This window comes from Chionomys nivalis, chromosome 17, assembly GCF_950005125.1.
Source record: "Chionomys nivalis chromosome 17, mChiNiv1.1, whole genome shotgun sequence".
NCBI classification, from domain to species: Eukaryota; Metazoa; Chordata; class Mammalia; order Rodentia; family Cricetidae; genus Chionomys; species Chionomys nivalis.
In genome coordinates, this window is record NC_080102.1 from 32,763,851 (window position 1) to 32,827,991 (window position 64,141).

Below are 64,141 nucleotides of genomic sequence, written 5' to 3' on the forward strand. Positions count from 1 at the left end.
GGGATACTCCCAGAGCCTTTGAGTGAGTTCCTACCTCACCCACAAACCCCTCCTCTATGACTCAGTGTAGACTTACTCCCAGCGGAGTCCCACAAGGACCTTGGAAGTGAGATCTCCCCCTGTCCCAGGAAAGGGCTACTTGATCTGCAGCATCTGTGCCCTCCAGACCTTGTCCCTAGCCTGTGAGCTCCACTGATGTGTTCTGCTGTTGGGAAGCTCCCCTGAGAAGAGAAAGCTGAGATTGCCGAGGGTGGGAGTTTAAGTTGGCAAGGCTGAGGGTGGCAGCTCAGGGGCCTGTGACACACAGGTAACTTGGGGAATGGCAGAGGACTTGGGGAGAGAATCTCCAGTCCTCCCCTAGAGGGAAAGGGATACCTCACCACACTGCTGACCTATTGACCTGTCTGCCATCAGTGTTACCCTTGGAGCAGGTGGCTGTCCTCATGCGGCATGACTGGGGTAGAAGGCTAGCCTCCACTCCTTCATCCTCAGGTGGTGGAGGCTGGATCAGGAGGCTCAACCAGGTGCCCTTAAGGACTCCACTTCAGTGCCAGATCCAGGGCAAGGGATGTGCTGCGTGTGAGGAGTTTGTGTGGTGCTGTAGCCTTTCCTGGGTGTGGGGACAGCCCCTGGGCAGGGAGGGGAGTCCTAAGCTGCCCTGCCAGAGAGCCACACTATTACAATCCTAATTGCTTAAGAGATTAAGAGGCGTGTTGTCTGTACCCAGAGTTACCTAACAGCAAGGAAAGGCTAGGTCCTTGGGGTGCAGAGAGGCCAGTGCCCAGAGTGGAGGATGCATCACGCAAGGTCAGATGGCCAGCTAAACAGATGCAAAGGACACAGACAGCACTGCCTTCATTCCAGAACTGTCCATTAGATGTCACAATGGATTTAAGCTCAGAGCCGGCTTTCCATTTCTGGCTCTACTACGAGCCCTGGGGAGCTCTAACTGCTTCTTCCCCACCCCAGCCTCTGTTGCGCTGGAGAGCCAACGCTTCCACAGTGCCAACAGGGACACTCCCTGTGTGCGTCAATCCTCTATCTACTCCATCTCCAGACCCTGGAACCCCTACCTGACTGTCTCTACCTTCCCGCCAAGCCCATGTCTCCCAAGTTGGAGGACTGTGGCTACATCCTCAGCTCCACTATATTTCCCTCATTTCTTTCCTAGAGCCAAGGTCCTGGCCGTAGGCATTGCTGGGTGGAATCCCTCTCTTGCTGACCTCGTGCTCTTAGGGTCAAGCCCAGTCTCCCTTACCCTGCCCATGAATACCGCCTGGGCTGCTCACCCCACTTTCCACTGACCCTTTCCAAGGGCTCCACTTTCTCTGCTCCTGCAGGCCCCTCAAGCCTTTTCCGAGCCTTGCACATCACTGTGGACCAGAAACTCCCGTGCTTTCCCACAGCAGTCCGGATCACTCTGTCCCTGCAGGCCTGTTCCTCCCTCTGCTTTAGCAACCCCTGACATGGATTTGTAGTTTTGACAGCGGTCAGTTGCCATCTATTGCCACAGGGAAGGGATGAGTCTGCTGTCACTAAGGGATCCAAATGTAGCAGGGGGCCTGCTTTCACGAGGCTCCCCAGGTATGCTGGCTCCAGACCCATGGGCGCTCTAGGAGTGGAGAGAGCTCAGGTTGCCTACACCGTCTACCTCCTCGGGAGTCACAAAGGTTGGTTGGGGAACTCCAGAAAGTTCTATGCACAACCACTTCCTCCTCTGAGATCAAGAAGGGTTCTTAGCTGGTAACAACCTGTTCCCCTGCCCTGCCCAGCTTTGGAAAGCAGAACCCTGGGATGAGGCACTTACAGCCACACAGCGGGGACTGGCTGCCACGAAGGGTGAGGCCCATCTAGTTAGACTGTGGGAAAGCTTGTCAGACAGGAGAGAGCCCCAGGTTTCTCAACAGCTGCCTCTTATAACCCTAGACCTCCAGACTCCATAGAAGTGGGCTGGCCACGCAAGGAAGGCACACTGAGAGGTTTAGAGAACGAGGTGTGTTCAGGTTCCGGGGGGATCTTGCTCAGCATCCTCAGCTCACCCAGTGTGTCATCCTTCCCCACCTTTCCTGTATTCCAGGTGGGGGTCTCTCTCCACTGCTCTAGCTTGCTGCTCTTCACAACGCTGCCCAGCACACACTTCTGACGTGGCCAGTCTTGGAGGGCATGTGAAGCAGGGCACTTGAGTCTAGACACTAGGGGACTGTGACTCCATGAAGCTAGGAGGTGTCTTCTGGGATGTGTAAAGACACACAGGGAGGCAGAGAGGCTCTGGGGGTAAGCGGGAGGTAACAAGCAGGGAATGGGTAGATGTGTCCTGGCTGGTGGCCTAGGGATGCAGCAGGCGGGGAAAGGGAGGCTGAGCACTGTTTCTGAATTACGGATGCGGTGTGATCAGATGGGTCCTGGCCGTAGGCATTGCTGGGTGGAGTCCCTCTCTTGCTGACCTCGTGCTCTTAGGGTCAAGCCCAGTCCCCCTTACCCTGCCCATGAATACCGCCTGGGCTGCTCACCTCACTTTTCCACTTTCTAGGGGCTCCACTTTCTCTGCTCTGCAGGCCCCGCAAGCCTTTTCCGAGCCTTGAGTGTACTATGTCACTGTGGCTGCCCTGACCTCCTTACCATGATGAACTGGACCTTGAGCTGCGAACCAAATTAAAGTCTTTCTCTGGCTTCTCTTGTCAGGGCAGTTTATTGCAGTGATGGGAGAAAACCAGCAGGGGGCAGGGAACAAAACTCTCCTGAGATGAAGGGCTCTGGCTTCACCCTTCAAGAAGAGCCCCTGGGGAGATGTGATATTCGGTGGCCTCAGAGTTGTGATGATTGTCCATAGGATGAGGGTTTCCCGAGCTACCAACCAGGGGTATGGACTTGTGGGGTCCTGGGGTTACTGGAAAGGGTGTGAGCATCTTGCAACATCACAGCTCAGAAGGGCTCTCAGGGGACCCCTGTGAGTCTCCCCACTTGGGGTGTGGTAGAAGTCTGTTTCCTTGGTCTTGGCTGTTGAGACTCAGTATAGACACAAGAGGTAGAGTATAAAGCAGAGGCACCACTCCGGTATTCAGGCTTCTGCGATAAGAATTCCACCAAGTGCCTCTGACTGCCTCTAGGCTGAGGCTGACCAAGGACCAGGAATCCCCCAGACCCAACATCTTGGACCGAGTGACTTGCACATTTACTTTCCTCTTAGGACAGCCTCAGGGGAGGGGTGGCAAGACGGCACTTCCAGGGAGACGAAGTAATTTCCCCATGCTCACAGAGCATGGCCACCCGTTCTAATGCCGGACACTAAGCCAAAGGTGATCAGCCTCGCCTGCCCCCTCCACACACAGTGGGCAGTCAGGGACCTTTTAAAAGCTCGCGTTCAGCTGGACAGGAACTAGGTGGGTCCCTGCGCTGGAGAACTTGGCTAACCAATGGAAACCCCAGAAGGCAGACTTTGATGGATCTGTGCAACTAGATGCATGGGTGTTTGTGTGGATGGATGGATGGATGGATGGATGGATGGATGGATGGATGGATGGGCGAGTAAATGGGTGGGTGGACAGAGAGAATATTGGTGGCCATAGAGTACAAAGAGCTGGAAGGATCCAGTGCCCAAGCTTTTCAATCATGATACCATACCAGGGTCACTTCACACATAAAAGAGGCACAGGGGTTCAGATGGCCATGTCCAGGGTCCTGTCAGTCAAGGAGAGGGTAATACAAATGCCAAGCCTAATGTCTGTTGGATGCTTCTGAAATGAGGGTGGAGAGCATTTGGGGAGACCCACTGAGGATTGCTGGGTACTCTCATGACTCAGCTAAGGACTGAGGTCTCATAGAAGTGGAGCGGGGTGGTCTTGGGAAGGTGTGCCCTTGTTCCCTGTTGGAGGATTCCCTGAGTCAGGAGGAGACCTGGAACCTTTGGGGGCAGGTGTTGCTACTTCCTCTCTGTTCGAGAAGGGAAGACTGCGCGTGTCTTGGGGGAAATACGAAGAGAGATTTACAGCCTGGCTGGGTGGGCGTAGGACGCTGCTGAGGCTGCAAACAGGCCCCTGACGGTAGGGAAAGGCCAGCCAGGCCCTCACCAGGCAGCTCGAAGCAGCGCCCACAGTAGACTGGCAGAGGCACTGGCCCATAGGGCCCCAAGGCTGCTGGTCAGGCCTGAAGCAGCGCTACGGTTGCACTGGTTGCCCTCACAACAGAAGACAGACAAGGCACGGCCGTCGGAAGACACGGTGCTGTTGGGGCAGGTTGGTGCGCAGGACTTCATGACCAGGATGCCACCAGGGTTGGCTGTGGAAACAGGAGGAATGGTCATGGGTATTGTGGCCACAGACCCCCACAGCTGTCACTACCCAGTCAGTTCTCAGGGGACAGGCAGCCTGGGGCCACATGCTTTGAGGTAATTCCTGGGACTCTGAGTGTTTGAGGTGGTAGCTTGGGGGTGTCCCAGAGAATCTTGTGAATGGATGGCCTTCCTCAGTGACTGTGGGGAACCAGTCTTCTTTATGATGGACTGGATTTTGTGACATCTGAGGTCAGGGACTGATTTGAAGACTCCTCCCTCCCTCAGTCTCTGGGTCCCTCAGCTCCCTCTATTTTCCCTTTCCTGAGAGATGTCTGGTTTACAATCCTCTCCTCTCTTTTCCCCACCCCTTTCTTCTCATTTCCTTCAGGACTTCAGATACCAGAAGACAGCCTTGGGCCCCACTTATCTCTCACACCTCTTAGGACTGGGATAGACTAAACAAGGCTGAGTGACCACGGCTCCCCGGCCTGCACAGCATCCCCTAGGTGTCACAATCCTTGGGAGAATTAGAGGCAGGGCTTGCAATGGCCCCTGGGAGAGGAGAAGTTGACCTGAGTTGAGGGTGTCTCAGGAAGTACCACTGGGCAAGACTCGCTCTCTGTCTACATGCCCATAAGGGGGATGAGTTGCTTTGTGTTTACACACACATAATGGGGACTGCAGAACTCTTGAGAACCCAAGGCCCTACGAAAAGTAAGTAACTTCCCTTATTTGCACTGTTCAGAGGTTCTGTGGGCAGGGACCGCTAGCCTGCAGTTAGCTGCAGACACTGAGGTGGCATAACCATCTCAAGATGCTTGATTTTTTTTTCTATGCTTCAGTTTCCCCACGTAGACAACACAGACCAAAGGTGGGATTAGCCTTTGCCTCATCCCTTCTTTAGGATAATGGGGCATTCGTGGATCGTTTGAGAGCTGTGCTGGTGTGCAGAGAAGATGGGTACACATTAATCATTAAGTTGGCAGTAGTCGGTGGCCGAGCTGGGGCCACATCTGCCACATCTGAATAGTCTTTCCCTGGGAATGGAGGCTCAGAGTTGATTGCAGCTGCTCCTGGACAAAAGAGAAGCCCAGCCCCTGGCAGGTGCTGCTAGTGGCTGCTACTTGTCCAGCCCAGGAAGTGTTGTGCAGACACAGCCTCCTGCTGGGGTAAAAGGGACACTGGACTTCATCAGTTGTTGTCCCTGATGAAGCAGAGAGAAGCAGTCTCAGTGGCTGTGTGTGAACACTGTGTGGGAGATATGGACACGGTGTCACCCTTATCTGCCCAGTGTTTAGAGAAAGATGGTTCTGGCACTAGGAATCAGTCTGTTCTCTCTCCCCAGAAATGCAGCGGCTCGGAGAAGAGCCACAAGGGGCTGACGCACAGGGCCAGCAGCAGGCCGCTAATGTCATCGTACCCCTTTACCTCCTCATCTTGGGGCCGGGAAGGTCACTTCACTGGACAGGGGCAGGAACAGATGCCTCTTTACACTCACAGTGGACTCTCCTACCCAGAGCTCTTGTCCCCAACTCAAGTTGCTTCTTCAGGGAACTTCCTGCTGCCTTCTGAAGTCTACCTTTCAACTATGCTTGACTGTGACTTTTGAGGTCCTGGAATACAGGGATGGTTCCACATATCTCAGTGTCCCTATATTCGGCAGACACATGGGGAGATGGATGGACAGACGACAGGCCGGGTAGACACATGCTAATGCCAGCAAGGGCAAGGACAGGGCGGGATCCCAGGAGTGCCTGAGAGAAGCCCTTGTGCGGGGATGAGCTTTGGGGAGCTCCGATTCCTGGGTACCTCCAGACATTCACTGCTTTCCGTCTTTGCTTCAGCAGGGCCCCTCTGCTTAGGTATTTATTGGCTTTTGGTACTTGATGCATCACTCACCTGTTGCTGGGCAACGATCCCATCCTCACTGTTCTTTCTTGCCTTGTGCCCTGGGCAATGGCTGGGCCTGCATCCCACTAGCTGTTCGCCTCTTGCAGCACCACTGTGGTTTAACCAAGGGCAGCTGCCTCTGGACAGGATGCCCCTCTGCAGAGGAGGCAGTGGAGGAGTATACGTGTTTCCTCCTAGAGCCCCTGAGTCAGTCAACACAAGAACACAACTCACACAGGGTCTGTGCTGGGTGAGTGCATGACTCTACCAGACAGGACACTGCCTCTTCATCAAAATAGGGACAGCTCCAAGTATGTACTAGAAGTGCCTGTGTCACCTGGGATTAGTGGGTAACTGTGTTCTGATGAGCAGACCAGGGTCACTGTGAAGCCACCTGGTTTCCTTCCCCTCCTCCCAGCATAGGATCTTGAAAGAAGCTGCCTAGTGACCACAGCAACTTCCCTTCACCAGGGCCAGTGGCCTCATGACCCAATTCCAATGGCAGCAGCCAAGAGAGTACCCCCAAGCCCTTCTAGACCTAGAGGTGACACTGTCCACCCAGGCCCTCAGCGTCTGAAAGGTTTGTCAGCCTCTCTGATACGTCCATGCTTTCTTCTGGGACCACTTCAGATAAGTGATTCCATGTCCCCAGGTATGCCAGCACCAAGCCTGAACCCCATCACAGCCACCATCACAGCCCAATACACAAGCTCTAGGCCCAAGCTCAGCCACACTGCTCAGAGGAGAACCAGACAGATGTACAGTGGGGTGTACAAGAGAGGTCCTGGTCTGGGGAAGGAGAGTCAGCAGCAGGATAGAATTCTAGAGTCATGGCAGGGCACCCAGGGGCAGAGATTATAGCCAGCAGATTAGAGACAGGGATCTGGGTGAGTAGGAAAAGTCCAGAGGGCCTGGAATAGCAGGGTGTGATGTCAGTATCTTCAACACGTCAGCCTCTCTCCAACCCTCCTCTCACCTCATCTTTAGCCTAGTTTAAACTGTGAACTAGAGAATGATGGTGTCCCTAGGGTCTGGAGTGGGGGGATACCAAGGGTTCCTGATGTAGAGGACTGAAAGAGGTCAAAGGGGGCCAGAAAGTGCTTGTGCAGTGCTGGTGGGGCGGGATGGGGCCTGTGTGGCCCAGGGTACTCACTGGCCCGAGTGATCACACAGAACTTGTCCGTCAAGGCGCACTCCACGAGAGACTCGCAGTTCTCGTGCCCACAGCACACATGGCAGTGCAGGGCCCGGGCTGGGGGGAAGCACAGGCCATCAGTCTGGGCTGGGGCTAGGGCTATGTGCCCAGCTGCCTGCCTAGTGGCCCACACAAGGTCATCCTCTCAGATCCTTCCCTCCCTCCAGGAGTTCCCCCAGTACCCTCTCTGGGAGGGTCTGAGAAGCTAGGAACTTCATGGTAGTGATTCTGACACACTCCTCCCTCTGTCCCCTCTGTCCCTGTGTGACAGCCTGAGTGGCAGGCAGGTGTTGGGTGTGGTGGCATGCTACCCTCAGGCTACACTCGAAGGTCTTCTGCCTAAAGCTTCCCTGGCACTACTAACTCCCAAGTTATCTGCTTCTCTGCTCTGTATTTATCGCTCTGTTAAGGAGACAGGGGATATTAGTGAAGAGCCTTGGCAGCTAAACTGGAGAGAGATCAGATGGGGAGGTAGATGGGTGTATGCATGTATATAGAGATATATGAGGGGGTGGGTGGAGGGATGGATATATGGGAGGACGGATGGCTGTACCATTGGATGAGTAGGTGGATGGGTAGAAGGATGAGTGGGTTGAAGCATGGATGCTTAGATGGGCAAATGGATGGATGGAAGGGTTGTGGTTATATGGCTAGACGAAGAGATGAGTGAGTGGTTGCATGTGTGAGTGGATGAGCAGAGAAATGGATGGAGAGGTGGATGGGCAGATGGATGTGCAGTTGGTGGTGAAAGGGTGCATGGATGGATGGGTAGATGGGTTCATGGGAAGATGGATGTTTAGATTGATATGTAGGTGGATTGATGGGTAGGTGCATGAACGGAGGAGCAAAGATGGATGGCATAGGGGATGGAGCGGTAGGAAGCAATATAAAGAGGGCAAATTTAGAATTTCCAATTCTCACTATCCCTACTGTGATCCATGGTGTCCTCACCTATAACATGGGAATAATAGTGTCCTTAGCTTTCTCAGATGATAAAATGACAGAATTCATAATGCACATGGCCCCTAACCCTTCCTTCCCAGGAAATGACTAAAGGGAGCTTCAAGGGCTAATGTCAGCTGGCTTCCCCGCCAGGGCAGGCTGGCTCTAACGACATTGTGTCTCTAAGCATCAGTAGATACTTAGATGCTGTTCTTCTGGAGGGAAGGAATGTCCTGGTTCTGCCTCATTCTCCCTAAGGCCTGCTGGTAGCCCACACCTCCAGGAGGCTGAAGGCAGAGGCTTCAGGAAAAGACTGCCAGGCCTAGGGAGTGGGCAGGCTCCAGAGATAGGTGGTCCCAGATGCGGTGTCACTGGCCACAGCTTCCAAACACAAAAACTGGCAGACCCTTGAGAGAACACAGGCTACCTAGACATGACTGACTCAGTGAGTAGCAAGCCTCCTATAAGGGCAACTGGGACAGAAAGCACAGTGATTACTCCGTGGTCACTCCTGAGAGGCGCCATGGTTTGTAAGGTGGCAGGACAAAGCCCCACATCCGAGTCCACATAGGTGGATTTTTAGATGTGTTGGGAACAGTTGCTTTGGTCAAAGGTGTGACTGCAGAGACAAGGTCAGCTTGAAGGGTTGCAAGGACTTGTTAGCTGCAACAGACATGCTAGGGGTTCTGATGCAGAGGTGAGGCTACTGGAGATGTCTTTGTGGTCAGACCTTGGGAACAGGGTCCTGCAAGGAATGTCCTTTAGGAGTTTCACTTAAGAGTATGAAATAGCAGATGAGTTCGGTAGAAGTGTCTTACAGTGGAGTGGCCTGAGGGGGTTTCCCTGTAAGGGTGTCGAGCAACAGGTGTCCTTGGCAACGTACACCTGCTTAGAGGGAGTTAGATGATCACACCGCCCACATAAGAACCATCAGTGTTGAAGCTGTGGTGGCCCTGTGTTGAGGGTTGGGAGGTTTCTGTAACACTCCTTTCTAGGATAAGTTTCTCAGGTTAGGGACTCTGGAACCCTTGAGAAAAAAAAGGGCTTCCTCATTGGCAACGTCTCCTGGTTATCCTATCCCACCCCAGGCAGTACATCTGCATACTAGTCCCCAGTCCTGTTTGGCTGGGGACACTCTCCTAAGTTATTCTAGATAAGGACCTAATAGTACCTCCATTTCCTCATTGTGGACCCCAGAGACCCTCTGCTGAGGAGAGTTCCCGGGTTGTTCTCCTTAAGCCTTCAGAGCCCCAATAAATTTCCAGCAGGCAAGATCCTGCAAGAATTTGGACTAGACCATAGAAGAAGAAGAAGGAGAATAAGAAGGAGAAGGAGGAGGAAAAGATCCTGCAAGAATACTATAAGGTCAACCTCCCAGGAAAGCTGAGCCTTGAGGACAAAAGTGACCCAGCCAGTCAGAGTCCCCACCTTCTGACTCAGTCCTCCCACCCTCTTCCTGCCTCCAGGACTGTAGTTCCTGATTGGTGTCCCTGATCTTGGGTCTCTCTACATCTTTGTCTCCGTGCATTCTAAGTGATCCCCCCAACCTGACCCTGACCGCCTTCCTGTTCTCAGGCCATCCTCCAGCTCTTGCCCACTGCCCTCCACCTGCCTTCCCACCTCCCTATGTGGGCACCTGATGAAGGCTAGTCTGCTGTGCAAGGCCCTTTTCCTTTTCCCTCCACCCCCTCCCCACGCTCAGGGGAAGCTGATGGGGTTAATTATCCTGGAGATGATAATTATTCCACTGATAATCACAGGCTGAAGTACATTCCTCCCACCCCCGGCTTCATTTCTGTCCCTAAACCAGGTCATCAGGGTCAGGGCAGAGTGTGTTGGAGGGGTTGACCCATGCCATGCAATCTATCTTGCCCATGTCCTTCCTTCCTTTCTTAGCAGCAAGAATCCCGCATCCCCGAGCACCTCTTCTTGGAAAGAGGGAGGATAGTTGGCCATTCTCGCTAAATCCCAGGTTTCAGTACTCACAAGTGGGAACCAGGGTACCTCCCCTTCATGCATCTCTGGCTTCTCTCCATAATTTTTATACCGCTCCCCGCCACACACAAAAAGCCAGAAAGGTACCACATAATATCCAAAGGGAAGAGGTTTCTGAGTCTGACTGGGCAGGGAGCCACCATAGAAGCCTCTTCCACATTCCCTGCAGCCTCCTCACCAGTACAGTGCCCCAACTCAGAAGGCTCCCCCCGCCCCATGCTCCTGAATGCTTCCCGGAGGCTGCCTGTCTCCCTTCAAACTGGGTGCAGCCGGTGTCTTACCCAGAGAAGCACACACAACAGCCAGCAGCAGCAGCACCAGGAAGGTCCTCATCTTGGTCACCAGCAACTGGCAGTCACCAGGGAGAGGGTGCCTTTATAAGTCCGGTGGGTGTCTGGGGGAACCTGGTAATTTGGCTGGAGGATGAGCTTGGGGTGGCAGGACTGGCCTGACTCATGGCCCCCAGGCTCCAGCAACACCACCTCCAAGGTGCCCCTTGACCTGCCACTTTGGTCCTCTTCCGGCAATTACCAGGAGACCCCAGTCACACCAGGGAAAAGGGGGTCTGCAGTGGCAGCTGTGTCTTGTAGTCTGAGAAGAATGTGGTCTCTGAGTATCTTAGCCCCTCCCTTCTGCCTTCTCCCTCACACCAGGCAGTCAGAGAGACACCAAACCCAATGTAATGGAAGAAACTGGGGTATCCTGGGCTGAATCCGGCCCCTTCACAATCTCCATATGTGCACAGTTCCTGAGGACCAGCTCAAAAGGTTGATTCTAACTTGGAGGTCAGGGCTGAGGCTCTGCCACTTAGAGGCTGATCTAGGTCAGGGAACCCCATCAGCGCGAAGACTAGGTGTGCTGACAGCCTGGTGCAGATCCCATCCCTGAATCTGACTTCCACCTTGGGAGCTGTGCAATGCCCAGGTTCCCAGGAGAGACAGGAAATGACTTGTACTTATATTATGGGGTCCTGCTGGAGTCTGAGAGATGGGAGCCCACATTTCCTACTAGTTCCCCTGTCCCATCCTGTGGCTGCCCTGCCCAGGCCTCCCCTTGCCCAGATGTCTTGATGCCCCCTGACTTTATGTACCTATCCAAGTGGATTCTGACTCCCTTAGCCCGTAATATGGGCCATGCCTCTACCTCCAGACCCTCAACCAGGCCTAGCCTTGTGCCCAGAACATACAGCCCTTCAGGCAAATCACCTTTCAAAACATTCTTCTTAGCCCATCCCTGACCTGTGTCCAAGAGGTGCCCACATAGCCCCTGAACCCTTTCTAGAGGTCTAGAAGCCTAAGGGCCTCTTTTCTGTCTTCCTTGAGTCTGGATAAAGATCCTGGGGGCCTCACTGGACTGTGAGTGAGAAAGGGTGGTGGTCAAGCAGAGGGAGGAGGCGAGGCTGCATACCCAGGAAAGGGAGCCTGCTCCTGGGAGCAGGGGAGGAACTCTCTCCCCAGCACCAGGGTGGTAGAGTCAGAATCTGACCTTATACCGTGTACTATGGGCAGCTTTGCAGTCTTATCTGAATGGTTTCTCAGATTCTTTCAAACTTTCGTGGTTTAGGGCATGCTCATTTCCACTCTCCTCAGCCTCCAAATGGCAAAGAGGAACTGACCTCTGTCAGGAGCCTACAAAGTGCCCTGTGAGGGCTGTGGGGGGGGGGTCTCATCTCTGACCAGCTCACTGTCGCAAAGTCCTTGATGGGCCACACATCAAAGGTGGTGTTGTCTGTGACCCTGGTGTCCCCCAGCCACGGTTCTGCCTACCGACACCATCAACTCACTTAGCCTCTGAGCCTGGGACTTCCCAGGTATGGAAAGGACAGTGAGTGAACTTTCAGGGCCCAGTTGCACATAGCAGCCTCAGCCCTCTCTGATCCGGAGCTGGGATCCAACCTCCTGGGATGCTATCAAGCTATCCGCCAAGTCTGGGGGTCTCCTTGCTCTGCTAACCAGCAGGGCATGAACCCTAGTCCTTGCCCTAGAGAAAAAGAGGTAGGCCCAAGGCTCTACCCACAGGCTTAACAGTTCCTATGGGTGGACCCCAGATGGGCACCTCCGTGCAGGAGACAAATTACCTCCAGTAATGTGTAAGTTGCCATGGATACCTCAAGTGATTTGATAGGACAACCCTGTTCTCTCTCCTCCCAACCTGACAGACCTGCTTCTTAACCTCTCTCCATCCCTGTACCCATGAGGTTATGGGGCTCTGTGTGAAAGAGAGGGGGAAAAGGAGCTTGAGCAGCAGAGGCATCAGAAGTGGGCAAAACTGGCACCCTTGCTCTAGACAATGAGTCAGCTTCTCAGTAACAGGCTGGGAACCCTTAATGCAGAATACAGGCACAGGGGCTTGGGATGGTGTATGTGTGCACATCTGTGGCGGGGCCCACATTAACAGAAGTGATCATGGTCAGATGGCAGCTGAGCCAGACGTCAGTGGCCCTTTCGGGAGAAGCTGCAAGGCATATGCCCTCCAAAGTGTGCATGGCGTATGCCCTCCAGAGTGTGAATGGCATATGCCCTCCAAAGTGTGAATGGAATCTTGAAAGTAGAAAACTAGCCAGTGTGACCCAGAAAGCGGGCCAGGATTCCATGGCTTCCAAGAGCTCCATGCTGGCAATGTCAGCTGGATTGAATGGGCTGGCTCTTAAGTCAGTGTCGCCGATTTGGAGATCTGCGGGTACAGGGTGTCCGCTAAGAGGGGACTGATGAGTGCTGACCCCAACCATCCTCAAAGGGCTTTTAAAGGGCAAAGGTTCTGTAGCCTCCATGGGGTGAGGTGGGAAGAGGAGAGCCATAGGGTAGGAGCTGCTGGGGTTGAGCTAGAGTGTGCAGAGGCTGCTGCGATGGCCTCTTGTTAAGCTAATGAGCCTCCTGAATCCCACTCTCAAGCAGCTGGGTGGGTGCTAGTTATAGCCTAGGCTCTCCTAGCTGGGCCATAATTAGCACTTATCTTTCTAGCCTGGCATTAGCCTCCACTCCCAGATGCCAACAGGGGACAGGGCTTCCACTCCTGGGAAGTACAGGGCAGATGAAAGAACCTGGCATGGGCCAACCATCTCTGCCAGTCCCGAGGAGTTTAAGCCCCCTTCAGAAGAATTCTGGATCCCTGTCAAGAGCCCAAGACCCACCTCCCTGGGAATCAAGGACCTAGGTCTGTTTTTGCATCTTCTGGGGACCCTGGCTTCCTTCTACTCTTCCATGTTGCCTTTCCTACCCATGCTGAGGGCTTGGTAGAGTAGCCGGCTCACAGTGTCTGAACTCACTCTGTGAGAACCAGGCTGGAGACCCGGCACAGCCACACAGAGCTTCATTCCACATGCTAGCTTCAAAGGTTTAAAGCCCTTATGTAAGATAACATGGTGTTTGCGTATGGCCCGTGTCTGCCCACTGATTCACAATAAATCATCCCCCAGTTACTTAGAATGTCCCACCCAGTGTAAATGCTGTGAAAATTGTTTTACCTTGGTAAGGGAACAGCAACAAAGAAGGAGGTCTGGTTGTTCAAACAGATACCCCTCCCTCCGACACAATCCCCCACCCAAGAGTTTTGGTCCAGGTGAGTTGGATGCATGGGCACCGATAGTGAGGACCGCATGCACTTTATAAACCACAACGCAGGCTCTTGTGTGCCCACAGGTCTTCTGCCTGCCACCTTCTGAGCTCCAAACACACCCCCAGACCTCTCTGTACCCTTTAGACCTGCTGGGGCCCTTCTCAGGTGTAGTTGGCAGGAGAAAGTGGGCACCTGGGCAGAGGGACCTCGCCTAGCTAGTCAAAGACCTGGAAACCAGCCCAGCACAAAATTCCCACTCCTCCCTGAGGTATAAATTGAGCCTGGAGGAGTCGGGGCCTTAAGCTAGCAGGCAGGTCCAGGGATAGGAACTTGAGGAGGTGGGCTTAGTGGGGAGGTTCCTGTGTTAAGGTACACCACAGGGGAGCCTTGTTCTCAGGAAAGTAGAACAGCTTGGGAGGGCAGGGCCTATCCTGGGATCAGTCAGAGCGAGTTCAGGAGGCTTTTCCTCAGGGGAGAGACAGGGTCTCGGGAGATACCTACGGTCAGAGACCTGAGCTCATATGTACCCGCACTATGGGGTGTTAGGTCAGTCGCCAGTTTTCCCAAACCTTCTTTGTATCCTGAAAGATTAAGATCAATCATAATACTGATGGCAAACAGAGGGTGCACAGGCTTGACAGCGAGACTGACCCCTGGGCAAACGGGCAGCAGGTCCTCCCGGTGCTCTTGACTCCCAGTACTGCTCTGAGATGAGAGAAGTGAGATTTCTGGGAGGAATGGCTGATCTAGAGGTCAGACAGGGCAGACTGTGGTACGCACAAGGCACTTTGATTCAGACATCTGTTTTCAGATGTAATTCGCCTGCCCATGTTTTACCCCTTCAGTCTCTTAGGTAGCCACAGCTCTCTAACATCTGTGTCCGCTCTGGAAACACATCCTGTCCCATCAACAGCCCCCACCTCAGCCCTTGGAAGCAAACACATGGCCTTCTTTGCAGCCCTCAGAATGTGCCTCTTCTGGATGTTGGAACCATACAACACATGAGTCTTGGTTCAGCCATGTTGCAACATGTGTTAATACACCAGTCCTTTTTGTAACAGAGTGATCTTCCCTCGGTGGACTGGGCCACACTGTGTACACATGAGCCGGCTGGTGAACATAAAGTTATGAAGCACCATGAGGAGTGGGCAGTTAAGAAAATGGTTTTTAAAAAAAGCTTGGTGTGGTGGCCTCTTCGGATACTCTCAGCACTTGGGAGGTTCCTGTTTCTTTTTTTTTTTTTTTTACAGTCCAGGTCTTTTATTTCTTTTTGTACATCAGGCCATGAATTCGTAGGGAATAGGCTCCAGCAGCTCAGGCTCCTTCCCGTTAGTCCTCACAAAGTGTGCTTCTCTGGGTGGAGCAGGCTGGCGCTTCAGCTGAACCCAGGTGCCCTTCTCTTTGGCTTCCTTTTTCTTCTGGTCGTTCTCCTTCACCCGCTTCAGGAAGCTGTCTCTGCTCTTCGAGTGCTTGATGTGTTCAATCCGCACATTAATTCTCTTGGCAAGAATCTTGCCCTTAACTTGCTTGTTTACAATGATGCCCACAGCATGCTGGGTGACATTGTAGACTCTTCCGGTTTTGCCATGGTAACATTTATGGGGCATTCCTTTTTGAACCGTGCCCATTCCCTTGATGTCTACAATATCGCCCTTCTTGTAGATTCGCATGTACGTGGCCAAAGGAACAATTCCATGTTTCCTAAAGGGCCTAGAGAACATATAGCAAGTGCCCCTCCTCTTTCCCTTTGTGTTTGTCATTTTGGCGAGTTACTGAAAGATGGCTACCGCTGAGGTTCCTGTTTCTAATCCTAGGGTATAGCTCAGTGGCAGATCATTTGCCTAGCATGTACAAGGCCCAAGAGCCAGTTCCCCGTGCTGTACAAAATGACAAACAACAAGCACACAGAGGGGGAGATAGACATCTACACATGAGAATCCCACATGAGTTACCTGGTTTCGTGGCCCTGGAAAGAGCAGAGCTCATGTGGCATCTCAGTGGCGGCTGCATTGAGTGGCTGTGCTCTAAAGAAAGACAACACTGGGGGCTGCTGGTACCTGGGGACCTAGATCAACCCCACTGTGAAGGACAACACTGGGGGCTGCTGGTCTCTGGGACCTAGAACAACCTCACTGTGAAGGACAACACTGAGGGCTGCTGGTATCTGGGGACCTAGGTCAACCTCACTGTGAAGGACAGCGCCTGGGGGCTGCTGGTATCTGGGAACCTAGGTCAACCTCACTGTGAAAAGCCTTGCAAATAAGGAGCCATCAGAACAGGAACATTTCTTCTGCTCCTTCCTAGCTTCTCAGCCCAACCATCCCTCCACACTGAGGGACATTCCACTGTTTGTCAGTTCTGGCAGTGGACCAGATTCTAGGAAGCCAAGCAACATCTCCGGACAACTCTGTCCTGATGACTGTTAGGGGCCCTCAGTAGTATTCTGAAGCAGAAAAGGGACATTTAGCGAAAACCAAAGAAAACTGCATAAAAACACAGGCCAGCACTAATTTATTAACTTTAATGAAGACCACAGGAATCTAAGACATGGGGGAAGGGAAAGCTGAGGGGTGGGGAACATGGGAACCATGTAGTTACACTGTCTTTGGAATCGACAACCATTCCCAAAGGGAAAGTTGACATTAAAATATTGCAATGCATATGGAAGGCCAGGGACTCAAGGTGTGCTGTGTCCTCAAGTGAGCTATGGGGCAACCACCACCCTTCCCGTAGTCAAACAGGTCAGAGTGGGAGCAGCTGTGGCCCTGGTCGCCAGAAGACGCCTGGGGAGTGGTTTTGTTTTGCAGGCAGCGACAGGATCTCTCCAGCAAGCTGAAGAAGGCAAAGAAATTGTTTGTTTTAGCAGATAAGATGCAGAGATAATGAAGCAAAGGCCACAATTCAGGTCACCACTCATAAATCCATAATGAATATCCTGACTTCCAGGGATGCTTGAACCTGGGACTTGGGCGCACTGGCTCTGACCTTGGTCACACCCTAAACTGCTATCCTGGTCACAACTGAGCTCTGACCTTGGTCAGACGCTGAGTTCTTTTCCTGGTCACATACTGGCCCTGATCCTTGTCCCACAGAGTCCTGGCCTAGGTCACGGAGATTAAGAGATGCCATCTCAGATCTCAGAACAGAGCTCGGGAGAAACGAAAGTGTATAGAGTACCCCACAAAAGGCTAAAAAAGCAGCCTTGATTTAGATTCTGAGTTTGGTTGAAAGTTAGGCAGTCAAGGGTATCCTGGCCAACCTTGTTCCATCCCCTCCTCTCCTTCATCGTATCTTGGTTGCCTTCTGTCTTCCTGTAAGGGTGCACGCCAGGTTCCCCCAGCCCATCTTGGGGGATCCTGCCTTGGTTCCAGGTTTACTCGATGCTACAGTTGCTGCACTGGCTCCTGCCTGCACAGACATGTTTGTTTGTGCACAGACATGTTTGGCTGCCCACTCCCTCAGTATTACTGGCTCCTGGTGGGGAGACAGGGGCGGGGAGGCAAGAACACAGCTAATTCGTTTCGGGTGCCTGGGGTAACTGGCTGTACCAGTCTTGCTCCTGACTGGGAAGTAGCTGGTATTTTTTGCAGGAGACAGCTATGTAAACGAGGGCATTCTGCCTGCCCTCCCAGTTCCCAGAACTTTTGGGGGTGACCTGACAGTTGCCTGATACACAGGCTGTTCCTTCAGGGTAGAGAATTTGGTGAGTGAGGTTGTGTCTTAGGGGACATTTGCCTGAGTTCCTTTCTCAGGTCATGGTACCCATCATGGTTCTTTCCCCACTGCCAGATAAAAATGTTGGCACCTTCTGGGCAGGGCGCCAGGTTTTCCTGCTTAGGGCAGGACTGAGGGGCAGGTGGTGCCACCAGAGTAAGGCTCCCTCTAGCACCCCCTGCTGGCCGAGCAGAAGCATGGCTTGTAGAGATGTTGCCTGAAACAAGCCCAAAGGCTGGGTGAAGGGCTGAATCTAGAGCTTGGGCACCAGAACCCTAACTGGGCAACTACGACTCTTTCAAGCTTCTGGAGTAAAGTGGACAAACGTCCCAGTTACTGCCCCTTTGGTTCCCCCAAGGGCGGTGTTCACTGACTTTCCATCACTGTGGCAAAACCTCCAAAACGAACCACTCAAGAGAGCAAAGGGTTGTTTTGACTTACCATTTCAGTTATTGGTCACTTGACCAGACAACAGCACAGGGGTTAGGCCTGTGGCAAGATAAAATCATGGCAGAAAGGTATGGTGGATGAAGACCACCCACCTCTTGGAGACAAGGAAAATAGGGGGACATATGAGAAAAGGGTGTGGGGACCCCTCGAAAGCATACCCTCAGTGACCTCCTAACAGCTCATTCAACTGTGAACATATCAGCAGATCAATCAGTGATGAAGCTGACATCCTCATGATCCATTCCACCTACCACTAGCCGGGGACCAAGCCTTTAACACATGAGCCTTTGGGGAGTGCTTTGCATCCAGTCAATTTTAGTCCCAGGGGTAGATGGTCCTGCTCTCCAGAGACCTCTCTTTTGTATCCATCAGTCCTGCATCATGGACCCACAGACCTCACTCTCACCCCCCCCCCCCAATCTTTCAGAAGAATTTTCCCAAAATGCTCTTGCAGCTGAATGCTGGCACTCGGGTGTGAAGCAACATAAAGGGACATCCCATGTCCCTATGCAGGGAGAGGCCCACCTTGTCTTCTGCCACTCGGACGCTGCGCATGGGTGTAGAGGAAAGTTCTTGTCTCCATTTCAGACAATTACTCATTCACACGTGACCACACACTCAAACATGCAGACACATTCACCACACCACACACATGCACACGCGTGCATGCACATGCACGCACACACACATGCAATCTTACACATGAACAGGAGATATAGCTCAGTCTCAGTAGTTAAGAGCGCTGTCTGCTCTTCCAGAGGATCCAGGATTGGTCCCAGCACCCCCATGGCAGCTCACAGCTATCTGTTTCTTCAGTTTCAGGATATCAGATGTTTCTTTTGACCTTCATGGTAAGACAAACACGTGGTACATAGACATACACATAAAAACAAATAAATAAATATCTAAAACCTTCTACACTTGTAATACATTGACACACACATGCACATGTGCACAGTCATACATGCACACAAACTGGGATACTCCTATTTATATACATTTGACTGTTATCTTTGTGGTGGTTTACAAAAAAAAAAAAGGGAGAGGCACTATTGTGACTTTATTGGAATAGGTGTGGCCTTGTTGGAGGAAGTGTGTCAGTGTGGGAGTAGGCTTTAGGTCTCCTATGCTTAAGCTACACCCAGTGAGACAGCTCCCCTTATTGCTTTTTTTGGGATGTCTCCTCCTAAACTTTTCATTTATGATTTCATTTTAGTTTCCCGTCTTTCAGAGCAGTGCCACCGTCCTCCTCCAGGTGACACCACAGAGCCTGAGAAAGCAGACTCTCTGGAGGTGGCTGCCAGCTTCCTGAGGGAGGTGACCAGGGCCAGGCACCATAGTTCATATGTCATCATTTCTAGACTTACTGTTTTATTTTATGCTTCTGACATGCGCAGAACAGACTGGCATATAGTTGAAAAGCATTTTAAATGTTCTTCACTGGATGATTCTAGAGTTTACAACAGGGATTTTCTGAGCCATTGCTGCAGTTAGCATGTCTGGATCTCTGAAGAATTCAAGCAGAAGCCCAACGTCATGGTCAAGGAGCTAAACAGAGGAAGTCTGTGGTAGGTGGACAGGCCACACAGGCCATCTCTTGTGAATGAGAAGCCAATACAAACGGCATGAAGGGAGAGCCCGGGCCCATTGATCCCTCTACTATGTGTGGACGCAGAGAAGGTGACCGCCATGAAGGAGACCTCTCAATAAGGCATTACATCTTAGACTTTGCCCCCAGTCTTAGACTTCCCAGACCCATATTTGCAGGCATTAAATATATAATATTTATAAATTGTACACCCCAAGGAATATTGTTATAGTAACCCAAAGCGATTCAAGCAGCAATGTAGTGAGACATCTTGTTGGAAACAGGCAAACAACAACAACAACAACACCCCACTCTTCCTGTGGTTCTAATTCTATTTTCCTTATGGATTAAGTCCTTCATCTTAATGCTCTGTGCCCTGGAGATAACTCTTGTTTATTTTGGTTTTGGTTTAGGTGGATCGTTTTAATCCTCCAGCACTAAATCTGGTGTTTGTTCTAGGCTTCGTGGGGGTAACCCTTATCCCATTGTTGATGTTTCAATCAGCTCTTACTTAGATCTCTGAGGTTAAAAGTCACATAAAGGGACTGATGACATTCCTTTGTGTGTTTGCTTTTCTGAGGCTGGATCTTACGATGTAGTCCTGAGTGGCCTCGAACTCTCTGTAGACCAGGCTGGCCTCAAACTCCTAGAGATCTGCCTTCTTCTGTGTCTTAGTCACTGCCTATTGCTGTGAAGAAACAGGACGACGAAGGCAACTACTAAAGAAGCCATTTCAATGGGGGTTCGCTTAAATCTCACAGGAAGACTGCCTTTCATCAGGGTGGGAAGCACAGCCGCAGCAGGCAGGCAGGCATGGTGCTGAGCAGTAGCTGAGAGCTTACATCTCATCAACAGGCAAGAGGCAGAGCAAGGGAGACAGCATGGTGGGTGGGGCTTTTAGTGGCACACCTCTAACAAAGCCACACTTCATAATCCTTCCAAAAGAGCGCCACCAAGTGGGGAGAAAGCATTCAACTATATGAGGGGGTCATGCTCATCAAACCTCCATAGGCTTCCTCTGTTGGAGGCTGTGGTTGAAGGCATGGACCACCACATCCAGCCTAGCAAGAGTTTTCTTTCTTATAGTATTCTTTCTAAAAGAATTATGTCTTTTTATTTCATGTGTAAGAGTGTTTTGCCTGCATGTATCTGTGTACCACATACATGCAATGGCAGAAGAGGGTTCCAGATCCTGGAACTGGAGCTACAGGAAGTAGAGGGAGATGGATGCTGGTGCTCGCCTTGCTTTCTCCTTTTATGCGGTCCTGGACCCCAACCCATGGAACGGAACTGCAGACACTTAAGTTAGTTCTTTTCATCTCAGTTACCCTAATTTAGAAACCTTCTCACAGAGATTTGTCTTGTAGATGATCATGGATCCTGTCAAGTTGACAGTATTAACAGTCACACCCACGCACCCTGCCCCTTTGACTACTCTTTTGAAACAGTTATTTCTTACTCTGTGGCCCTGTGGAGTGGCTCGCAGTGAGACACACATCAGCCACCTGCTTTCCCACTACTGTCCACGGACAGTTACCAGGGAAAGTCTGAGTTCAGTGGCCGCCACAGTGCTGGGGTCCCTTATGAGTGCTTCCTGCCTCCTACCCCATGACCTCCCTTCTCTCTTGCCCTTAAGGAATGTTCCAGTTTGCTATCATGCTACTCAAAGGCCAACCTCATTTGAAGTCTTGTTCTGAATCAACCAGAGAGACACAGAAACAAGCATGGTTTCCGAGTGTGGTGGCTCACACCTGTAAACCTAGTACTAGGGCTGCTGAGGTAGGAGGGGCACAAGTCTGAAGCTATCTTGGGCTACATAACAAATTCCAAGCCAATCTTAGGTATAGAAGGAGACCTTATCTCAAGGAGAAAGGGAGGGTCTTCCCCTTCCACAGATCTAGTTCATCAGTGTCATGTACTGAACTTCGCCAACCCTCAATCCCCATCCCCCACCCCCAGGGAGTTTCTGTGCTCTCCCCATTGCTCTGCCAGGTTGACCGGAGAATGTCCCCAGCCTTCTTGTGGTGTCTGGCTCAAGACTTGTTTGGTCCTGGACCAGTGGGGCTGTGTTTATTTGCTCTTAATGAGCTTTCTTCATATAAGCTAGTGCCCATCCTAGTTCCTGACTTTCCTAAATACTAATCTCTGCATCTCTTTCCTTCTGCAGAGACCTTTCTAGAAAGAGAATCTAACACTTGCAGACAGCATATGCTTATTTCATTTCAGCTCTTCATCCCTATGTCAGTCCAGTAGAATCACAAACACAACTCGGTTGCTGAAAACGGTTCTTCCTAATGTGTCTGGAGGCACAACAATTCCAAACTGAAGCCATTCTGTGTCTGCTTTTACAGGCTGATTTTTCACTAAAGATCACACCCATTTAAATAAACTACAACCAGTTTAATAAACTCTGCCATGTGGCCTCGTCTGCTTTCTGTTGCTGTGATAGACACCATTACCAAAAGCATCTTGGTGAGGAAAGGTTAAGTTCCCTTTGCAGTTGTCCATCATGTAGGGAAGGCGGGGACAAAAGGCAATAATCTCTAGAGGAAGGAGCTTAAGCCAAAACCACAAAGGAGGCGTGCTTCTCAGCTTGCTGCCTGTAGCTTGCCCTTTTCTGATACAACCCAGGACACCATGGGTAGCACCACCCACAGTGGGATGGACTTTCCCACGTCAGTCATTAATCAAGAAAATGACTCCAAGTACTCGGATATTAGCCAATCTGATGGAGGCATTTTCTCAATAGATGTCCCTCTTCCAAGTTGACAATTGGACAAATAAATCCAATCAGCTGAAGAAACAAAAACCCTAGACAGGCCATCATATTAATTCTCCCTCCTCCACCTGTTTCTTCAGGGTCTCAACTTTTCTCTGCCCTCACAAAAGTAGCACACCTAAACCAGTACAGGGGTGTAGAAATAGCCTGGCTGTTGTTACCAGGTGGTCAAGGGCAGGGTGTGAACTCAGAGTCTGTGATAGACAGATGATGTTAGAGGTCAACTCTAGTCCTGAAGATACTGTCCATCCCTCAAGGACCCTTCCTGATCTCTGTCTCCCAAATAGACCTTGACTCCTCTGACAGAGATGCCTCAGAATCAGTACAGAGATTTTCTAGAAGTTTCTCCAGTGCTCTCCATCCCAGCTGCCTAAGACCAGAAAGAAGATGGAGTGTATAGGCACCCCTGCCCTGACAGGAGCTAAAATGCAGGGCAGGAAGTCCTTGTTTGGTAGCGGTCAGCTCCTATGGATGGCTGCAGCTCACTAGAAACACAGAGGACCTATTCCTGCTGCCATCTATGTGGCCCAAGCTTCTGATGCCAGATCGATCCATGGGTGGAAATTTACAAATGGATGCACAGTGTCAGATAGTTGCATAGATGGCAGAGAGGAGTTTTATCTTGAGGATGTTTGCTGCTGTTATTCCATATTTCCCTTTGATCCTGGGTCCCAGTGCATGTTGTGTTTGTGGAGGAGGTGAGGGTGCAGTGCTAAGTATGTGAGGCACCTTGGTTGAAATGCCCTTGCAGGGGTAACTTGCAAATGTTTACCTCGGTAGACTTCCCGAATGTGGGTAGCAGTCTGGGGAAGGCCTGTGAGCAAAGACTGAGGGACCTTGAAATGGAATTTTCCTCTGCACACTGCGACCTAGACACTCTGTGCTTCCTGCCTGTGGGTCAAAGAATTTGGACTCACAATTGCCTTGTGAGACCAGACCTACATCCAATCCTGATGCCCTGGCCTACAAACTTAGAATGAGCCAGACCTATCAGAGCCAATACTGCTTTCTTTCTTTCTTTCTTTCTTTCTTTCTTTCTTTCTTTCTTTCTTTCTTTCTTTTTTCTTTCTTTCTTCCTTTCTTCCTTCCTTCCTTCTTTTCTTTCTCTCTCTCTTTCTTTTTTTCCTTCCTTCTTCCTCCCTCCCTCTCCCTCCCTTCCTCCCTCCCTCCCTCCCTCCCTCCCTCCCTTCTTTCTCCTTCCTTCATTCCTTCTTTTTTCTTTTATTTCGAGACAAGGTGATTCTGTGTAGCTCTGCTTGTCCTGGATCCTGCTTTGTAGACCAGGCTGGCCTCTTACTCACAGAGACCCACCTGCCTCTGTCTCCTAAGTAGTGGGATTCAAGGCGTGCACCACCACCACCTTCAGAGGCAATTCTTTCAGGCAAATCTCTCAATCTTTCTCGCTGCTTCTCTGCCACACTCTGTAGCTGTGCTGGGGTACATAGACATGCACAGTTCCTGAGCATTTCAGACGTGAAGAGAGCCCACACCCAAATAGGGCCACATGCATGCACACATATACATAAAATAGAATTGTAATAAAATTTGAAAATGAGCAGAGACTGTCACCTCCGTGAAAGCAGGTGGGGTTGGCTACAAGCTGTAACATTGTACAGTAATTCTCAGTCATCTTTTGATGAATGATGTATCAGAGCCAGGGGCCCTGGAAAGTGTTATAAATCAAGTAAAATTTGGAGTTATTGCTTTTGGAATAAAGTGGCTGTCTTTGGCTGTAGATTTTCACTGTAATTAACTCCCCTTCTGTTAATGTTTGGGAATTAATTCCCACAGTTCAAAATTGTCTCCTGTTCTTTTGGGGCTGACTAATAACATCCCCCAGCTACGTGTGAGGACACTTTCTCATTGCTAGGCCTTTGTTTCTCTCTCCTAGGTAGATGCAGAGATCTGCCCTCCTACAACTATCTCTATCGCAGGCATTTGGTCAGTGTGTAGGGTTCAGGCAAAAGCATTCCACTTAAGGTATTCACAGATATCTAAGGACATAGAATTACCTGTTGTTCAAGCTCCTGCCCTGGTTTTACCTCACTTATAGATAAGGAATATAATGGCCCCAAACTAACTTCATTAAGAGATTCCTAACTCCTTATGCTCACTTGTACCTCAGTTTACTGATGATTTTAGAACAGGAAATGTACTGCTGTGTTTTACTCTCAAGGACAGCAGCAGAGATAATTAACTGCAATTCAGAGAAGAACTCACTTCCTGCTGGAGCCACAGACCCACTTTGCCCGTGATCAGAACGGATGGTAACAGCAAACCCCAGAAGTGATAATTCAGAGGCCAGGACATCTTGAGCTGTAAGTGTAAACTCCAGACCTAGGCACTTAGAAATTGTAGCATCTGGTGAGTGTGCTAAGCAGATCAGGAGCCATTAGCTTCCCCCTGACTGTTTATGTCAGCTGCGTCCTTACCCGGTATCCTCTGTGCATGCTGGGAGAAAAAATAGTGGTGTGCCAATTTAAAAAACAATCTATGCCCTATTCCTAATTTTATGGAAAGTAAACCCTTTAACTCTTATATCTACCATCTAAAAATGCAATGTAGTGTGCACTAACGTTCCCCTCTAGAATTCCCTGATGCTTTAATTCCTTTGTTAACTTTCTCTATTAAGGAGTTCATTGGACATGCAATAGCCTCTCCCACCTTCGAGCTGACAGTCACAGATCTCTCTCTCTCCCTCCCCCCTGCATGTGTGTGTTGTGTGTGTGAAAACTCTTATCTGATTTTTATGGGAAAGGAATTTGGTCATGGAACCTGCTAGGGCTGGGGAATTGCTAGTTGTAAGATATATATTAGTGGGAACATTTGTAACAAGAGATTAAGAAAAAAGAAGAATAAGAAACATGGATAGAAAGAACCTGTTGTGAGTAGATTTCTTAGCCCTCACATTTCCAGCTCCCTTTGCTTGTTGTGGTGTCTTTAATTGAACCGTAAGAGGGGTTTCTTAGAAGCTGGACTTTCAAGGACTCCATTAGGTGTGGGAGAGACAGGCCAGTTGCCTAGAAACATGTCCCACAGTATAAGGAAAATGTAGATTTGATTGGCAAGCCCAGCAGTCAAGGAACCATTCCTTGCCAGGCACTGTTTCTATTCTTTCTCCCATGACCTGAGGACTGATAAGACAGGTCCCAGCTAAGCTCAGACCATCAAAGTCCCTGTCTTATGAGCCTAGATACTGACTGACATCAGAACACTTCAGTCTTTTGTTCAAAACACTCATATACCAAGGCTGCCCCGGTGCCTTGGACATACCTAGTGAGATGAGTATTTAGACTACAGTGTTTAAAGGGTGCCAAGCTCTCAAACAGTGATCCCATGAAGGAACTCTTAAGGATATAGAAGAGGAAGGAGCTGCTCTGAGTAGAGATCCCAGGCTGAGTAGTTCCGTATAGCAAGAAAACAATGGCCAGGGGTATTTTCAACACACAAATCTTTATTTCTTTCTTACAACAAGCTATGAATGTACTCAACAGAGCCCTGAACACTATCTCTACTTAACAAGGAAGACGAAGAGCAAAGTTGCTCACAGCTGAGGGAAGGTAAGTACAGACCAAGGAGGCTTTCTCAGGTCGGTATGCTGCTGGAGAGGATTAAGACAAGGCTCAGGAGAAGGTTGAACTGCCCCAGACACACAGCTCTTGCAATTACATCTTCCTCAACCACACGAGGGGGTAGCAAGTCCCTCTCTAGATTAGTAGGTCCTCCATCATTGCAAAGAATACCTGAGCAGCAATAGGAAAAGTAGAAGCTATTGGAGCTTCTAGGCCTTCTAAAGGTTGGTGGAGGCTGAACAATCATAAACGTGCAGTTACCCATGCAGTATTTGTAGACTAAGAGCTGTCGAGAGTTCATACCTAGAAAGAAAGCCATCAAGAGAATCACCACCTTCAGATCTTCACTGTAAACCCAACCCCGCAGTCAAACATAACTAACTCCATCACCCTAATTAGAGACATTGTAGGCAGATGACTCTGTCCCACAAGTCAGTTCTCCAATAATTTACACAAAGAATTTTTTTTAATATTTATTTATCTATTATGTTTACAATATTCTGCCTGTGTGTATGCCTGCAGGCCAGAAGAGGGCACCAGACCCCATTACAGATGGTTGTGAGCCATCATGTGGTTGCTGGGAATTGAACTCAGGACCTTTGGAAGAGCAGGCAATGCTCTTAACCTCTGAGCCCTCTCTCCAGCCCCCTACACAAAGAATTTTTATTCATTATGAAAGTTCAGCAGATAGCTTAGACTTGTTTCTAACTAGTTCTTAAAACCTGCATTTCTATTCATTTGCATTTTGCCACAGAGCGCGTGGCTTATTACCTCATATCCTACCAGTCATGCTTCCGCCTCTTCTGGCTGCGAATCCACCCTTCTTGTTCCCAGCATCCTCTTTGCCCTGAAAATCCTGCCAGCTATTGGCCATTCAGCTTTTTTATTAAACCATCTGGAGAGACACTTCTTCAGAGAACATAAAGATTGTTCCACTACAATACAGTCTCAAGAATGCTTGACAGAAAACATTCAAGTACACAGAGGGCCTGTTTATTCCTGTGATAATATTCACACTTACCTGTCTATGTGTTGCTACCATCTTTACATCTGTCACTGTCCCTCCCCAGGAGACAATTTAGTCTCAGGACACACAGCTATGCAAATGAAATGTCCTGTTCAGTTCTGGTTCATATATTACCCTAAGAGTTACCAAAGGATAAAATGAAACAGTGACCAGAAGCTACGTTCCTTGAGACTCCAGGAATGAATAAGGGCAAAAAAGAGTGCCCACATTCATGACTCCAGAATGAACTCCTTCCCAACCCTCGCCCTGGCTTTCCAAACTTGGGAATTCATGTAAAAATTCAGGAGCTCTTGATGACAAGTTCTCCAGCATTGATCAGATGGTCCATTCAAGCAAGGTTACATAGAGAACAAGACCGCCATCACAACTGGACTCAAACACATAGAGCTGTGTGAAGTGAGCCCCACTGCCAACACCCTGCTGGAGGTCCTGGGCTGAAGGCTGGAGGCCTTGCTGCTGCTTGTTCCCTGGCAGTCTGCAGCCATTATGTAGGTCCTCCGCTGTGGAACTCACCCTGACTGCTTTAGCATCCACAGCCCTGAGACTTGTCTGCTGCCTGACATCAGAAGAACCTCATGATCACAGGCCAAGTAGCCTCCCCTCCCCACATAAACTCTGTGTCAATCCATAGTTGAACTTCAGCTCTCTGTCAGGGATCTCTACTCATTTTTGATGAGTCCACTCTTCATGAGTCATCCAACACACAATATTTCCTCATTTCAGGGTGGGCTGCCTGTCTACTGGCTGCGTGGAAAGTTCCTTCCTGTCAAGGACATGGCAGTCCCTTCCCTCACTATAGTTCACAGGTTAATTGCACTGTGCTGGAGAAAGAACTCCACAGAGCTTCATTTATGAGGACCTTGTCAATGCTCAACATCACACACTCCATTAATTTAATGAACCCGTCCGTGCAGGAACCGTGGAAAATGTGTGCATTTGGCCATTTCTGTGTTATTCTCATATGGTGATTTGTACCTGTTAAAGGTATTACCAGATGGTCTGTTGTTGATATTGGAAAAGTAAACCCTAGTGGGCAAGTCCAAGTCTTCCCAAGTCTCAGGAGACAAACCACTGTTGGAACACATCAGCAATGTATCATCAAGACCACTGCGGTCTGCTTTTTCCCAGGCCAAGTTCTTCCATCCTCCCGGTAGACCCATAATGACTTTAGCCTTTGTGCTGTGCAGTCTAGACACCAAGGCAGAGATGCTTGAAGTGGGAACTTCAGAGCTGCCTGACTGCATACATTTCAGGAATGCTTCCCCTTTCCATGCACATTCCCCAGTCCAGAGGGTATTTTCATCTTGTGTTGTAGATTGTAAGGACCTGGAGATTACTACATCTTCATTGCAATCTATCCTTTCTCCTCCACAAAAGATCACTGCTTCCTTACGTAATATTTATTTTGCCTGCTGTGTGCCGTGATCCAGCTCAAGCGTTTCCATATCAGATGGCAGACATCACCCTGAGGAGGTGGGCACCTACTGCTTGAATCTGACTATCTGGGGTGTGTGGTAGTGTGAATGAGAATGGCCTCCCTAGACTCCTATGTTTGAATACTTGGTAGTCAGTTTGTAGTATTGTTTGGAAAGGACTAGAACATGTGGCCATATTGGAGGTGTGTCACTGGGGGATGGCAGGTTTTGACATTTCTTAACACTAGCACCTTCAACTATTAGCTCTCTCTGTCTCCTGCTTGCAGATCCAGCTGTGAGCTCTCAGCTGTCCCTGCCGCCATGCCTTTCCTCCACTATTAAAGACTCCCACCCTCTGAAGTCATAAAGCCAATCAAATGCCTTATTTTGGAAGCTGTTTTGCTCAGGCTGTTTTACCAGAGCAATAGAAAAGTAACCACTACTGGATGTGAATGCACAGGGTCAGAAACCAACTTGTCCACAAAGATTCACAAAAGTTGAACCAGGGTGTCTGCCCCTATGAATAGAGAGCCTGGGGACAAAGGCCTGGAGCGGCCACAGCAGTCTCATTCCCTGGATACTCAGGGTGTGTAGACTGTCAGCCTACTGTCCACCACAGGTTCCTGGCTCCTGAGAAGCACACACACATTACCCTATGAGTGGGCCGAACCCAGTGCCTGTGAACAGGCTCTCAGTTCAAGGAGCTGCCTGAAGAGCGCTGGATCTGGCTGCAGAGACAACAGACTGACCCTGACCCCCAAGTTTGTGTAGGGAGGATTATTTACCCTGTGACCAGCATACAGATACTTACGCATGGCAATTGTCCCACAGCGTCTAAAATTCGAGGGACAGTCAGTTTCGGCAGGGCAGTTGAAGGTGTTTTCTACAGAGCAATGATGACATCTCATAACCAAATCTGAAGAAGGAAAAAACTACAGTTGGGTTTTTCCCCAAGAAGCCTTTCCACCATCCTACTCCCACCCTCCCTCCTCCCACAGCTGCTTCCCAGTGCACTTCTCCACACAAGCCACCCCAAGACCTGCAGAACTCAGAACCTGGCCTAGTCTAAGGCAGAGACAGACCAGCTCCCAGGATAGGAGTGGTCCCTTCTCCTATCTTTTCTTTTATTAAAAGGCTGGTCACATGTCAAACAGCTGAGTTCTTCAAAGCTGTCCACCCCTCTGTGGAACAGTGGCCGCCCAGGACACCACAATCCTCCAGAACTTCTCTGGACTCAGCACCTGCTCTCCCTGCTGGGACATGCTATGGACACTTGCTCCCTTGGCTTTCCTGGTCAGCAGCTCTCTGTGGGATCCTTCAGTCTCCTCATCCCTATTGAATCTCAGGAGTACCACTCTAATCATGCTTACATATTAAACCAGGTCAATATATGATGAAATAAACTTTATTATGAGGTAAAATAAAGATCTAACTAATTTCCCTCCTTGTTTTTGCTGTGAGAAATGGAAAAGGGTCACTGTGACCTCATGATCCATGTCTAGTAAACAGAGCTGCCTGGTGTAGGCAAAAATGCCCTTTTGTTTTAATTTTTGTTTTGTTCTTCTGAGACAGGGCTTCTCTGTGTAGTCATGACTATCCTGAATCTCTCTCTGTGGATCATGCTGGCTTTGAACTTGCTTCTGCCTGCTGAGTGCTGGGATGAAAGGTGTCTACCACCAGTTCCCAGCAACACTAATGTTTGCAGAAATACAATTTACCCAGTGCACAAGAAGGAATGTCCAGGCTCTCAAGTTCTTCCTTAGTAATTTGACTGTGGCCCTTTGTTAAATTAGCAACAGCGGCAGCAGCTCAGTGTCTTGGGACACATAGTCTCAGGATTTTGAGACTGAGGAAGGGACATCTCTGGGAGTTTAAACTATTGAAAGAAACCTTGTCTCAAACCCACAAGGCATCCAATATGATGCTCAGTGAGTAAAGGTGCCTGCCACCTGCTTCTGCTGAGTCCAATTCCAAACACCTCTTTTGAACCCTCATCAGCATCTCCTTCCATCCAACACACTGTGAGTCTTGAGTTCAAACTTACTTTCCCTAGGTTGGATGGCACTGTTCAACCCGCTGGTACTGTTGTCCAAACCGATGGTACTTTCGTCCAGCCCAAGAGAACTGTTGACAGCAGTGTCCACACATGGGAGCCCAAGGAGAATTAGCAAGAAGAAGGTAAGCATCATCTCCAACAGACAGGCGAACCTGAAAATGAAGAGGTCCGTGGCCATCAGAGAGGGCAAGAATCCTTGACCCAGATCAATGTCCCCAGCATCAGTGCACAGAGGCAGCATCCACGGTCACGGCCTCGGCCTCAGCAGCCTACCCGAGTGCTCCTTCCCCAGGAACTTTGGGTCCTTGCCTACTCCACCCTGCTCTGCTGCATATGTGGATCTTGCTTCCCACTTCTGAAACTGTCCTGATGGTTCTGCCATCTTCCCCCTTCTAGACAATCTCCTTCCCACGGGCATAGTCCACATCACCCTCTCCCAACCTGTCCTTTATGCTAACAGTGGATTCAAGGTTTCGCTACCCTTGTTAGAAATCTTTCCTCATCTTCCTGCTCCCCCATTCTAGAATCATCCTTATGAATCACCTGTGTTTTCCTTATGGAACTGTCCCACTGGGCTTGATCTCGTCATCTCATAGCTGAAGCTTGATTGTTTAATTGTTATCTAATGTGTCCTTCTGGAATGTTCCAGGTTAGTCACTCAAGCTCTGTTGGCACCTCTCAAGCTGCTGGCCCCACTGACATGTCTGTACTCAGGGGAACATTCTAGAAGGCCCTTCCTGAGGAAGATGAGTGACATCTTCATTCTGGAGACCATCCTAAAATTGTCCCCACACTGGGTCTCTGTACCTCCATTCCTTCCTTCAGGCTCCAAGCGCTGGAGTATCATTCCTCAATCACAACTATGAACATCACTCTGAGTGGTTCAATCAAGATTGAGACCCCTCACTTGGCATTCCTCCTGCAGGGCTCTGAACCTCTATGGTTGCCATTTCTCAGAACGTGGCGCTCTCTATGCACTCCTCCCCCAGGCCCTCTATCTGTGTGCCTCTGCTCCAGACTTTTCTATTGGAGCTCTGCTCTGAGGCTCTGATCTTCTCTGAACATCCCTTGGTGCCCTTTCCTTAGTCCTCAAACATAGTGGGGTCCTTCTTTCAATCTTCTGACCAAGATCAGTTCTCGAAGTTTTTTAGAGGGACTATTTCAAGTACGATAGGTATGAAGCTCTATGTACTACTACCTCAGCGCCCCAACCCTCTCTTGGTGTCCTTCCCTCAATGATCCAACTCTCTCACTATCTATCTATCTATCTATCTATCTATCTATCTATCTATCTATCTCTATCTATCTATCTATCTATCTATCTATCTATCTATCTATCTATCTATCTATCTATCTATCTATCTCTCCCTCTTCGTCTCTCTCTCTCATTTTCCTTCTCTGCCTAGGATCCTTACCTTTGATTCTAATGCTTACCTGGGGCCCCTCTTTCAGCAATCCAGCCCTCTTTGGCTCCCTTCTTCCTGGGCTTGGAGCCTCTCTTAGAGCTCATTTTAAGGGCTATAAGCAGCTCCTGGTGCCTTCCTCCTGTCTTCCTACTCTTCATAACCTTCCCTCTGGCTTCGGAACTTCTATTGGCCTGCTTCCCTCTAAGTGTCCATCCTATTAGCATCCTCAGGGCTCTGAGCCTTTCTCGGTCCTCTTCATCCTCATCTCTCTTTGTGACCCTCCTCCAGGTTCTGAATCTCAAAGGGCACCTTCCCAAGAAGTCTGCCAAACTCTCCTGACACCCGTTTCTCAAAGATCTCACACTCACTTTAGGTCCTTTCCTCAGAGCTCCTATCCTGTCTCAATATTCTGAATCTCTCCTGGGGCCCAGGTTCTTCTGTCCTCAGAGCTCTAACTAGCGATCAATACCTCTCTTGGAACTCTCCTCTCAGATCTGAAGCTCTCTTGGGGCTCCAAACTTTTCTTGGTATCCTTCTGTCAGAGCTCAGAAACTCTCTAGGATCAATTCAGTGAGGGCTCTGACCCTCTCTTTGCCCCTTTCTCTCAGAGTTCTGATCCCCTTGAGGCCCTCCTTCCAATCAGGGCTGCAGCTCCTGTTTTGTGGCCCTACTTCTGAACTCCAGCCTTATGTACCCTACCCTCTGTGCTCTGGATTTCTTTCGGCACTTCTCACTCATGCCTCCCTCACTCTGACCTTTTCATGGTGCTGACGCTTGGTACCATTTCCTCGGGGCTCCCACCCTCTTATCTCTTTCTGGGGCTCCAACCATTTCTTGGTGTATCTCTGTCAACCTCTCTGGGTGCCCTTTTAGAGGAGCCTGAACCTTTCTCAGGGTTTCAAGCCTTTCTCAGGTCTTTCTTCAGTTCTCAAATTTTCTGGGACCTCTCCCTCCAAGGCCCCAACTTTCTCTTGGCACCTCTCCCTCAGAGCTTCCAACATTTCTTTCACCTTTCTAAATGCTCTAAACTTCTCCTGGTGTTCCTCCTTTTTTTGCTATTATTGGCTTGTTGACCTTCACTGAAGATTTTGACCCCCACAAATCTCATCCTCATCAACCTTTTTCTAAAAGGTTCCGAACATCTCTTGGTGTATTTAATTTAAGGTTCCCACCTCCCCATTCTCTCTCTCTCTCTCTCTCTCTCTCTCTCTCTCTCTCTCTCTCTCTCTCTCTCTCTCTCTTCTCTCTCTCTTTCTCTCTGTATGTCTCCCCTTCCCTTTTTGTTTTTACCATCTCTCAGTCCCACCTTCTGGTCTATCCTGTCTTTGCCCCTCTCCCGATGGCTCTGAAGCTCCCTTGACAATCCTATCTCAAGGCTTCAATCCTCTCTTTCAGTTACTCCCTCAGGAATATGACTCTCTTAGAGCCACACCTTCAGGACTCCCCCTTTCTTGGCATAGCAACTGCTCCCTCATGGCGCCGCGCATCTCTCGGCACCCCTCTCTCAAGGCTTTGACCCACTCTCGGGGCTTCAACAGTCTCTGGTGTCCTTCCTTAAGGCTGAACTCTCTTCTTCTCTTCTGATCCTCTCTTCTTCTATCGCCTCAGAACTCTGTTACTTGGTACCCTCTATCAAGTCTCTTCCCTTCTCTCTTTATCCCTCAGGACTCAAAGCATGTCTTGGTGCACTTACTTAAAAGCTACAACTCTCTCAACCTCTCTTTATGCCCTTCCTGAGGCCTCTGAAACCTCTTTGGAGCCCTTCTTTTAGGGCTCCAACTCTTTTTGGTACCTCTGCGAGTACCTAAAACCTCTCCTGGAGCCCTTGCCCCAGGGAATCCAAGTTTGTGTTGGCACCTCTTCTTCACGACTGCCCAATCTCCCTTGGCACACCCTCTATCTAGGCTCTAGCCCTCTCCTGATGTCCCTACTTCGGGGTACCTGGCTCCCTTCCCTCAGATTTCACGTCGTTCTTTGCCAACCTTGCCTCTGGGTTCCAACCATATCTTTATGCACTTCCTTTACATCTCTCTTTTAAGCTCTCTCTTGGCGCTCCTACCTAGGGGCTATAACGTAGTTTTGGGGACCTGCCTTTGTGTCCCAAATTCTTTGTTGGCACCTCTCCTTCAGGTTTCCAACTTATTGAAACCCTTGCTTCACAGTTCTGAGGGCATCTTCTTACCCCTTAGCTCTCCAACGGTCGTTTGGTTCACTTCCGTAGACATCTGACCCTGAATTGGTGCACTTCCCTCACGGTTCCGACTCTCTCTTTGTGTTCTTCCCTCAAAGTTCCAATATTCTGATGGGAGGATGCCCAGAGAGGCTCTGAGAACTAAGGAATGTGTGTTAAGAGAGGTGAATCCCTAAAATATGATATCAAAGGAAGAGTCCCAGCCACAAGTGAGGGCCCCTGAATTCAGTGGTTCAGAACCCTGAAAGAAGTACAAGAGAAGGCCAGAGCCAAGAGAAAAGCGCGCCAAGATTCATGAGAGGGTCCAACCCTGAGGGGAAGTTCTCCAAGAGATATTGAACTCTGATAGAAGGGCAGCAAAAGACATTTGGAAACAGGCACACCACGAGAGGGATGGAGTGCTGTGGGGCAAAGTGGACCAAAGAGAGGTGCAGTACTGAGGTGTCAGAAGGGGAAAGGAAGAGCGCCAAGACAGTCAGAACCCCGAGGGAACTGCACCGAGACAGGGTCAGAGTTCTACATACGTGCACCAAGAGACCGCCGGAGATCTCAAGGGTTAGAAGAGGGGCTCAGAACCCTGAGGGAAGGGCCCCAAGAGGTTTGGAGGTGACAAATTCCTCGACAACTGGGATGGACAGCTTTGAAGAGCTCAGCTGTTTTACATGACCAACCTTTTAGGAAAAGAAAAGATTCTTGAAGGGACCACTGCTATCCTGGGAGCTGGTCTGGCTCTGCCTTAGACTAGGCCAGGTTCTGAGCTCTGCAGGCCCTGGGGTGGCTTGGGCAGAGAACTCCACTGGAAAGCAACTGTGGGAGGAGGGAGGATGGGAGTAGGATGGTGGAAAGGCTTCTTGGGGAAAAACCCAACTGTAGTTTTTTTTTTTTTTTTTTTTTTTTTTTTTTTTTTTTTTTTTTTTTTTTTTTTTTTACAGGTCTATGCATTGTTAACATCTTTACATCTGTCACTGTCCCTCCCCAGGTGACAATTTAGTCTCAGGACACACAGCTATACAAATGAAATGTCCTGTTCAGTTCAGGTTTTAATTTTACATTAAGTGTTGCCAAGGTCTAAATCAAACAGTGACCAGAAGCTAAGACTCCAGGGAGGACTAAGCGCACAAAAGAGTGCCCACATTCATGACTCCAGAATGAACTCCTCCCAACCCTCGACATGGCTTTCCAAACTTGGGAATCCATGTAAAAACTCAAGGAGCCCTTGATGACATGTTCTCCAGCATGGATCAGATGGTTCATTTAAGCAAGGCTCCATAGAGAACAAGACCGCCATCACAACTGGACTCAAACACATAGAGCTGTGTGAAGTGAGCCCCACTGCCAACACCCTGATGGAAGTCCTTGGTTGAAGGCTGGAGGCCTTGCTGCTGCTTGTTCCCTGGCAGTCTGCAGCCCTTATGCAGGTCCTCCGCTGTGGAACTCACCCTGACTGCTTTAGCATCCACAGCCCTGAGACTTGTCTGCTGCCCGACATCAGTAGGACCTCGTGATCATAAGCCAAGTAGCCCCCTCCCCACATAAATTCTATGTCAATCCATAGTTGAACTTCAGCTCTCTGTCAGGGATCTCTACTCATTTTTGATGAGTCCTCTTTTCATGAGTCATCCAACACACAATATTTCCTCATTGCAGGGTGGGTTGCCCATCTACTGACTGCGTGGAAAGTTCCTTCCTGTCCAGGACATGGCAGTCCCTTCCCTCACTATAGTTCACAGGTTAATTGCACTGTGCTGGAGAAAGAACTCCACAGAGCTTCATTTATGAGGACCTTGTCAATGCGCAACATCACACACTCCATTAATTTAATGAACCCGTCCGTGCAGGAACCGTGGAAAATGTGTGCATTTGGCCATTTCTGTGTTATTCTCATATGGTGATTTGTACCTGTTAAAGGTATTACCAGGTGATCTGTTGTTGATATTGGAAAAGTAAACCCTAGTGGGCAAGTCCAAGTCTTCCCAAGTCTCAGGAGACAAACCACTGTTGGAACACATTAGCAATGTGTTATCAGGACCACTGCTGTCTGCTCCTTCCCAGACAAATTTCAACCAAGAGAGATTGACAGAAATAGGAGGATTCTTGGAGTACATCAAGAAATGGTTGGGGCCCTAAGGGAGAGAAAAGGATAGTGGGAGCCCCGAGGAAATGGAAGCAAGGGTCAGCACCATGAAAAGGTCATAGTGAGGGAGGCATCAGTGAGAAATACCAAAAGAAATCCAGAACATGGAGGGTAGGGTGCCTAAGGCTGGAGTTCAGAAGTAGGGCCACAAAACAGGAGCTGCAGCCCTGATTGGAGGTAGGGACCTTGGAAGGGGATCAGAATCTTAGAGAAATGTGCAAAGAGAATGTCAGCACCCTCTCTCAGCCTCTCTTAATATCCTTCCTCAGGCCTCTGTAACCCCTTTGGAGCCCTTCTTTTAGGGCTCCAACTCTCTTGGGTGCCTCTGCGAGTACCTAAAACCTCCTGGAGCCCTTCCCTCAGGGATTCAAGTCTGTCTTGGCACCTCTTCTTCACGACTGCCCAATTTCCCTTGGCACACCCTCTATCTAGGCTCTAACCCTCACCTGATGTCCCTACTTCGGGGTACCTGTCCTCCTTCCTTCAGATTTCAGATCATTCTTTGTCAACCTTGCCTCTGGGTTCCACCCATCTCATTCTGTGCTTCCTTTAAGTCTCTCTTTTAAGTTCTCTTTTGGCGCTCCTACCTCTCTCTTAATTTAGGATTGAAGAACTGCAGACCATCTGCTACATGACTGAATCCATGTGTCCAAAAATAGGAAGGAGAGAAATCTTTTATTTTTATTTTATTTTACTTTTCAAAAATATGTATATCTCTTCTCATTTTACACACCAATCCCAGTTCCCACTCCCTCCCCTTCTCCTATTTCCTCCACCTTCTTTTCCCAACCCCCATTCAATACTCAGAGTAAGGTTTTCCATGGGAAATCAATAAGATCTAGCATATTGGTTTGAGGAAGGACCAAGTCCCTCCCTGCTATATCTAGGCTGAGCAAGGTATCCCTCCAAATAGAATGGGTTCCATAAAGCCAGCCCAAGCAGTAGGGATAAATCCTGGCCCCAATGCATGTGGTCCCACAGTCTGCTCCAGCTATACAACTGTCTCCCACATTCAGAGGTCCTGGTTTGGTCCTATGCTGGTTCCTTCCCTATCCGATTGGATTTGATGCGCTCCCATTAGCTCAGGTAAGCCGTCTCAGTGGGTGTACCCATCATGGTCTTGACTTTTTTGCTCATATTCTCTCTCCTCCCATTCTTTGACTGGACTTTGGTAGCTCAGTCCAGTGTTTCACTGTGGGTCTCTGCCTCTGCTTCCAGCAGTTGCTGGATGAAGGTTCTATGGTGACATTTAAGATAGTCATCAATCTGACTACAGGGCAAGGCCAATTTGGACACCCTCTCCACTATTGCTTAGGGTCTTCGCTGGGGTCATCCTTGTGGATTCCTGGGAATTTCTGTAGTGCCAGGTTTCTTGCTAGCCCCATAATGTCTCCCTCAGTCAAGACGTCTCTTTCCTTGTTCTCTGTCTCTGTCCTTCCCCCATTTCAACTATCCAGTTCCCTCAAGTTCTCCTCCCCACTCCCACTCTCCCTTCCTTGTCCTCTTCTGCTCTCCTTTCTCCCTCAGTACCCATGCAATGAGGGGAATCTAGAACCCAGGAAGACAGAAACTTTGGTTAGGAGGCTGTGCTAGTTCAGTGTGGGAAGACTGTAATTCTCTGGAGTGCCGGGTTACTTAACCCCAGCTGGAGAGGGTTAGCCCTCCTCCACAGAGGTCCAGTTTCTTAAACAACACCAAGTTTCAAGTTTGATGAATTAGTCTACATATCCTTGCTATTTTCCCTGGACAGATATGAATAGGGAAATTGTAGCCTGAAGACTGACTCCAGATCTTGTTTCTCAAAGTCATTTTATTTATTTAAGTGCAGCAGAGTAGAGTATAACCATTCTTTCAAATGTGTGAAATCCAAGTTTAATGTCCATAAATAAGCTTTGTTGGAACAAATTATGTCTATTGCCTTTCATGATTGTGGACACTTGGTATAATACTTGTCCATGAGCAAACACAAAGCCCTTCTTCTGCTATCTGTGTGCTACTTCAGGCCCTCACGGTTTTTCACTGTATTCCATGTGCTGCACAGTTCCTTAATTCTATAAACTAGGTTAAGTCCCGAAACACCTTATTACTATATATACCGCGGTATTTGTTTATGTTGTCATGGTCTTTTCATTGTTTCTCATTATCCTGCCACAGTTAAAGGTGAGAGGGTAGTAGGGAAAAGGAGGAGGGGGATGCGAAGAGGGCCAAAGTGTGCTTATTTAGTTATTTTATGTTTAATTATGTGAGTGTGGGTGCCTGAGGCATTGGATCCCTTGAAGCTGGAAATACAGGCATACATGGATGGTGGGGCCCAACCTAAGTTCTTAGGAAGAGCAACAAGCTCTCTTAAACACTAAATCATTTCTACAGCTTCCAAAAGTGTTCTTGTAACAAGTCAACACCTGCAATAACGGAATTGGTCAGACCTAACTGTTCTTTCTGAAACCTGCCCCCGCCCCAACACATAGCACTGGCATGCTGGGGAGTGAGTTTCCAACATGTGCACACTGGGGACACATTCAGGTTGGAACTGTGCTGTGAATTCTGTCCTTTCTAGGTAGGAGCATCTAAGTTACTCCAGAGGAAATGCTCTGATTTCTCAAGTCTGAAGAGTAAGAACAGCTCATCACCGACTCACATTTATTTTTGTGTCAATTGTTGTTTTATTGAGGTCAAACTAGCACAATAAAAAAATTTACAACAGTTGACAAGCTACTAAGTTTGGTTACTTTGGAAACAGCCAAGAGCTAAGCCCTAGAAGGCACAAAGACAAAGTTCTAGAGATTGCTTTTGTTTTCAATGTAATTTGTCCAATCCCAGTGAACTCAGAACCTGTCTATTTTGAGAGACAAAAAAGAACACAGGTCTGTAATCCCAGCACTTCAGGAAGCTGAGCCAAGACAATTCCAATGTTACATATATATATATATATATATATATTATTGTTATATATTAAACCTCTTTCACTAATAGTGGGAGACTTCAACACTCCCCTCTCACCACTGGACAGGTTAATCAGACAAAAAATGAACAGAGAAATAATAAGAGAACTAATAGATCTTATGATTCAAATGGACTTAACAGACATCTATAGAATATTCCATCCAAACAGAAAAGAATATACCTTCTTCTCAGCACCTCATGGAACCTTCTCAAAAATTGACCACATACTCGGTAACAAAACAAATACACGTCTAAAATAATTTTATGTGGGCCCTTTGGTATCGCAGTAGGAGAAGGCAGCCCTGGCTGTAATGCTCCCATTGGCTGCATGGTTGCGTTAACCTCCCTTAAATCCTGAATCAATCTCCACTTTCCTGATTTCTTTTTAATAACAAAAAATTGGAGAGTTCCATGGTGAATTAAATGGTGAAATGTGCCCATTATCCAGCTGTTCCTGCATTAACTGCTGGGCAGTTTGTAATTTTTCTTGTGTTAGAGGTCACTGATTTACCCATACAGGTTCACCGCTTTTCCATACTATTGGGTCTGCATGGAGTGCAGGTTTTTCAGTGACCTCTCCTAAAAATACCCTAATTCTGCTCTAGGAGGTCTACTGTCTGGTACAACAGGATCAACCTTCCCTTATTGTCCTTGCCTAGACCTTGATTAGGTAATAATCCTTGTTGAAACATCTGGTTAGTAACAGCTGTGCTGGGGGAATCTAAATATATTCCCATTCTGGACATAATATCTTGGCCCATAAATTCATGGGTAAATAAGGAATAATATATGGCTTGAAAGTTCCTCCATGGCTTTCCTCATCTTTCCAATGCAGTTCATTACTACTACTCTGCTCAGGATTTCTAGTCTGACCAATTCTTTGTAGCTGTGTAATAGTCTCCATTTTTGGCCACTTAGAAGGCCACTGGCTGGTGGTTATAACTGAAATATATGCACCAGTATCTAGAAGGCCAGAAAATCCTTTTCCATTTATAACCAAAGTGAGTTCTGATCTCTGAGGACCTATGGCTTTTACCCAATATGCATCAGACAAACCAGATCCATCCTTTCCTCTCTTTTCTTTCTTACTCTGATTATTGGTTTGCACAGCAGGAAGTAAAATTAATTGCGCAAGCCTCTGACCTCCTTTTACTGCAGAAACCCCACTTGCTGAGTGAGTCATCACCTTCATCTCTCCCTCAAAATCAGCATCAATGACTCCAGGAGCCACAAAGATCCCTTGTATAGTTGAGCTACTTCTTCCTAACAATAATTCTACAGTGCCTTTTGGTAAAGGCCCATAGACCCCTGTGGAGAGAGCTTGTATCCCCATTTCAGGTGTCAGAACCGTGTATATGGAAAAACTGAGGTTGAGTCCTGAGCTTCCTGGGGTTGCTCTGTAAAGGTCCTGTATAGATTTCCTTGTGGGGGTACAGATTGCTGGATTGCCCCATAATTTTGTCTCTGGGCCTGAGGCTGGCCCCTGCGTCAGTTTCCCGAAAGGGGATTTCCTAGATCTTCTCTTTTTGATCTGCACTCACTAGTTCAATACTTTCCTCTCCTGCATCTCCTACACAATCCTGGTTCTCTTCTAGTCCTTGGGCTTACTCTCCTATAAGGACATCATCTGACCTGATGCCCCATAAGACAGCATCCAAAACAACCTCCAGGTGTTCCTGTAGCTTGCATTCTCCCTGGGGCTAGGTCTCCCTGCTGGGATAAGACATCATTAGTTGTCTTTCCCTGTAAGGCAGCAGCTAAGGCCATTCCTTGTGCATATGATTTGTCAATATTTGAGCAAATTCTGATATAATCTGTAATGTTACCCTGTTTCTTAAAAGGCCTTATAGCCACCTTGCATACAGAATTGGCCTTCTCAAATGCTAACTGTTTAATTATTATCTGTCCTGCTTCCAAGTCTCCAATCAATCTGTTAGATGCCTGTGTTTGTCTGGAAACAAAGTCTTGAAATAACTCATCTGGTCCCTGTTTTATACTAGATAACTCCTCGGTTTGTTCTTTTGACGATGGAAGCTTACTCCAGGCCTTCTTGGCTGCTGTACTAATTTGAACATATGCTGCTATATCATATTCTAACCGTTGATTTGTTCCCGTATAAGGTCCCTCACCTGCAAGCATCTCATACGAAATAGGAATTTGCTGGGCTCTGTTTCTCTCAGCTGTGTCCCGACACTGTTCTGTAAATTCGGTTTTCCACCACGGATAATCTCCTCCTGACAGGCAAGCCTTAGCTATCTGCTTCCAGTTCGCTGGTGGCAGAGCTTCTATGGCGATATTTTCTAACAGTGTCTGGGTAAAGGATGCCGTGGCACTGTATTGAGCACAAGCGGTTTTTAATTCTTTGAGTAACTTGAATGATATAGGAGTATGTACTCTAAGCAGATTTCCTTGCGCATCTCTCTGCTCCATTACTGGGAACAATTGAAATCCTTGCATCTCTTCTCCTCTGCTAGCAAGTTCTCTGATACAAGCTTGTAGAGGAGAATTGCTGCTATTGTTATGTTTCTGTTTTACTTTCGGTGTTCTCTGAACTTGTGGGTGGATCTAAGCCTGCTATTACCATAGGAAGAGTATTGCTCTTCTGACTAGAGTCCTGTATCTGCATAGTTCCTAATCTGTGAGACAGCGAGGTTACCATCCTTCTCAAGCCTTTTATTTCTTTCTCTCTCTGTCTCTCAGTGCTGCTGTTTGCTAGTGAGAAAGATGAAGACTCCCTTTCATAGTCTAAGTCGTTAGTCTCTGACCTACTGTAATTGCTCTGTTTCGTAAGAGTATCTTGCAACTCCTCAGGTGGCGCGGATGTAAGTATCTCCTGCTGGTCAGGATTTCATCCAACCTTTCCTGTATTAGCATCCAGAAATAAGGTAGTATCTTCAGGGATGCTTTCTGGTCCATAATTACAATAATGTTGTTGAATCCTCATTCCCACTTCTTTCCATATGCAACCTCTAAGGTCCTGCGCTCAGAAAAGCGAGGGCATATCTCCTCTATGAATTCTAAAAATTCTTGTATCTGATGCTGCTGCACTCTCTCTACTCTTTTAATATATCTTCAATCAACTGTATAGCCATTCGATTGCTTTTTCCTTGTCTCATATTTCTATATTTACAAATTTTACTCCCGATATTACTGTCCTGCTTTATTATCTGAGCGCTCACAACTCACGTATCCACATGGGGTGAGGTTTTCACTCGCGTGTTCCTCACGGTCTCCTTCGTACTTCTGGTCCTTTCTTCAGCATTTCTCGGGGTTCAGCTGTCAGTCCCATATTAATTCTCATGTATGTTCACCCTCCCCCACCTGTTTCTTCAGGGTCTCAACTTTTCTCTGCCTTCACAAAAGTAGAACTCCTAAACTTCACTCCAGGGATATAGAAATGGCCTAGCTATTGTTACCAGGTGGTCAAGGGCAGGGTGTGAACTCAGAGTCTGTGATAGACAGATGATGTTAGAGGTCAACTCTAGTCCTGAAGATACTGTCCATCCCTCAAGGACCCTTCCTGATCTCTGTCCCCCAAATAGACTTTGACTCCTCTGACAGAGATGCCTCAGAATCAGTACAGAGATTTTCTAGAAGTTTCTCCAGTGCTCTCCATCCCACCTGCCTAAGACCAGAAAGAAGATGGAGTGTATAGGCACCCCTGCCCTGACAGGAGCTAAAATGCAGGGCAGGAAGTCCTTGTTTGGTAGCGGTCAGCTCCTATGGATGGCTGCAGCTCACTAGAAACACAGAGGACCTATTCCTGCTGCCATCTATGTGGCCCAAGCTTCTGATGCCAGATCGATCCATGGGTGGAAATTTACAAATGGATGCACAGTGTCAGATAGTTGCATAGATGGCAGAGAGGAGTTTTATCTTGAGGATGTTTGCTCCTGTTATTCCATCTTTCCCTTTGATCCTGGGTCCCAGTGCATGTTGTGTTTGTGGAGGAGGTGAGGGTTCCCCTGCACCAGCTCAGAGGCACTCAAAGGCACTCAGAGGTAGTGGAATGAAAAGGGAGGGGCAAGGGTTAATTTCAGTACACTGTGCAGCAACACTGCCAAGACCAGCTACTGGCTCTTATGGAAGGCAAGGAGCTGCTGGGCTGACAGCTATGGAGCCTGGCTTCCCACCTACCCATCCAGAGATCACAGGACTTAAGTCAGGAGGTTAACAAAGGAAAACAAATTTAATTAGAAGGGTCCATCAGGGTCCAGGGAATTTGTGACCCACAAGTCATGCTCCAGGTCCATCTGCAGCTTACATTAGGCTTAGGTCTGTGAGCCCAGGAGCAGCCAGGACCATGAAGCCAGGCAGGAACAGCTCAGTGCATCTGTATCTTCTCTCACTGGCTTTCCCGGGTTGCTCCTTGAACTGCAGGATTGGAGGCCCATAGTCGTTACACAAGTTCAATTTGTAGCAACTTGTATATATGAAGGGCAAGGGCTTTTGGGCCACAAAGGACTTAGGCTGCAGCGGTCCAGCATGAGAGACAGGAGTTTCATCTAGGCGCACTGGACAGTATCTGCTGCACTGCTTTGAAGACATGTAGAAACGTTCACAGAATTCTAATAGGAAAGAAAGGAAAAGATATGAGCTTGAAGTCCTGATACCGGAGTCTCTAGGTGTTATCTGCACCCTTGAGACCCTGTCAGAGATCCTCACTTAAGGAGAGCATCAGTCAGAGGGCCGGAGCCACCGCTTGGGAGGAAGAAGTCAGGCTGTTCCAGGGTGGACTGTGTGGGGCTCCACGTGGTATGGGATTTGTGCCTCTATTTGGAAACACAGGATCCTTGAGCCTTAACTTTTTTTTTTTACAAAACAGAACACATGTTTTAATGAATTAAGGAGAATATATGTTGTAGCCACAAAACTGACAAAGAAATAACTCTTTTCCCTCACCCTAGAAGACCACTTTAGCCTCTTCCCAAACCCTACTTCTTCCTAAGTTAACTACTACTGTAACTTATAAACCCTTTCTCAATTTTATATAAATACAATCAAGTATTTTTCTTGTATTCTCTCATATATTACATCCCAGCCACAGGTTCTCCCATCCTCCACTCTTTCTCATCTTCCTTCCGCCCCAGATTTGCTTCTCCTCTGTCTCCCTTCCCTCTTAAAAATGACCAGACCTCCCAGGGATATCAACTGAACATGGCATAACAAGTTACAATAAGACTAGGGACAAACCCTCATATCAAAGCTGAACAAGACAATCCAGTAGAATAAAAAGGATCCCAAGAACAGACAAGAGTCAGAGACAACCCCGCTCCCACTGTGAGGAGTTCCACAAGAATGCCCAGCTACACCATCATAATGTCTGTGCAGAGGATCTAGCTCAGACCCATATAGGCTCTGTGACTGCTGTTTTAGTCCCTATGAATGCACAGCCACTATGGAAATAAATATGGTGGTTCTTCGGAAACCTGGGACTCAGTCTACCTCAAGATCTGGCTATACCATCTTGAGCACATACCCAAAAGACACTCTATTCTACCACAAGGACACTTACTCAGTTACGCTTATAGAAGCTTTATTCGTAATAGTCAGAAACTGGAAACAACCTAGATCCCCCTCAACTGAAGAATGGATAAAGTGTATACATTCACACTATGAAGTATTGCTCAGGTGTTAAAAAACAAGGACATCGCCGGGCGATGGTGGCGCACGCCTTTAATCCCAGCACTCGGGAGGCAGAGGCAGGTGGATCTCTGTGAGTTCGAGACCAGCCTGGTCTACAGAGCTAGTTCCAGGACAGGCTCCAAAGCCACAGAGAAACCCTGTCTGAAAAGACAAAAAAAAAAAAAAAAAAAAAAAGACATCTTGAAATATACGGCAAATGGATGAAACTAGAGAAACATCATCCTGAGAAAGGTAACTCAGACCCAGAAAGACAAACATGGCATGTATTCACTCATGAGTGCACATTAGCTGTTTAGTAGAGGACCACATGATGCATTACACAGACCCAGAGACGCTAAGTAACAAGGAGGGCTCAAGGAAGAGAAAATGATCTCCCTGAGAAGGGACTGGGGACGTGTGGGGACAGGAGCAGGAAGGATCAGGTGAGCCTCAACTTTTTAAAAACACAGAATTGACTCAAGTGACTGAAACAGAGAACCAGATCAGAAGGAGCTCTGGCCATCCTGACTGAGATCCAGTTGAGAGACTACTCTTTGAACATCATCTTGTGATGTGGGAGTGTCATCTGTCTATCTGTTGCTTTCATTAGTTAATTAATAAAGAAACTGCTTGGCCTTTGATAGGACAGCAGCTTAGATAGGCAGAGTAAAAAGAACTGAATTCTGGGAGGAAGAAGGCAGTGAGCCAGATGCCATGCCTCTCCTCTCCAGGCATACGCTATAGCTCTCCTCTCCAAGATGGACACAAGTTAAGATCCTTTCTGGTTAGCCACCGCCTTGTGGTGCTACACTCGATAATAGAAATGGATTAATCCAGATATGAGAGTTAGCCAGTAAGAGGCTAGAGCTAATGGGCCAAGCAGTGTTTAAAAGATTACAGTTCCTGTGTAATTATTTCAGGTAAAGCTAGCTGGGTGGCGGGACACACCCAGCTGCTCCTATATCTACAGAGTGGTGCCCAACATGCTTAATAACTGTTTTTTTTTTGATTATTTATTTATTATGTATACAATGTTCTCTGTGTGTATATGCCTGCAGGCCAGAAGAGGGCACCAGACCTCATTACAAATGGTTGTGAGCCACCATGTGGTTGCTGGGAATTGAACTCAGGACCTTTGGAAGAGCAGGCAATGCTCTTAACCGCTGAGCCATCTCTCCAGCCCCCATAACTGTTTTTCTATATGTAATTTTACTATGTTAAACTGAAAGTCTTTCTTTTTTGTTTAAACAGAAAAAGGGGAAATGATGTGAGAGTGTCATCTGTCTAATCTTGCATTGCACAACAGAATTTTCTTCACATTAAGGAATAAAGTTCCAATTAGCTGAATCCAGTCCTGTCTACTGCTCCTCCATCCTACAAACTTCCCAGAACACAGAGAGACACACAGGGATGTGTGTGTGGTAGTGGTGATGGGGACGGAATTTGAATGCTCAAGTGCTGAAAACCCTCATGTAAGTAGAATGGGATGGGTTCCCTGGATCCACTTTGGGAAGGAAGCCCTTCTAGTATCCAGAATTTCTGTGGTGAATCAAGGGGTGGGGGGTAGGGGTGTCTGAGTCAGTCTGCAAACAGCAAAATTATGGCCACTTCTCCAAGGGGATGAAGTGTAACTGACCCTCATCAAACCCACCTAGATGCTGGTCTCAGTAAGACATTTGACATCACTAGAGTTCCGTTTCTTTTAAAGAGAAATAGCTGCAGACAAATCTCTACTCTTCTCCCAGCTCTCTAGTGCCCATGGCTGATTCTGTTGTTCCTGCCTGGCTCGTGCTTCCCTGCACTCAGGCCGGCACCTGCTGCCCATGACTTTCTCTTCTCAGCATTTTGTCTGTTTGGTTTTGTGTGTGTGTGTGTGTGTGTGTTATCTTTGTTACTGTTGTTTTTGTTTTTTATGGGTCACTTTTGATTGACAGCTCCCATTCCTAACAGCATTTGTGTCCTGCCCAAAGGACAAACCCAGAATGAAGCAACACTTACAGATGGCAGCCACCACACAGAACTGTTCTTCAGGTTCACACTGCTTTGGATTTGTGCAGTTAAAGCTGTTCTCTGCCTCACAGGAGTGACAGGTGATTCTGTCTGAAGTCAGGGATTGGAGAAGAGAGAAAATAGGACATTGTTCCTCCTGCAGTACCAAACCCGTCATCCTATTCCAAGTGGCGGCCAAGTCCAGTGAGCTCCCACTCTCCCCATGCCCACAGTCTGTGCATGCCACCCAAGTTCTCAGCCTCCCTGTGGAGGCTGCCCGACCTGTCCACTGGGTATTTCACATGGTCCTTCACATCTGGACACACTGCATGAACCCACGTTCTCAAACAGACACTCTTGAGGGTCCAGAAATACCAAAGGGCATCCATTTCCACAGCCACTCTTTCTCCTCTCCCACCCTCCTTGTTTCCAGGTCCCTTCCTAAGTGGGCAATATAAACTCTCCTGCGTCAGGATTGGCGCAGGTCCAGCTTGGGGAAGACAATGGAGTCACCCTCTCCACTAATTCCCCCGTCCTCAGGCACTGCTGAAGCTCCAAGGTTAGGGTGACCTTTGGTTTTCTAAACTACCTTCCAAGAAGGAGGAGTGATGGGAGAGACAGACCAGGAGCCCCAGGGAATGAGTGCACAACTCTTGCCCCTAGGGGAAGTTCCTAATCAGAAGCACACCCTTGCTGGCCTTCACCAGCATACCCCAACTCCTCCATCCCCAGGAGGCCCTCTCCCGCCCAGCCCTACCCCCTGACCACCACCCCTTATCCCTCCACCCCCCCACCACACTAGCCTTCATGACATTGGGTCTCTCATTCCTGGACTTTAGTGTGATATATCACAGTGGGCTCCCTCTGGCGTCACTAAACTTCATCATCTTGGCTCTTCTAGGGGCACAGGGATGCAGCACTTACTTGCTCCTGCGGTCGGCACCCACGACAAGCCCATGACTGTGAGCAAGGCCAGTAGGACCACCATCTCCAGAGGGCGCCTGGTCCTGTAGAGGAGAGGAGAGAGTGGCTAGCTCTGCTCCCTGATGTCCTCGTTCTGCCTTCCCCAGAAGACTCCAGTGTCCAGGTCCGGAATCTGCTCCCACCTTCCCACCCTCCGGACTCCTGCTGCCCTCTCCCGTGTTCTGCCGCCCCACCCCCACCGCCCCATGCGCTCACACCTCGGAGAAACCTCCTCACACTTTTTGCCCCACAGAGTCTATGCTCTGGACCACTTGCTGACCTGAGAGATCAGCGGTTAATTCGCCTACAGCCCCAACCACACTCCCTTCCTCAGCAGTTGGTACCTCAGTGTGTCCATGAGTCCTGGCTTCTGACTGGAGAAGTCTGAGAAGCAGCTGGTTTGGGCCCGCTCTCCTCACACTGCCCCCTACAGGTGCCGCTGGTGCTTCTTCTGGAACATTCCAGCTCCTGCCCTTCCCGCCAGTGAGGTTCAACCAGAGGGGGCGACTCAGGGTCTGCGTGACACCCGCCAAATGGCGCCCCCTGCCTGAGCCCACTACAATCATTCTTCATGACTTAGGACCCTGTTCTCCAGGGAGCTGGGCCCCAGAGAGCCCCACCCTGACCTTCCTATGCCACCTGGGGCAGATGTGGTGCCAGAGTCTGTGTTCAGATTCGTTCCATGATTGAATACACAGCATACACTGCAGGAGGGACTGTGTTAAGGAACACAGCACAAGAAGCGCTACTGCGGATTTGTCAGCCAGATGTCCCTTAGAGAATTCTCATTCTCAAAGCCAAACTCATTCCCGTTTCTCTTGCTCCCTTTTTACTTTGCTTTCTCCCCACAAGCTTGTGATAATGTTTCTTATTTTTTTCACAGCTGCATGTATCCTGTATCCGAAATTTAACACGGCGTGTCCTTTAAAATAACAGTAATGTTGGGGGCAGTATTCTAAATGTTATATGCAGTACTAAAGTATCTCGAATGTCACTCTCGGTGTATGAAAATATGCACAAGGGCAACATTGCTAGGAATGAGGTACAAAGTCAGAGGGTTAGTTGCATTTGCAGCTGAGACCAGTTTTCTCCAGTTGTTGCGTCGATCAGTGGGTGACTTTGTCGGTACCGGAGTCCATGATCGCTATTTTTTTTTTTAAGCAAAGAGCATTCTTACCCATCCTTTGGATTCTCACTCTCTCACAATTTGAATAGAGCCTGGTGTAATTTTTATTCTCTATTTTGAATGAGCTATGTTGAACAAGTATCTTTTTTTTCTAGTGGATATTAGCAATATCTATTTTCAATCTATTTTTCTCTATATCCATCCATCCATCCATCCGTGTGTGTATATGATTTATTTTCCTATTGATTTGTTTATGAAGCGATTGCTTTGTTGTGGCTAATAATAGACATTCACTTCTCTTCCTTTTACCATTGACTCCCAATATTTTATACCTGGATACGAGTTTATTTGAATGCATGTGTCCCAGGCTCCTTGGGCAACTCTAGCAAATGCTAGAAAATGAGGGTAGGAACAAGAGAGAGTTATGTCTCACAGCTGTGGAGACTGAGAAGTCCCAAGATCAAGGTTCCAAGAGTCTCTATGTCTTCTGAAGGCTTGTTGGTTTTAGCTGGCTCTGCCTATGGTTGCATGGTAGAAGGGAGGAAGGATTGAACTCACATCCAACAGCCCTTTTATAAGGACAGCTAGTTCATCATGGCCTACCCATTCAGTTGGTGCAGGGTCAATGGTGCTGCAGTATGCAGCTGCAGCCTTGGTTATGCTTTGGGAATTGCCCTGCCTTTCCCCAAGGTTGTTGAGGATCTCTGGGACAGCCTGCACATGCCGGATGCCCCGCTGTAGTAATTGTGCACATGGTGGACTACATTACAGTAAGGACTTCAACGACATCCTGGTCCCGTGCCTAGATGCGAGCCAGGAAGTAGCTCCCACTTGTGTGGTGTTCTGTGAGGGCTGTGTGGATGTGTTTGAGTTGCTGCCCCTCTGGGCTACATCTCTTCATCTCCTCTTTTGGCGGTAGTGATACTAACAGCATGAGGACCTTCACTCTTCTACAATTGACCACTTGAGCCTATCTGTGACTTTTCCATGAGGCATGTTTAAGCGTGCCTGAACTGAATTCATGTCTGTGCACCAAGTGCATGGCTGGAGCCCAAGAAGGCTAGAAAAGGATGTCAGATCCCATGTCACTGTGGTTACAAACTGCTGTGAGCTGTCACGTGGGAGCTGGGAACAGAAGCTGCATCCTCCTGAAGAGGAGCCAGTGTTCTTACCTGTTGAGCCCTCTCTCCAGCGAAGCATGTATACTTTGTAGCACAATGTCTGCTTTCTGCTCAGACCCACATGACAGCAGGGCTCCCAGCAGCAGCTCTGAGGCTGCTCATCCTTCTGCTAGGAAGCTCTGCAACCCCTTAGAACCTAGTCATGGCTGTCAGACAGGCTTGAGCATGTTTGATTTATGGTGTATTGTCTAAGGGTATACAATCATCACAGATTCTGAGGCAGCCTGTGGCTTCTTGCTGGTGAGAAGTTCCATCCATGTACAGGCATGTATACACATGTGTGTATACATGTCAATGCCAGAGGACAACCTTGAGTGTTTTTCCTTAGGGATCATCATCTTGTTTTTTATTTCTTGATACAGTCACTTTTTGAGCTATTCCGGCTGGCTACTGAGCCCAAGGAATCCTCCTGCCCCTGCCTTGCCACTGCTGGAATTCCAAATGTTTGCTACCACACATAGCATTTTCGTGTGCTTCTGTGGGTCGAACTGAGGTCCTTGTGCTTTCAGGGCAAGCAGTTTATCAACACAACCATCTCTAGCCCCATGAGAACCTTCTATACAAAACACCTACAGGATCCCTGGTACCATTCGCATGGAGAAGTATCCCCGTCAGCTCTGTATCTACAGCGTTATAGAAGGTTCCTAGGATGATCTTGGCTCAACGTTTCCAACATTCTATGTGGCTCTTTTTCTGGATCAAATCACATAACAGTCTGGTGCCAGAAGAATGAAGAACAAATCTCCTCTAATATGATGCTGATCCCCACGACAACATCCCTGGTGTTGGTTAATAAAGTAGGACTTTTCTCTTATTATGACTGTATTTTCCCTCCAGGAGATTTTCCCTGCAAGCAACCTTGGCCACTCAGATATTTAACTTCTTCTATCCCCAGTAATAATTCATCAACACCCAAACCGTTGGAGATAGTCTCTCTGGACTTCAAGGCTTGCTGTCAAGGTGCCCTTTCCAGATATAGCTTAGTAACCTAAGCAAGACCTGGCATGTGCCTTAAATTCTCCCTGAAGCAGGCTCCGGGTACAGGTAACTACATGATGACTTGACTTGACCAAGAACTACATACTTGCTAGAAGGATTCTTTAGTCCAGGAAGGGCTTAGACACCCTAGACTCTAGGACCTAGAGCATTCGGGCGGGGCCCGAAAACCAGGTCCAGTCCATTGTATTGTGAAACATTTCTGAGCCATATGAATACTCAGGCACACATCTAATTCTGATGGCCATGCACAGCAATAAATGACTCAACCCACAGACAGCAAATACAAGGGCTGGTGGGGAGGGGCAGAGGGGCTCAGTGGGGAAAGACCCTGCAGTTGAGCGTGAGTGCCTAAGTTCATATCCCTAGGAGTCACATAAAGCTGAATGTGGTAGTTCATATCTACAATCCCAGAATTCCATGGCTCAGCCGCAGACACTGCCTCAAACAAGGTGGAAGGTGAGGAGCTATTGCATCCTAGGATATTGCTTGAGAAACTTGGGCCTCAGATAGAATCGATTTCCACTCTGATGTGTATCTTCCCGGGAGTAACATGGGCAAGTGAGTCAGTTGTGCCCACATCTTATCTGTAGACTCTGGCTAAGCAGCTCGAGTCTCTTCTGGTACTGGATCTGTGTGGCTGAACATGCACTGTGGCTGCGCTCTGTCTCCAGGGCTGTAGTCAGAGTGGCACAGTGAAGGCTGGGACGCGTGTGACCCACTTTGCCCTTCTAGCCAAACACACATTTCTGTATTCTAACCACAGATGTCAAAGCCACACCTTCTCATACCATACTTCTTACCAACCTGTCTGTGGTGAAGCAAGACAAGGCTCTGTGTGTGTGCATATCTGTGTGTCTCTCTGTGTGTATGTGTATCTGTGTCTCTCTGTGTGTATGTGTATCTGTGTGTCTGTGCATGTGTGTCTGCGTATCTGTGTATCTGTGTGTGTATACGTATTTGTGTGTGTGGGTGCGCGCATGTGTATGCTCATATCTCTAATTGCAGTTCTCTCAGTAGTCAATCTATTGCCCACCCCTCCCTTACCTTCAATATCCCCATTCGAAAGATCTTCAGGGATTATGAAGGTTTAGCCTCTGCTTAGTAGGTGTGCTGGATAGTTTTATGTCAACGTGATATAAGCTAGAGTTATCTGAAAGGAGAAAAATCTCTGTAAGATTCAGCTTAAGGAATTTTTTAATTAAATTTCTTAGGGGGTGCCTAGCTCATTGAGGGTGATGCCACCCTGGGATGGTGATTCTGGGTTCTATGAAAAAGTAAGCTGAGCATGGTATAAGGAGCAAAGCAGTAAGCAGCACCCTTCTATGTCTCTGCATTAGCTCCCGCCCTCTGGTTCCTGCCCTGCTTGAATCCCTGTTCTGACTTTCTTCAGTGATGAACTACAAGGTGGAAGTCAAAGAAATCCTTTCCTGCCATAGTTACTGTGGTCATGGTATTCCATCACAGCAATAGCAATCCTAACTAAGGCAGTACGCCATCAAAAACAAATGTTTTCTGGAGATGTGGCTCAGTGAATAGCACCTCTTGTAGCTTAAGCACGAGGACCAGAGTTCTACCCCCAGCTTCCTTATAAGAAGCCAGGCGTGAAGGTGTGCATCTGTAACCCCCGCACTGGGGAGTGGAAACAGGTAAGTCCCTGGAGTTCACCAGTCAGCCAGTCTAGACAAATTAATGTTCAAGTTCAATGAGAGACCCTGTCTCAAAAATAAGATGGCAAGGGATGGAGAACTAGGCCAGGCTGATCCCTGACCTTCCTGGTTTATCTCCTTTAGAATCACCTGGTAGACAAGCCTCTGTTTGTGAGGGAGTTCTCTATTGGGTTGATTGACATATTAAAAACTCATTGTAAATGTCTGTGACAGCAGCCTATGGGCTGGAGACCTGAGCCGAATAAAAAGAAGAGATGATTGGAGAACCAGCGCCCATGTCTCTGGTTCTAACAACAGATGCAATGTAACCAGCAGCCTGAAGCTCTTTCCTGCTGTGGAATTGGCCTCTTGTATGTTGTAAATATTTGTCACTCAAATTGCTTTAAGAAAATGCTGATTGGACAGTAGCCAGGCAGGAAGTATAGGCAGGGCAACCTAACTAAGGGTGATGGGAAGTATAAGGGTGCAGTCAGGAATCGCCAGCAAATGTAGAGAGCAGGAGATGAATGTGCCATGGTAATAAATGTACTGACATATGGCAGAGCATAAATAAGGAATGTGGGCTAAGTTAATATGTAAGAGCTAGTTATTAATAAACCTGAACTATTGGCCAAACATTTAAAATTTATATTAAGCCTCCAAGTCAATTATTTGGGAAGTGCTTCCCAGTATTTGGGAACAGGCTGGCAGGAGAGAAATTTTCAGCTACACTTGGAGTTGTGCTTCCTCCCATGATGAACTGCAGCCTTGAACTGTGAGCAGAAGCAAACCTCCTTCCTCAAGCTCCTCCCTCTGGCTTTCATCACGGCAAGGAGAACGGTAACAAGTGCTCCTGCCATGTGTGCAGGAGTGTGAGCGCACACATACATACACATGCATGCACACACACATGCAGGTAAACACACATACATACATGCAGGCACACACACACACATGCTTGCACGCACACACACTTTTCAAACACCATAGGAATAGGGTCGGAACATGAGAGTACAAAGACTTCCAAGGTACTTTCCCAAACTGGAGTGATGCAGAGGGTGGTATCCTCTACGAAGAGGAGCAGCAGAGACACCCTGCTGAGAAGAAGGGCTGCCTTTGACTTAGACTAAGTCGTCCAGGACAGAAGAATGTGATTTCCTTTGAGTATAGATTAGGTTAAGATTCTCTCATTCCTGATAATAGAGACTCCCTCCCCCAATCATCAGTCTGTTGCCTTCCAAGGCTGTGGTGAAGACTGCTGGGAAATAAACCCGAGTACCCTATCCTTGCCCTCCCTCCTATTAAGAGGGAACTACTGGAGCTCCAAGCAATTGCCCAGAGATATTTTACTCAAGTTTATTTCTGCCCACCTGTCTTCAGGTTTTGTGTTTAAGGATTGTTCTTCTGTCTCTCTCTGGTTTCTGTTGAGTCTAAAACTACAAAAGATAGAATAAGTATTTTGACATACAAATTCCTGGGCACTCTTCATTAGAAAGCTGACTTGTGAATTCAGTTGTGTAATGACACATTTTAGAAATTAATGCAAGCTGTACATCTATTGATAAGTGATTCTCACGACTCTAATTAAATGCTAGTTTTAGGGTTCGAGAGATGGCTCAGTGGTTAAAAGTACTCTCTGCTCTTCCAAAGGTCCTGAGTTCAATTCTTAGCACCCATATGGTAGCTCACAGCTGTTTAATACCCTCTTCTGGCCTGCAGATATACATGCAGACAAAACATCCACATACATAAATTGCATAAGTAACTAAATCTTTAAAAAAAAGAAATAAAAAAATGCTAGTATTTTTTTACAAATACAGCTCTTTGACCTTGGATTAGTATGGATAGTTCTTGGCTCAACTTTTGCCAAGAAATGAGTATTGTGTACTTCAGAAGCAGAGAATGTGTGTGCATGTATGAATGGACGAATATGTATTCTGAGTTACAACCTAGGGTCCTCTGGAAGATAAGCTAGTGCCCTTAACACCTGAGTCATCTCTCCAGACCTCTTGTGTACATGGACATGTATGCACGCATTCATGTATATAGGTAGGTGTGTGTGTGTGCAGGTTCACATGTGCCGTGTGTGAATGTAAGCCAAAAGACAACCTCAGTTGGTGACCCTCTGGTGCCATCCAACACATGTATTTGTGTGTGTGTACTCACTCGAAAAGGAGAGGGGTGCATGTGTGCCACAGTGCTCATGAGAAGGTCAGAGGGCACCTTCAGACACTCACTTTCCACATTGTTTAAACCAGGGTCTCTGTGTTGTGTGCTTCTCTATGTTAGCTGACCCTCAAGTATCTGAAGAGTTCCCTGTCCCCACCTCCTCCTATCTCACAAGAGGAGCCCTGAAATTACAGGCACACCCTACTGCGTTCGAGTGATTTGAACTCAGGTCCTCAGGCAATTGCTTTACCTACAGAGTTATCTTCCAGTCTGGAAAAGGCTGTACTTGCCTTAACATAAAGGAATCTCTGCCTTATAAACTGCACTGAGACTCCCTAGAATCTTGGGTGTGTGGACAGACTCTAAAGCCTATGGACCATGTAAAAATACTGTGAATTTGGGGGCAAGAGAGATGGCTCAAAGTATCGGCTGTAAGTGGGAGGACTTGGGTTCAGTTCCCAGGACCCACACATTAATTCACCAACTCCAGGGGATCCAACGCCCTGTTCTGACTTCTTTGGGCACTGGACACATGTGGTATACAGACATGAATAAATTATAAAATTTTTGCCCTGGCAGTGCTGAAGCATGCATGGGCAGCCCATATATGGCGGTTCTGTTAAACTTGTCCATATTGGGTTTCATGGTCTAAGTTGATGAGGACAATTGACCTGGTCTCTTCCTCAAGAGGGCACCAGATCTCATTACAGATGGTTGTGAGCCACCATGTGGTTGCTGGGAATTGAGCTCAGGACTTTTGAAAGAGCAGGTAGTGCTCTTAACCACTGAGTCATCACTCCAGACATTTATGCAGGAAAAAACACTCATAAACTGAAAGTAAAATAAACAAACCTTTAAAAGAAAAAATAATATGATTTTGTCTACAGTTTTGCCTAGGACTTTGCCTGTGCATTTAGAACAGTCACGTGCACATAGACTGAAAATACTATCAAGGAAACAGTAATGAGAAACGTGGGTCCTTCCAAGAAGCAGTCTAGATATTCCTCGGTGAGCTCCCACACCAGTTTTTTTATTTTTAATCTTATCCTCACGATTTTGAGGGATTTTTGTTGTTGTTGTCGTTGTTGTTGTTTTCCAGATGCTTCAGATGCAACTGACTCAGACTCGGTTAAGAAGCTTGGTGGCTTCAGAATTCACCATGCTGCCGCCTTGCTGTTCAGTTCAGGGCTCCTGGCACAGGCATAAGCATCATCTCTCTTTTCCTGCGTTTAGTCAGAGACTGGTGCCTGGGAGTTAAGCCTTAAGTTTTTACTGAGGTGGACAGATGAAGGGCCCTGACCCTGGTCACTGAGCTGAGTCTGGCTTGTATAGAGATTGTTGCCGGGAGTCAACCTGCTGGGCAGAGTCCCAACCAAGGCCGCTAGGGGGTGGCATTAGGCTTCCATGGCTCTAGTTCTACCAGGCAATGAGGCAGAGCAGATGTATGCCTCCCCATGAGAAGGCTGAGTCTCTTTTGTGGGCTGAGAATGATTGACAGCTGGGCTCCCATAAAGGGATAGGCCTCTGAGGTATAGTAGGAAAAAGGATGCCTAGATTGCATTAGGATATCAAAGACACACCATGCTGTAAATTAGCTTGACTTCTGAGAAGAAATTGTTACAGTAATTTACCTGTTAGAGAACGGCTGGGCATCCTGGTCAACCATGACACCGCAAACAGTCGGTTTTAGGGGAATAAAAGTTCCCAAGGTCAGCCTTTCTGACCTCCCTGCGCATGTGTGTCCCCTCACAGGATGGGAAAAGATCTTCCCTAACCTCACATCAGACAGACGTCTGATCTCCAGAATATACAAAGAACTCAAGAAATTGGTCACCAAAAGAACACATAATCCAATAAAAAATGGAGTACAGACCTAAACAGAGAACGGTCAACAGAGGAATCTAAAATGGCTAAAAGACACTTAAGGAAATGTTCAACATTCTTAGCCATCAGAGAAATGCAAATCAAAACTACTCTGAGCCGGGCGGTGGTGGCTCACGCCTTAAATCCCAGCACTCGAGAGGCAGAGGCAGGCAGATCTCTGTGAGTTCGAGGCCAGCCTGTTCCAGGACAGGAACCAAAAGCTAGAGGAAACCCTGTCTCAAAAAAAAAAAAAAAAAAAAAAAAAACAACTCTGAGACTCTAACACCTGTAAGAATAGGTAAATTCAAAAACACTGATGACAACTTATGCTGAAGAGGTTGTGGGGAAAAGGGAACACTTCTGATTGCTGGTGGAAATGCAAGCTGGTACAGCCCCTTTGGATATCAGTGTAGCTCTCTGAGGATACCTTATTTTCAAACCTGCCTTTCAGCTTCTAGCACGGCAGGGTGTAGAATACAGGCTCTCTAGGTCTGCCAGCCTGCCCTCCCAAGCTCTGGCAGGCTTAGCTGCACCAATTTCTAGCTATCTTTTTTTTTTTTTAATTTTAACTTGTAATCATAAAATTAAGAGAATTCATGAATCCTCTCCTCTGTTCTATTGACTGACTCTGTGCTGCAGACTGTGTGGTTCAATTTGTTCTCTAAACTTGCTCTGCTTGCCTTTTACCCACAGGTGGGTTAGACTCAGGTGCTACTGTGCACACATGGCACCTCAATTTCAGCAGTACCTAGGCTATTCCTTCACTTTTCCTACCCTTTTAGCAAGTGATTAAGTTGTATCTCTATGACTATCACGCTTACAGACTCTAAATGTCTCTGCCATTATTTCTTCTCCTCTCTCTCTTTAACTACCAACACATAAAACTGAATAATTTTTCTTTATCCCAATATATATATAACTTATTTACAAATTTTACCCCTGATTTAAATTTTGTCTCTCTTCTCTACATTTTTTAATATTTATTTACTTATTATTATGTATATAATATTCTGTGTGTGTGTGTCTGCAGGCCAGAAGAGGGCACCAAACCTCATTACAGATGGTTGTGAACCACCATGTGGTTGCTGGGAATGGAACTCATGACCTTTGGAAGAGCAGGCAATGCTCTTAACCACTAAGCCATCTCTCCAGCCCCTCTTCTCTACATTTTTATAAATTCTGATCTCTATTTCTGAGTGCTCAATACTCACATATCCACCATTTTTTTTTCTCACAGGTTCCTCATGTCTGGTAACTTCTTCCTTGTTTTTTAGGGTTTGCGGATCAGCATCCCGTCTGGGCACCATTATGTCGGGGTACAGTGATAGCCCAGACAATCAATTATTTGTCTGGACCAGACCCCAACATAAAGTATCTCTCTGGTCTGGTGTGGAGGCACGGGAATAAAGACACAACTCACATGGCTTTATCAGGAGGGAGATTCTCAGTGGTCCCTCATGAAATCCTGAGTTCACATACTGAAGAACTCCTCTATAGTTTTGTACTGGGTTTGGAACTGTCTTATTTAGACAAAAGGGAGAAGTGAAGGGGAACCTCTGTCAGCCAGAAACCTTTAAGAGGTTGCCCCAGGTTGGGGAGTAACCTTTTGGGTACCCAGAGAAGACAACAGACCCACCCAGCTCGCTTTCTCTCTTTCTCTCGTTCATGCACTACACAGCTGAGGTTGAACTTCTTGTTCCTGTTTCATAAGTTTGCCCCTTATAATAATAAAAATATAATTGGAATATTTTGGAGTTAGCCTGGGATTCTTTGATTCATGTCCTCAACCTCCAACATTCAACAAAAAGAAATAGTAATGGCTTAAATTCTTTTTTTTCATTACCTGGCAACAAGCTAAAGAAGTTAAAATTTGCCCTCCTTGTTCTTTGTATAAGCATGTTCCTTTACCTGCAGTAATCCTAAAGGTACACAAAAAATAAAAACTGGTAAATGGATGTATTTCATTTAACAAAATTTATGAAATTAAAATTTATCCATCATATCAGTGATACATACTCTGGATTTCAATGGACATCTGCTTTTGAGTTCTGTAAAGGTTGATTATATAATTACACAGTTACTAAAAGCAATGGCTATAGTGGGACTAGCAATACAAATTAAAACTGAAATGATCTTATGTTTTCAAAATAAAACAATATTTCTGCGTGTTATAACATAAAACACATTACAGAAATACTGTATCATTCTACAGGACAGCAATTGTTGAAAGATCTAATTGTACTGTAAAAAGATTGTTTTTAAATAGAAGGGAGATATGAGGACCCCCAGCAGAAGTTGTATAATGCTTTACTAATTTAAGAAAAATTAAATGCTAATTAAACAGGGACAACAGTTGCTGAAAGGCATTGGATTGTGGACTTAACTGTAGAATTAATTCAGCCTGTGTATTACAAGGATGTTTTAACATCATAATGGAAACCAGGGAAGGTGTTTGTTGCAGTATGCTTGTTTCTGCAGGAGACAAAAAGGATATCATAAAAACTGACAAAATCTGACATGAGCAAGAGAAGTCTCTGATATGGGTGACATGACTCTGGGGAAGAAGAGATGCAAAAGCCTTTAAAATGAAAAGCTGATCCTCCCACCTGGGGACAACTTATGCATTTGTGTGACAAGGGGACACAATAGTTCAACTTGCATTGCCGAGGAATTTTTAATGGGACTTTGTTCCTTGCTATGGTGTTTGTGGTAACAGCACAGGTTATGGGTACTAACCATACATATTGGGCCTATAACCCTAATTCTCCAATTAACATAGGAGTAAGTTAGAGAAATATTAATATCCTTGTGGTACTTAATGAATTTTCTTGGTTACCTGGTACTTATGACAAACAAGAACCTGTTAAGCCTATGGAGGAGGGTAAGAAAAACATAAATTATTCTGTGGGAGTACAAGGAATTCCTATTTCTATGGGTATAGGAATTCAAAGTCTAAACATAACTTTTGGCATGTTGTTACCTGCAGTTGAGTCTACCCAGGATTATCATAATAAGTTTTATATGCATCGTACATCTGCTTTTAGAGGAAAGGAGATTGATGCTACTAGTTCTACAAATCTGCCATTTTGCAAGTGTTAGTTACCAACAAGGAATCTGACTGGGCACACTGGCAACAATGTAAGAGTTAAACCCCCAGAGCACTTACTATGATCTCTCATGAAGACATCGTTGATTGCAGCCTGTAAGGCTTCCCTCAAGGAAAATATTCTCACTCAGAATTGAGATGGCACAGATATACTTCAAATGGAGTTGCTAAAACCGGTTTTCCTGTTAATGAATCTATTCAATGACATGGAGCTGCATGTCAGGTCCTCTCCTGCAATTTGGCAATTCAGTTCAGAGAAACTTGTGTAAATAAGCAAGTGTCTTCTGAACGCTTAGAGCCTGGGAATGAAAGGTAAGCACCAATGATGATAAGTCCAATTTGTCTGAAATCAGGTGGCCCCTTTGTAGCATGTGTGCTTTATTTGTTACTGAAAAGGTCTGTACAATGGCGGTCTGATAAACATAGCATCAATCGTGAGCATTGTACTCTTCATACCTGTGTTAATTCTAGTAAACTTTAAATATAACCTCTGAAAGTTTATAGAACAGCTACTTAGCTGGGACCTGACTTAACAGCCTACATACTGACTGACATCAGAACACTTCTGTCTTTTCTTCAAAACACTCATATACCAAGGCTGTCCGGTGCCTTGGACATACTTTAGACTACAGTGTTTAAAGGGTGCCAAGCTGTGAAACTATGATCCCATGAAGGAACTCTTAAGGATATAGAAGAGGAAGGAGCTGCTATGAGTAGAGATCCCAGGCTGAATAGTCCTGTATAACAAGAAAACAATGGCCAGGGGTATTTTCAACAAACAAATCTTTATTTCTTTCTTACAACAAGCTATGAATGGGCCCAACAGAGCCCTGAACACTATCTCTGCTTAACAAGGAAGACAAAGAGCAAAGTTGCTTACAGCTGTGGGAAGGGAAGTACAGACCAAGGAGGCTTTCTCAGGTCGGTATGCTGCTGGAGAGGATTAAGACAAGGCTCAGGAGAAGGTTGAACTGCCCCAGACACACAGCTCTTGCAATTACATCTTCCTCAACCACACGAGGGGGTAGCAAGTCCCTTTCAATATTAGAAGGTCCTCCATCATTGCAAAACAAGCCTGTGCAGCAATTGGTATAGTAGAAACTATTGGTGCTTGCAAGCCTTCTAAGAATCATTGGAGCTGGACTTTGTAGAAACGGGCAGTCACGAATGCAAGCTTTGTGGACTAAGAGTTCCCGAGAGCTCATACCTAGAAAGGATGCCAAGTGGAGAATTACCACCTTCAGATCTTCATTGTAAACCCAAATAAACAGTCAGACACAACCAGCCACAGGGCATGTAATTTGTTACCGCATACCCTACAAGTCATGTGTCCTCCTCGTCTGACTGGTGAGTCCATCCATCTTCTTTCCATATCCTCTAAGTCCTGAAAATTCTGCCTAGCTATTGGCCATTAGCTTTTTATTAAACCATTCAGTTAGACAATACTTCACATTGTACATAAAGATTATTTCACAAGAAATTGTCATGAATTTTTGACAGAAAACACAAGAGGGCCTGATTGTTCCAGTAATAATATTCACACTTACCTGTCTACATGATGCTACCATCTTTACATCTGTCACTGTCCTTTCCCAGTTCACAATTTAGTCTAGGGACAAACAGCTATGCAAATTAAATGTCCGGTTCAGTTCTGGTTCAAATATTACCCTAAGAGTTACCAAGGTCTAAAATCAAACAGTGACCAGAAGCTATGTTCCTTGAGACTCCAGGGAGGACTAAGCGTACAAAAGAGTGCCCACATTCACGGCTCCAGGATGAACTCCTTCCTAACCCTTGACCTGGCTTTCAAAACTTGGGAATTCATGTAAAAATTCAAGAGCCCTTGATGACATGTTCTCCAGCATGAATCAGATGGTCTATTCAAGCAAGGCTACATAGAGAACAAGACCACCATCACCACTGGACTCAAACACATAGAGTTGTGTGAAGTGAGCCCCACTGCCAACACCCTGCTGGAGGTCCTGGGCTGAAGGCTGGAGGCCTTGCTGCTGCTTGTTCCCTGTCAGTCTGCAGCCATTATGTAGGTCCTCCGCTGTGGAACTCACCCTGACTGCTTTAGCATCCACAGCCCTGAGACTTGTCTGCTGCCTGACATCAGAAGAACCTCATGATCACAGGCCAAGTAGCCTCCCCTCCCCACATAAACTCTGTGTCAATCCATAGTTGAACTTCAGCTCTCTGTCAGGGATCTCTACTCATTTTTGATGAGTCCACTCTTCATGAGTCATCCAACACACAATATTTCCTCATTTCAGGGTGGGCTGCCTGTCTACTGGCTGCGTGGAAATTCCTTCCTGTCAAGGACATGGAAGTCCCTTCCCTCACTATAGTTCACAGGTCAATTGCACTGTGCTGGAGAAAGAACTCCACAGAGCTTCATTTATGAGGACGTTGTCAATGCTCAACATCACACACTCCATTAATTTAATGAACCCGTCTGAGCAGGAACTGTGGAAAATGTGTGCATTTGGCCATTTCAGTCTTGTTCTCATATGGTGATTTCAATCTATTAGTAGTATTATTAGGTTGCCTGGTGCTGATGTTGGCAAAGTAAAGCTTAGAGCACAAGTCCAGTCTCTCTCCTGCTCCGGAAAAAGGCACTGTTGGAACACAACAGCAATGTGTTATCAGGACCATTGCTGTCTCTCCTTCCCAGGCCAAGTTCTTCCATCCTCCCTGTAGACCCGTAATGACTTTAGCCTTTGTGCTGTGCAGTCTAGACACCAAGACAGGGATGCTTGAAGTGGGAACTTCAGAGCTGCCTGACTGCCTACATTTCAGATATGCTTCCCCTTTCCATGCACATTCCCCAATCCAGAGGGTTTTTTCATCTTGTGTTGCGGGATGTACAGACATTAAGATTGCTACATAATCTTTGTAGTCTATCCTTTATCCTCCACAAGAGATCACTGCTTCCTTAAGTAATATTTATTTTGCCTTCTGTGTACCCTGATCCAGCTCAAGCATTTCCATATTCGATGGCAGACATCACTCTGAGGAAGTGGGCACCTACTGCTTGAATCTGACTATCTGGGGTGTGTGGTAGTGTGAATGAGAATGGCCTCCCTAGACTCCTATGTTTGAATACTTGGTAGCCAGTTTTTAGTATCGTTTGGAAAGGACTAGAACATGTGGCCATATTGGAGGTGTGTCACTGGGGCATGGCAGGTTTTGAGATTTCCTAACACTAGCACCTTCGACTATTAGCTCTCTCTGTCTCCTGCTTGCAGATCCAGCTGTGAGCTCTCAGCTGTCCCTGCCGCCATGCCTTTCCTCCACTATTAAAGACTCCCACCCTCTGAAGTCATAAAGCCAATCAAATGCCTTATTTTGGAAGCTGTTTTGCTCAGGCTGTTTTACCAGAGCAATAGAAAAGTAACCACTACTGGATGTGAATGCACAGGGTCAGAAACCAACTTGCCCGCAAAGATTCACAAATGTTGAACCAGGGTGTCTGCTCCTATGAATAGAGAGCCTGGGGACAAAGGCCTGGAGCAGACACAACAATCTCATTCCCTGGATACTCAGGGTGTGTAGACTGTCAGCCTACTGTCCACCACAGGCTCTTGGCTCCTGAGCAGCACACACACATTACCCTATGAGTGGGCCGAACCCAGTGCCTGTGAACAGGCTCTCAGTTCAAGGAGCTGCCTGAAGAGCGCTGGATCTGGCTGCAGAGACAATAGACTGACTCTGACCCCCAAGTTTGTGTAGGAAGGATTATTTACCCTGTGTTCAGAATGTGAATACTTACGTGTGGCAATTATCAGACAGAATCTTTGTTCCATATCACAAATCTGTTCATCGAGGCATTTGAAAGAGTTTGTTTGGGCACATGCATAGCAACGCATCTCTGAAGAAAGAAAAAACTACAGTTGGGTTTTTCCCCAAGAAGCCTTTCCACCATCCTACTCCCACCCTCCTCCTCCCACAGCTGCTTCCCAGTGCACTTCTCCACACAAGCCACCCCAGGGCTTCAGAGCTCAGAACCTGGCCTAGTCTAAGGCAGAGACAGACCAGCTCCAGGATAGGAGTGGTCCCTTCAAGAATCTTTTCTTTTATTAAAAGGCTGGTCACATGTCAAACAGCTGAGTTCTTCAAAGCTGTCCATCCCTCTGTGGAACAGTGGCCGCCCAGGTACCACAATCCTCCAGGACTTCTCTGGACTCAGCACCTGCTCTCCCTGCAGGGACGTGCTATGGACACTTGCTCCCATGGCTTTCCTGGTCAGCAGCTCTCTGTGGGATCCTTCAGTCTACTCAACCCTATTGAATCTCAGGAGTACCACTCTAATCATGCTTACATATTAAACCAGGTCAGTATATGATGGA

At 47.5% G+C, this 64,141-nt stretch overlaps 5 protein-coding genes across 5 annotated transcripts in view; all 5 read right to left on the minus strand.

Moving 5' to 3' along the window:
- Positions 1 to 4,063: 4,063 nt before the first annotated feature.
- Positions 4,064 to 10,625, minus strand: LOC130888856 (lymphocyte antigen 6E-like). The gene is made up of 3 exons (XM_057792218.1): positions 10,574 to 10,625; positions 7,314 to 7,412; positions 4,064 to 4,275 (listed from the first exon to the last, which is right to left on the minus strand). Exons 1-3 carry the CDS (start codon positions 10,623 to 10,625, stop codon positions 4,064 to 4,066), a joined length of 363 nt encoding a protein of 120 aa, XP_057648201.1.
- Positions 10,626 to 15,092: 4,467 nt separating this feature from the next.
- LOC130889032 (60S ribosomal protein L21-like) lies at positions 15,093 to 15,627 on the minus strand. Its single transcript, XM_057792483.1, has one exon. The coding sequence runs from the start codon at positions 15,605 to 15,607 to the stop codon at positions 15,125 to 15,127; it is 483 nt and encodes a 160-aa protein (XP_057648466.1). The 5' UTR covers positions 15,608 to 15,627; the 3' UTR covers positions 15,093 to 15,124.
- A 10,336-nt stretch (positions 15,628 to 25,963) lies between these two features.
- Positions 25,964 to 30,581, minus strand: LOC130888367 (glycosyl-phosphatidylinositol-anchored molecule-like protein). The gene is made up of 3 exons (XM_057791258.1): positions 30,437 to 30,581; positions 29,204 to 29,308; positions 25,964 to 26,253 (listed from the first exon to the last, which is right to left on the minus strand). Exons 1-3 carry the CDS (start codon positions 30,579 to 30,581, stop codon positions 25,964 to 25,966), a joined length of 540 nt encoding a protein of 179 aa, XP_057647241.1.
- Positions 30,582 to 43,382: 12,801 nt separating this feature from the next.
- Positions 43,383 to 56,486, minus strand: Ly6k (lymphocyte antigen 6 family member K). The gene is made up of 4 exons (XM_057792219.1): positions 56,452 to 56,486; positions 47,661 to 47,743; positions 46,725 to 46,847; positions 43,383 to 43,690 (listed from the first exon to the last, which is right to left on the minus strand). Exons 1-4 carry the CDS (start codon positions 56,484 to 56,486, stop codon positions 43,383 to 43,385), a joined length of 549 nt encoding a protein of 182 aa, XP_057648202.1.
- Positions 56,487 to 60,706: 4,220 nt separating this feature from the next.
- The window catches only part of LOC130888859 (glycosyl-phosphatidylinositol-anchored molecule-like protein), a 4,215-nt gene continuing 780 nt past the window's right edge, over positions 60,707 to 64,141 (minus strand). Inside the window, exon 2 of the mRNA XM_057792222.1 lies at positions 60,707 to 60,996. Within this exon, the coding sequence (XP_057648205.1) occupies positions 60,707 to 60,996 (290 nt within the window). The remainder of the gene's footprint in view (positions 60,997 to 64,141) is intronic.

Bases quoted from the DNA above. Each gene is read 5' to 3' on its own strand.
- LOC130888856 (XM_057792218.1), bottom strand. From the start codon at position 10,625: ATGAGGACCTTCCTGGTGCTGCTGCTGCTGGCTGTTGTGTGTGCTTCT. The intron at 7,413-10,573 runs GTAAGACACCGG...GCTTCCCCCCAG, and splicing joins TGTTGTGTGTGCTTCTCTGG to CCCGGGCCCTGCACTGCCAT. The intron at 4,276-7,313 runs GTGAGTACCCTG...CTGTTTCCACAG, and splicing joins CTGTGTGATCACTCGGGCCA to CCAACCCTGGTGGCATCCTG.
- LOC130889032 (XM_057792483.1), bottom strand. From the start codon at position 15,607: ATGACAAACACAAAGGGAAAGAGGAGGGGCACTTGCTATATGTTCTCT.
- LOC130888367 (XM_057791258.1), bottom strand. From the start codon at position 30,581: ATGATGCTTACCTTCTTCTTGCTAATTCTCCTTGGGCTCCCATGTGTG. The intron at 29,309-30,436 runs GTAAGTTTGAAC...TTCCTTCTTCAG, and splicing joins TGCCATCCAACCTAGGGAAA to ATTTGGTTATGAGATGTCAT. The intron at 26,254-29,203 runs GTAAGTATCTGT...CTTTCTTTCTAG, and splicing joins CTGTGGGACAATTGCCATGC to GTATGAACTCTCGACAGCTC.
- Ly6k (XM_057792219.1), bottom strand. From the start codon at position 56,486: ATGGTTGACCAGGATGCCCAGCCGTTCTCTAACAG. The intron at 47,744-56,451 runs GTAAATTACTGT...TCTCCTCTACAG, and splicing joins GCCCAGCCGTTCTCTAACAG to GACCAGGCGCCCTCTGGAGA. The intron at 43,691-46,724 runs GTTTGTCCTTTG...CTTTCCTATTAG, and splicing joins TAAGTGTTGCTTCATTCTGG to AATTCTGTGAACGTTTCTAC.